Below are 72,089 nucleotides of genomic sequence, written 5' to 3'. Positions count from 1 at the left end.
ACCCTTGTCTCTCTCTGAACAGCGTGAGATGCCAGCCATCTTGAATGATATATGGCGCCGGTTACGAGGTCGACTGAGCGGCGATCACTCAACGCTAAGCTCCGCGGCTTTTGGGGACATACGTCGTCGAGCCTCCCGTTCTGTCCATTCCCTTCTGGCTTTCTATCTATTACGATTTACACTAATTATTACGAAAAATAAAAACTTCTTTTTCTTATTATAATATATACTTAAATATAATAAAAAATTTCTTTAATTTTTTTCTTATTAAAAATTAATTTTTCTGTCAAATTATTAATAAATTAATAATTGAATATAATTTTAATAAAAAGTTATTTTATAAAAATAATAATTAATAAAAAAAATAATTATGAAAAACACTTCAAAAGTAGCATTGAATTGTCTCATTTTTTATATTATTCTAATTCTATCTATATTCTCTCCCGATTTAACAAACAAATTTTAATTTTTATAAGCTATTAGTAATAAATAAAAATTTAACAACTAAACATAATTTTAATTTATTAAATAATCAAAATTCAAATAAGTTTAGATAATTTAAAAATCTGCTCAAGTTTAACGTGTATGTATGTGACGAAAAACAGTTACTGTTTCCATATGACAGGCCGTCAATGACAGTGATCCGTAATCAATAACCGCATCAAGCTTACACACATTGTTCCACACGTTTCTTTTAAATCCCAAGCTATTCCGTACTTCCTCCTTTTACCGTTATAACCCCCTATCTGCGCATTTAATATGCAATACCCCATTTACCCCATTGAATACCCCACTGAATCCACTCGAGGGAGTCTTGCGACCCACATTTCACCCCATTCCACTTATCAACTTTTGCGTAAGATTCCTAATCCGGAGAGTTAAAGAGAGTAAGACTTTTATATATATGCGAATGTGTATAGAGTTGTTTGAATTGTATAAATTAAAAAAAAAAGTATATCTTTTTCGCATAATTTTTAAACTATATAAATGAATATTATATATATAGATGTTTATTCTACTGGGAGACTGAACATCCATTGATTGTAAAGGCAAAAAGGAAATGATAGTGAACTGAATTATACAAACCATTGCAATTAATTAGCCTTAATACAAATTATGCCAAGAATCGCAATTATATAAGCGACCGTTAGTCGACGCTTCAATGGATCTGGAGAAGAAGAGAAATCTTTAAGAAAAGAGCGAGAGAAAGAACAGGTCATGGGAAACGCTGGCAGCAGTTTGCGGGCAACGCCAGGAGTGGAGTGAGAGTGAACACGGGGTGGCGGGAGAGGACGAAGGCGGGAAAGCGAACGAAGGATGAGTCCGGTTGCCGTTGGCGCGGAAGAAAAGAGAGTCACGAGATGCTGGGTAGGTTTGTGGGATCTGCAGGAGAGTCGCGGGGCCGAAATGCGGTGGAAGCTGGGACGAGGAGCCGGTGGACAAAGCGAGGGAAGGTGGGAAGGAGAACGTCGGGGGTGCAATTGGGATGGTGGTGGTTTGCGCCGGAACGGAAAAGGGAGGCCGGGCGGGTAGTTGGAACACCGGAGGATCGGAAAAGAGAGAGAAAGAGGAGGGCTCGAGGGCGAATGGAGAGGCAGGGGGAGGCCGGCACGCGGATCCTCCCGAAGCACCGCGCAATCCCGGGGGCCGCTTTAAATGAGTCAGCGTTTTTATGCCCCGCGATGTTGTCAAAGTGCAAACAGCGCCCGATAATATATCATCCGTTACGCAAGCAACTCCCCGCGCTACCCTTGTACATATACTTGCAGCATGCCTGAAGGAAGGCATGCTGTAAGCATTATGGTGAACGTCGCGCGTTGACCACATGTCTTCTAACGGGTAGGTAAAGTCTATGTAACTTGTAATATTATAATTGACAATCAAATAATAATTATCTTATAAGATTTCTAATTGATATTCATCATCGGTATTCATCAACGTATAAAACGTGTAATTATGTAATATAAGGCTATAAATATTATGAAGATTGGAATTTGTATAATAACGCTGATAAAGACTTTACAGTATCGCACAGAAGGCGCGCACAACCGTACCAAGTTTGTTCCATTAAAATACAGTACAAGTTGGCCATCAAGAAAGACGGGCCACTGATTTTGTATTCAGCAAAGTTTTATTATAAGATTGCTAACTTTTTACTTAAACCAGGGACAGCAAATGGACAACAAAAAAGATAGAAAGAAAAGAACTAGATAGAGAAGAAAAGAACGATAGAACGAGTGTAAAAATAAAATGATACAAAATAAAAAAAAATATAATACACACACAATTTGAAATTAAAAATTACTTACGTTTAAAAAATAATGAAATACTGTATTAAATTATTTTTTAACAAGTATCAAAAGTGTATGAAACAAAAATTTAATTAAAAAAAAAGGTCAAAAGAAACGACAATAATTAGATAAGAGAAAGAAGAAGAAGTGATAGGTAAGAGAGGAAATTATGAGAAGGAAGATCTGCATTTTGGTGAGGGTAGCTATGACGGGAGACGTCAACCAAGCTGACAGGGTTGCTTTTCCCACTAAGGTATGGTATGGGCAGAGGTATTCAACCCTGAAAGTCAAAATAACTTCGTAAACTTTAACCTCCAGAGTATAAAAGTGCTATGGCTTTTCTATCTGCTCGCGCGAATCTCGGCATCCGCCTTGAAGTTGACAGCTCTTCGGAGTCTAGTCGAGGTACTGCCGATAAAAACACGTCATATCCGCGGCAGGTTCTTGCGTGAAACCAAGTCCCCAATTCCTGATAAAAACGATTTTCGACTCATTCTGCAAAATACCGTCGTTTTCTTCGGTGTCCACGACCATGATGTCTCAGTAGGATCGAGATAAATATATTAGTTGCAAAGATCTATATGCGTTTAAAAGTAAAAATTAACAAATATAGATAGATAATTCAATAATTAAAAAAAAAATAACATCATTTCCTAAATTTGTAAAAATATTTATCTTATTTTCCTTGTACGCATATTCTTTAATTATTATATGCTAAAATATATGCTAATATCATAATTTAATTAAAAGAATCGTACATATAACACGTTCAGAGGGTATGCAAATGTGCGAAAATAGAACATTCTTGTGCCCGATGTGCGTCCCACGCAGATTCCTTCTGAGAAAAGACATAATGTGGCCTCTTCAAGGATATACCATCCCGCGACGCCATTCGTCGTGTAACATATGCTTTTATCTAAATTAAACAGTGTCGGCGCGATTTTCATTTCCTGTCCTGAAGCCGCTGATGTTATCCGCAGGATAGCGCGTCGCGAGAGCGTTGCTAAGGGTCGGGAAAGGTTTACCCTCCTACTTCAACCGATCTCCCCTTCCCACCTCCCTGTCCCCTCATCATCCTTCCTGTCCTCCATCGCCTTACTCTCCCGTCTCTGTATACGTATGCACGTTGTCTACTATCTCCCCATATTCTAACCAAGCCCTTCATACCCGCTTCTTCCTGATGTCAACTCGCTCGTTCTTGCGGTTGAAATATCTCTTGCTCCGTTCGCCATCTCTGTTCCTTTCTATATCAATGCGCATTCTGACAGCTCAAAGATTATTCATATGCATAATATACTTATAATTATATATTAAAAATATGAGAAAAATTAATTTTTTATTAAAATTGATTTATTAAAATTAATTTTAATCTGATCTCGCTGTAGTATCAGAAAAACAACGAATCGTTCTTTTTTTAAATAATAACAATAAATTACTTTTTCACAATTAATAATTAATAACGATAAATAGTTACTTTTTTGATTCGGTAAAGAGTAGTAACAATAACGAATTATTTTTAAAAAGTAACTTTTTATATTACGAGTGTAATACAATAGCTAAGATATTTTTTTAATTATATGCAAGCTTTGTCACGATCGGTTATGATTCATAATATTTTCATCGTTTATCGAATGTGTAAAATATTATGTTACATAATATAATATTAATGAAACCCGAGTCAAGTGTTAGATATCTTTGATAAAAGTTTTGTATTTGTGAGAAAATATTTTAGCTACTATATTATGTTTTATATTATTAGATAGGAGAAAGTGGAAGAATAGATAGGAAAATGCATTCCAATTTTAGTTTTCACTATGAATAAAAAAAAATAGATAAGAAAAGTATTCAATCAGGCCATAAAACCAATCATAATTCAGATAAGATTCTTTTGTAAAATCATAAAAATTTTTTTTTTTTGTGTCACCGTGTGTCATTGTGTCACTCCTAATTTATGCGATTCGGTATACGTTTGAGACAGCTCGCATAGAAACATATAAGTGCCAATTTGGTATCGCTGCTACATCTTTGCAAAATATAACTGAATAATTTTTTAATAATTCATTGCTGTAATATAATAGTATTATCATCTGATATAAGTAATTTTTTTGTTTTACTATTTACTTTAAAGTTTTGTGCTAAATATATTTGTTTTTATTAAAAATTTTTAAGAAAAAGTTTTTTTGCAAATTTAATCGTATCTTTATATCTTCTTTATGAGATGAATATTTTATGAGCTCTTGAAATATTCGTAAATTGCAGCGCGGATATTGCAGAATGAGACAATAATTTTTGGTAGTAACGGAAACAGAGAAGGTGCGGACGCGTGATCCCGCCCAAAAAGTTGATTGCAAGAAAAGAACGAAAGAAGCAACGAGAGGATGCTTTCTCTTTTTTTTTTCTTCCTACAGTATTACTCACTCTTACACCCACCCACGTCTTCCTGCTACAGCCGTTGGTCTTCTTTTTCTATCGTAGCGATCTTTGTCTACGGAACAAGCAGGCGTAGAAAAAGAGGACGCTCAGACGACGCAGAGGAAGCTTTGGCGAGGGGTAGATGTGGCCGAGAGTCGGAGGATGTTCGTCCTTGGGGTGGGCATAGAAGGTTGGAAAACCGGTGGCGCGGATCTGCAGACAGCTCTCCGGAGCGGATAGCGAATGGTTGATTCCGTTAGGAAAGAAAAGGAAAAGAGAAGAAAGGTGAGAAAAGGAGAGAGGCGCAGAGAAAAGAGACGCAAAATGGACAAAAAGACAATATAGAATCTCGCGGTAGTGAAAGGGGAGGAGAAATACTGGAGAAGAGTCCAGGGATAGACGGACAGGATGACACTGATCAATCTCCTGGTTTCGTATCTCGAAGTCCGGACCCCAAACCGATCCGCGTTTTTCTTTCTATTCGCTAACGGTATTTCATAACATAAGTTCAAAGGAAAGATCTGTCTATAAAGTCAAAAATTTATCACTTGCTGATACGTATGTTTAAAAATCCTGGTGTAAAATGCATATATAACCATATTAAACGTTAACAATATAAAAAATATTGAAATTACAATTCCCTCGATTATTTTTAACATCGAAAATTTAATGATTCTGAATCAAGTAATAAGGCAATTAAATTATATTTATTATAAATAAAATTTTTACAATAAAAATTTCAAGGAAAGAATAATTTATGAATAGTTTAATAAAATTAAAGCAATTTAAACAAAAACAAGATATCCAAATACAAATAAATTCTATCTCATAAAAATTGTAAATTTTAATTAAAAACATCTGTTGCTTGTATTGAAAAAATTAATTATCGAAATATCATATTCGAAATATCATATAATTTTATTATTTATATATTATAAATATTTACGTCTTCAAATTTTTATTATTATTGTTCAAATTATTCTTTGTCTCTCTCTCTCTCTCTCTCTCTCTCTCTCTCTCTCTCTCTCTCTCTCTCTCTCGTAAACTTTTATAAAAATTAGATTTTTCTAATTTGTAATATTAAAAACAAAAAATTTTGAGACTTTGACAATCTTAAATAAATTTGATAAATATAGAAAATAAACATAAAAATTGGAAAAATAATAATATATATCTGAAATTATTAAATATACTTTAAGAATGATTAGAAAAAAATGGAAGAAAAATATATTTTAAGATTGGTTAATAAAAAGATATAATAAATAATATAATAAATAAACATATAAATACAATATGCACATAACCGATTTCTATCCGCAGGAAAAATATTACGTTTTTGTTTATAAGATAACATATATTTAGATAACATATATTTAGAAAATATATATAAGTTATAAATAATCGCATTCATTTCATGTGACGAATACATGGAAGCAAGTTTTAGGTGAAAAGACATTCGTTATGTTACTACCTGAATTTTATGGCTTCTGATTGGTTGCAGATAATCCGTGTTACCCATATAAATGAATCTCTAGAGAAATCTAAAGCTTTCCGTCAAAATTAGTTGGAAGGTGGACACTGATCGAGACACTTCAAATTTTTAATATGAAAGACGAGTAACGTGAAAACATATATTGAAGCTACATGTGATGTTTCTAATAGTAATAATTCCTAAAAAATATAACATTAAAAGTAATATTATAGTATGAAAGTGCAGTGCAGTGACAATATCAATATGGAAAAATATAATTCTCAGTCTCAAAGTGCTTGCGATTTTAAAATATATACCTGTGAAGTTTCCTCTACCTCTGTAAATGCAACAATACCCACTCGACAATACTTGATGTCACCTGAGGAAAATGATAATAAAAATTATCAAAATTATTTATTTTGCAACAGTGATAACAATCAATGGAATTACACTCAGAAAGTGGAACATACAAATTTTGATCATTCACCTAAACAATATATTCACAATCCACTTCAAAATGATTTGTGCATGAGAGATCAGCAAATATTATTACAAGATAAGCAGAGGCAAATATTGAAAGAGAAATGTTCTGATTCCGACGAAATTTATGGTAAATATATTTCTCATATGTAATAATACTCTCGTAGTTCGTCAGCCGTCAAAGGAGACACGAGCGTATGAAAATATTTTAGTTCTAGCGGGATCTCTCTAGCGTACTAAACAAATGCGCTGTCTGCTATGCCACGCTCGCTTTCACATAATGTAATTGCGTTTTAAAAATTATTTAAACCATTAACAATTCATTTAATTTTGACTTTATGCAGAATTGATTGAATTATGACTGTATTAAATAGAAAAGTTTTATACCATTATGCAATTTTCGCAATGTGATGAGAGTTATTAATTTATACATAAAACTGCGAAATGATCGAACATTCGTGTAAGTGAGATGTGATCTACAAATGATAGAGCATCCATTTATGCATCCGTGCACACTTCTAAACATCTTACTGCACGCCTAACCGAGAGCGTATGTAACTGTCCTTTCGCTCAAATACTGGCTAATCTGTAGATCTATACAATTAATAATTCTTTATTTATCGCGAAAATCATAAAAAATACAGGCTTTTTTTAGTCAATATAATTTATTTATTTGTAAATGCAAAAATCTCTTCCCGCATGAATGAGTCGATTTGAATAAATCAAATTATGTATCCGTGCAATTATTTTTATCCTACTTTGATTATTGATTAATCTCCAGCCATAAATTCCAATGAGACCGTTTAATCGAAATAACACGCCTTTACTATTCAGGCTTTTGAAACGCTCAGCAGGCGTTGCAGCTTCCTTGTGGGTCGATGAGTTTCCTGCTGTGCGACCCTTGATAATACTTTGGCCTGTCCGCTGTTTGCATCAACAATTCTCGTTTCTACTTTATACTTTCGAATAACCGATTAGATAATTAAATAAAATTTCTCGAATTCTAATATAAAACACGTTCATGAAATAATATATTCTTTGTATAAAGCAAATATTTTTAAATTGTTTCTTATATAAAACATTGTATTAAAGAATATATAATTCTTCGATTATTAATAAAATAAAACAATGATAAAACAATGATAAAAAATATGACACTGCGTAATCTTTCAAGAATGTCTAATAATTTATTAACAATGAATCTATTCCCGGAGGCGCAGATGTACTAATTTTTATCAGTTTTTATTAGTCATCACCAAAACTTTATTTTATTAAATTTCATTAAAAAAAAAATGTTTTGAACCATCTCTCTTTTTAATTTTGGGTATTATATATTCGATTTATTAAAGCATGACATATAGCTCCAAAATTATTTTTTTCGTTAATTATTTTTTTCTTAAATAAATTAATTCTAGAGTTTAAAATAATTGTCTCTATTTTTCAATTGTTATTAAAAGAAATTTGTTTTCAGTTAATGTAATTTATTTTTGTTAAAAATATTAAATGTTTTTTCGTATAAATTATTCCATTTATTTTGCAACAATTACAAACTTTTAATTCTAGTGACTGCAAAAAAGAAGAAAGGAAAACGTACCAGGACGGCCTATACTAGCGCACAATTAATGTCGTTGGAAAAGGAATTTCGTAATGGATCCTACCTCTGCAGAGCTCGACGTATTCAGATAGCGACTGATCTTGACCTGACTGAGAAACAGATCAAAGTGTGGTTCCAAAATCGCCGAATGAAAAGTAAGAAAGAAGGAAATCTCAAGGCAAACAAATCTATTGAATCGACTTCTGATACTTCTGAAAACGTGCAATCTAGCAACGCAACAGAGACGTCCTTTGAAACGCTTGCCAATAGATCGACATTATTGGGCCGGTTGGATTACAAATTCATGAAATATCCTGATTCTGGCAATTTGTATGCCAGTAATTTATATCCTAGCAGCTCATCGCAGAGCAATAATCAGACAATATTCAATTATGAGATTTTCGATCATGGTCAGCATAAAGGAGTACAAGAGATGTCGTATCAGATCGTACCAGCGCAACAGACCCTAATGCAATCCGCTTACGACATTCCACACGACGATACATATTTGCATCAATTGTATCCGCAACAGCAGCAAGCCGATTACTCCCATTATTTTCAATTACAGCAGAACAACAATTATTTTCAAGAACAATGGAGCTATCCACCTGCACAAAATAGTACTGAATTTTACAATTCAAATTTCTCTATGCAAAAGCAGTGCGATAATATATATGAGAACAATGCAAATTATATGTCAAACCAATCTCAAGAAAATGTCGAAACTTTTTGTGGCAATGAAAGTTTCTTAGAATTATGAATAAGGGAGAGAAAAAAAAGAGCTACAGTATTATTCATAGAACATTAAACTATTTTACATAGATATAAACGGAAAATAAGAAAAATGTACAAATTATATAGGTTATTGATGAGAGTATTTAAGCTTTTTATTATAAAATTGTTATTTATTATAATGGATTATTATTTTTTTACAATTCGTATTATGAAACGTATTATGAAATAATTTCAATTGCTAATCTATATAAATTGTTAATCTATTTAATTATGATGAGACATTATATATATGAAAATAACATCATAAACATTTTCTTAGAGATTGCAGTGCGATATTATGTATAAGTATTTTGTTTTTATGTGCAATAACATTGCAATATATGTTATTATGTAAAAGATATTTGAGAAACAAAAGATTCTAATTTGTTATCTAATATTCATTTTGATGTTTCTTAATGCTTATACATATATATATATATATATATATATATATATACATATATATAGAGCAAAGAATTTCGATTAAAGATTGACATCAATATATTTATAAAAACTGATAGTTTATCATAATTGCATCATTGCAAATAAATATATAACTTCATGTGAATTTTATTAATATTACATCAAATGTTAAGATATAAGATGGCTGTGTTCGCAAATTTAATTTTTAAATTTGTTAATATTGATATATTTATAATATATTAATATATTTATAGCTTATGATCAGATATACATCGATACATTGATACGATATATCTAATCATAAGCTATAATTTATCTATATATTTTATTTTTTTAGTCTTCAATTTATACACACACACACACACACACACACACACACACACACACACACACACACACACACACACACACACACACACACACACACACACACACACACACACACACACACACACACACACACACACACACACACACACACACACACACACACACACACACACACACACACACACACACACACACACACACACACACACACACACACACACACACACACACACACACACACACACACACACACACACACACACACACACACACACACACACACACACATATATATATATATTGTAATGGACGAGACGAAAGAATGAATAAAGATCAAAAAACAAGAAGCGAAAGGAAGAGAAAAAAGAAGAAGGAAAAGGAAGAGAGGAAATAGAGGAGGGAAAGCTCGAAGGGTTTGCCAGCACGTAAAGCGCAATTTGGTGTGTCGGAGAAGCTGTGAAAAGAGGAAAGAAGGGGTCGATTTTCTCGTGCACGCAAGTGATATTAGGTAGAAACGCATGAACTTTGATATATTCGTGAGGTAGTAGAAAGAGAGGGTGAAGAAAGGGGCGATGGGGGGGAAGAAGTAGTCAAAGCGTGGAGAAGGTGAACGGCGGTCGAGCATGGTAGCATAAGGCGCCATATCGCAGCAAGTATCCGAACCATACGTGACCTGCAACTTTCTGGTAGCATCTTTTCCTAAGAAATCATTCTTAGGAAATGTTCGTCTTTAAGGATTCTTGCGATTTTGACGGCAAAATTTGAGATGCGCGAGTAGCTTCATTCGATTGTTATAGATATGGGTGGCTAATAACATTTTCATTTTATCATATTTTATTTACATCGTTAAAACTCAATTTATCAAAATTCTATTTCGTTAAAATTACTCATAGCTTCGATAGTGTTATTAAAGATACAGATAATTTCTGTTTTCTCAATGATTAGTCTCCTATTCAAATCTCTATTCAAATAAGGATACTGTATTATGACAGTCACCTGCTGTATTATATCTATTAAATATTCTTTCTCTCTCGAGATGTTGTTTCTGTACATTTAATCTTTACTACGATAAAGATTAAATCAGTTCTGTAACTCCCAAAGTGTGCAGGTCAATGTGCGATGCGCCAAGTAGCGTCGCGAAAACGGCGCGAGAATTCGAGAGACTGAGAAATTGTGGTTGGATGTAGTGGTGGTGGCGAAGAAGGCAGCGGAAGGCGGAAAACAACGGAAAATAAAGCAGCGGAAGAATCGCGTCGCAGGAAAAAGAATGAGGGCGCTGTCAGCTGGTGGAAATTATTCTGATTATGCTAATTCCGGTTCTGTTCCACTCCTTTACCCAGGCGTCCCCCGGCCCCATCGCCTCCCTGCTGCTGTCTGCGCCATCTTTCATAGGTGATATTTATAATACAGGGGTTCCCGAGCAGTTTCAAACTCTTTTTGGCCCCTCTCTACCCCTGTCCTACGCGCCTCACCACTATTTGGCTTTCCATCGAGCTTTCATCCCGATCTCGCACCCTTCCCTACTCTCCTTTTCTCTCCCCATACCCCACCATCCACGTACTCTTTCGATAAATTTATTCATATTCCGCTCGAAATACGTCAGCCTTAAGTCGGTCACGTTACTTTACACTGTGCACTTAAGTTAACTGCAGTCAATTTTCTCGATGTGAGGATACGTTCTCAGATTCGGATTCGGAGTTTCACGAGATTGTGTTTTCGCTTACCGAGGTATAAAAATACGGAATGACTGATTGTTTTGGTAGTTTCTTGGAAATCTGCTGGATGTATTCGCAAAAATTCCATATACCCGTAGTGCACACATCGTTTGTCATCACGTATAACTTATTGTTAAGTATAATGTAATATTTTTTAAATGCCATATTTATATTTACTTTTTAATGCAAATATGTAGTCTTCTTATCCCTTTTCTTACTTTTTACAAATTTTACAATTATTGATTAGAGAACCGATATATTTAACCTTGATACGAAATCTACGAATGCACGTGCTCGTAATCTTCTTCGAGGTAGTAAGTTTTCCTTTTTAATTAAAGGTGCTTTCTATTCATGCCACAGACCGCCACGCCCGCCGCAAAAGTTACGGTACGTTATTTCGTACTTCACGAAAAACGTTATTCGCGCAAAGCGGTTTGCGGGTAGTTTCAGTGGCGGGCCGAACTGCTCATCGATTTTAGATAATTACCTTATACATACTAAATATTAGGTATACAGGATGATTCACTTAAATTGCTCGTCCACATATCAATTTCTTTTTTAGAAACTTTAGAAACTGTAGAAATTGTAAAATTAAAGAGGTTGCCGTTTTAAGAAAAGAAAAATATAAGATATAATGTAAATATAAGATAATAGATATTGTAACAAAAGCATTTCTATCTTTTAACTCATTTTTCTACTAAGACTTTAAGGTAAGATATTAATCTTGACTTTCTAAAATAAAATTTTTTTACAAAACTTGATATTTTTCATTCTACATACCGAAGTATTAAATAATTAATATAAAATTAATATAAAACTTATATAACTAGTACAGCAAATATATTATAAATATTTTCAAATATTCGAACAAAACATGTTTATTAAATAATTTTTTTAAATAAAATAACTTACTGTTAATATGTTTTTTGAAATTTTTTAGAATAAATTTAAAAATTAATATGTATAACAATACAGATAAATTATAAAATTTCAAAATTTTTTTGAAAAATTTAATTTAATTATATTCTTTTCATTGTATAAATATAAGAAATAAATTCTTACGTTGCTTTTTCAAGGCCATGCTTTGTGTCAATTAAAGAGATCGTCTATCATGATAAAATATTTATTGATTGACTAAACTGACTATATCGCGACTTACTTCATCCACACTGAGCAAACGCATCTATGCAAATAGAGCCTAATGCGTGAAGAGCAAAATGTTTGCTCTGCATAAATCATTGCGACTGCGTCTCGTATTACTTTATTTGAAATATCGATTGCACTTGAAGTTTAAAGACATATGTTTGTTAGTCTATTTAAACAAAATAAAGATTTGTGCATATTATTACGTGTGTGATTATTACACACATTTGAATTACTTTATATATATAAAAAACATAAATAACGTAATATACTACCCATTATATAAGTATCTTAGAACGTTGTTGTATTATTATTTTTGTATTACGTATTTTGTATTTTAAATTATATTTTATCTTTATTAATTAATATTTAATTTTAGTTATGATATTTTTATATTTATTATTTAAAAATATTGCGTTTGTGTTTGTTGGCATTGAGAAGTATTTAGAATTATATGCGTGAAAGCAGCATTGTGAAATATTGTGAAATTGCTAAAGAACACTTACTACAGTCAAAACTATAATTTTTATAGTATAACAAATTATTTCATGAAAACGACAAGGACATGAGGCATCGAATAATAGAAAGCAGAGACTCTTGTCAGGTGGATCATTCATAAGCTTCGTAGGTGGGCACGATAAACGTCAACTTTAATTAATCACTCAACTGTATTACTTCCCATTTAAGACCGTATCCCTCATCCGAAGAAGCATCCCGTTCCCCTTTTCGACTACTCGACGCGGCAATAGGTAGACATTCATCGGATAAATCGTAAGCAGCGCACTTTCACTTTGCTTGAGACATATATACAAAAGAGGAGCACGAAAGCAAAGCCATGGGCACCTTTACAGACAGGCTTCGTATAAACATGTCAGTCTAGCGAAGCTCGTCTTCGAGAAACCGGCCCGCGTTCATCCATCACTCCTCGGGCGTCCTCTTGGCCCTCCTAGACTTGGCCTCCACTCCTTACGTACGATTCCCCGCAAAAATTTTTATTATCAATGTAACAAATCTTTAAACACAATGCATGAAAATTCGAATCACAAACATTCCTAATAAAATACAATACAGAGTATGATTTATTAAGATATATAATTTTTAAATATTATTTTAAACTCTCAATATATGATAAAAGATATTCTCACATATTCCTAAATAAAATAAAAACGATAATAATAATAATAATAGTAATTTAAACAAAAATAATAATAACAATAAAGTATATAATCCTAATTAATTTCTATTAATATTGCGGCCAAATTCAACGAATTACACATTCGAATAAGGCACATACGCGGCGATCATGCGTACGGTGTCCTTTTTCCCTAAATTTTTTTTTTTAGTGAGCAACAGCTTGCGCAACATAGCGCGCCGATTTCCACCGCTTCATACGCGATTGAAGGGCGTTTCGGCAAAATTCAGGGAAATATATGAACCAGGCACGTTTCATCCCCATCGCTTCTGATCGTAACTCAAGCATCGAACGACTTTTTCTCTTCTTCACATCGCGCAGTAGCTCGATGTGGTAGACGAAACCGCGCGTCGCGCCGAAAAAAGACGGTAGAAAAAAGTGGCAAGGAATACGAAGCGTGAAGGAATAAAAAGGAGCGATAGAACCGTAACATAGGAAGCAAAAGATACGTAAATGGCGGCATGCAACGTGTGTACCTGACTGAAGTTCCGCGGCTGCGGAGAACGACGTAGGAAAATGAAGAAGAAGGACAGCGAGAGTCGCGGGAAGGATAAGAAGCCCTTTCGTGACGTATGGCGTGTCGTCATGGAGCGTCACTTAGAGTGGCGGATGAGAAAGTATCTCGTGAGCTAGAAAGAGAGGAAGAGAGGTAAGGAGAAAGAGAGGAGGAAGGAAGGACAGAGAGAGATAAAGAGAGAAGGAGAAAGCGAGACGTCGACATGTCAGGATTCTAAGGCCGCCGGGACCTGTCTGCGCCGGTGACGCCGCATTGTTGCCAGGGAAATCAGACGAAAAGACGCGATAACTAACCGCATAATAAATGAAGTGTTCACGGGGGTGTGCATCGCGCTTGGTATGCTGATATCGGGGGATAATCGTCCCTTTCCGTCTTCTTCCTCAGAGCTATCCACACAGCAGCTTATATCGACAATGGAAATATCCTGAGACGGCGATCAGAATATTTTTCAGGATATTTACTAGAATATTTTTCGCCACATGTACGTACGTCACATTTCTAATTTTCGTTAGTCGTTAGTCAATTACGATAAATACAAAACCAAATAAATATAATAGTGCGAATAGTTAAGAATAAATCTCTGCACAATTCAAAATTAATTGTAATAATTTCTTTTTAATTGTTTAATTATTACTAATATTACAATTTGCATTTCTCGAAAGAAAATGTAGTTTATCAGAAACTCGTTCAATACATGGCTGGTAGTGCATTATTCGATATATACCACTTCGCGAAACATCGCCTCATCATCATTGTCAACTCTGGGTAAGGATACCACCCATCTGATGAGGCGCTTCGACTGCTAATTCACTGATAAGAAACACACGAAGATTCTTCGCCACCCCATCGCACCGCTTTCTCATCGGCTCAATACTTATTGGTTCGTATCTCGGTCGGCGCGCGAAGTCTGATATCTGAAAAAGCCGGAATTACTCCATCTCTCCTACTCCTCATTATTGAACATACAGAAAGTGACGTAATCTGCTGCTAAATACGCAGATTTATATTATCTTATGTTCTCATAGCAAAAATTGTATAAATTAATGTTTTGCTAGAGTATATGCTTGCCAATTGAATAAAATTTATTGATTATCTGAAGTCATGCAAATACTATTACATTAAATTATTATATATCGCATATATATCCGTTCTTATATATATGTAATATGATAAAATAAATATATAAGTAATACACACACGTACATGTATACATATATCTACATTGTCTACTTATTTGACGCATATTAAAAATTTTTAATAATATTACATATAAAAAAGACATGCCAGAAACACAACTGGAGCGCAATCTCAAGATCAAAATAAGATTTTACGAGACCAGGGAAAGAGGAATCGTGAGAGTGGTAGAAGGGTGAAGGCGGATGTAAAAGTGAAGAGGCTGTCGGTATGATGCGAAGGTAGGTGAGACAAGAGTGTAGCAGAGAAGAGAAGGGAATGATACCTCGATGGGGGGTAAGAACGATAAGACGCCGTGAGTAATGAGCAATGCCGCGAGTGATATCAGCGTGCGAGAACGAGATACTTCTCGCCGCTTTAAGAAGTTAGGGGTGGGCGAGCGACGAGAGACGAAAAGGCCGAGAGAGAGAGAGAGAGAGAGAGAGAGAGAGAAGGAGAAAGAGAGAAAGAGAGAGACTACAAATCAAGTTTTATACCGAGAAAAAAAGTTCATTATTGGTTCGCCGTAAAAAGCTGCGGCTGAAGATTCTGTCATGGGGTAGAGAGACCCTTTCGGCTTCGGCATGGAAGGGTGGAGGACGGAAGCTTCCGCCGGGTCGAATATGAAGTAAATGCGAGGAACGGGGAACGCCTTAAGCATTCTCATCAATTTCTCTCATCGCCTCTGATAACGAATGTGGCGAGTAGTATGTTGATACCTATCAAGACAAACAGTGTCTTTGACAACGGCGTATTTAGATATGCTATATACTTTTATTCTAAAGTCAAATTATTATTAAAAATTTTCTTCTTTTAGTCAGATTAAGTGTTATTAAACAATATTTTACATGTAAATGTTGAATACATAAATCTGCTTAATTACGAAACTCGTCTCATTTAAATAAAAATTTTATTTAAATCATGAAAGTGATTTATAATTAAAATCTAATGAGTTCTTGGTGCGATTAATACAAGGATGCAAGAATATTCACAATTTTTTTTAAATCACGAACATCTTTATCTGTATTTGTCAAATAACAAGATGTTAAAATAATTGATCAATTGGAGTAACATATGTAAATTTAATAAATTATATACTAATTATTAAAATTACTGATAAGGAGAAGCCACGCTTAAAAACGACGGCTTCTGCCGTCTATCGCGTCGACTCCCCCGACGCGTGCTGCAGCCTCTGTAAATCCAAGCGGTGTCGTTTCCACATCCTGTTTCACTGTTTTCCACCAAATAATTTCAGCTTCATTCTTCATTTAGCTTGGCACAAACTGCCGCAAACAACCGGCCCTCCCCCGCACGAAACGAAGGCTCACCCAAGTCGCCCGCGCCGCACAGCTGCATTTATATTAAAATACTAAGAAAAACTTCCACCTACCCCCGACCCATCCCCGAGCCTGTCCTACCGCCGGTAGAATCGTTAATTTTCTGCTTCCATTCGCTTCCCGTAAATCCCCGCTACCCCGTCAGAGAAAATAATACGCGGAGGAAACGTTGACCATTATTTTCAGAGTTCACAACGCGTTCATTAAAATTATGATTTGAATCCATGACATAGTGCCTCATAAGAGATAGGGGCGACAGTTAGAGCGTAGACAGTTGAAGACTACGATTAAAATACTTAGATTACGATATTTCTATGATCTTACAATAACTCTATCGCTTTTTAACAGCATTTTTGCATTGGTATATTGAAGTCAATATTTTTAAATAATTATTATAGTAAATTTACTTGTGTTTTAAATAAATAATATTTATTATAATTTATTATAATTTAAAAAATCAAATGAAAATAGAGTAAAAAATAAAATGAATTTAATCTTTTCTATTACTACTAAGAAACAAAAAATAATCATATAAAGATAAAAAAAGTAATCATTTAAAATTATATCAAGAATAGATTTAACTTTATAATAATATAGGGAGAATTATACTAGAATATAAAATTTAGAGAACAAAAGTTTATAACGATAGGAATAGTTAAGTTTGAATTTAGATGTTTATTATTATCTGATTAGATTAAAGGAATAGATTTTTGCAAAAAGGACATAACGAGAATTTTGCTTTCAATGTCCTCAACCTTTTCTCGCAAGAAGACTATAGTTCGCTTTTGTATGGTCATCATACGCGATGAAACGAACTTTTCGTGAGATCCAAGCGGATGGATCATTAAGGAGAACATATCTTACACGTAAAAGTTTTCTTACTAAGCGGATAAAAAAACATTCTATTTTTTGCTATATATCTGATGTAGAACTTGTACTTGTCCATTTCAAATATACATATTTACTGAGTTCTGTATGTATATATAAAGTATATGAATAAGTATATGAATATGGAAAGGAAGGGGATTGATATAAATGGTATTTTACGTAATAAGAATCAGCCTCATATCGCTATTCAAAGTGTCTCGACGGATACGTTGTTTATCCTTTTTTTTGTTATTATTATTATCATCCCATTAAAGTTCAGTCATTAAAGTCCGACATCCTATTATCCAGCTATTTCCGCAACTCTCGGTACAACCAGGGCGGTAAACCGACGTCTTCAGAAGAGGTAGCATGGCCGGAGCACGCTACATTATGTTCCATTATCTTACGTTCACTTTTTCAAAGAGAAGAGAAACGTCAAAACGCATGAAACTAGGACGCACACAATGTCGCAGACAGAATTAAAACTATCTTGTTTTTTAAATGAGTATCAAGTCAACTGCCACCTCTCGCTTCCGTTTCTCTTCTATTCTTCCTGCTTGGATTCTCTTCACTCGATCTGCTAAACGCTCGTGTATTCTAACAGTGATCCACCTACACACTGCCCGCGAGCCTACCTACCGCCGTGGTTAACCAACGACAAAAGACGTGACAAAGGAAACGCGTCTTTAAAAAGACAACAAGATGTGATAAATGATCTTCCATGAGAGACGTCCCGAGTCTGCAAACCTGATTCAGGATCTTAGAGAAGGAAAACTAAGGTGGTTATCGAACTCGTTTCTAGATACGCTCGAAGAAATTTTGTAATCGCTCCTACTATCAATCTAAATTAAGTTGTATGCTATAATACTTTATGAAAAGATAAAATTGAGAAAATATTAACGCGCGCGTGTGCGCGCACCACACACACACACACACACACACACACACACACACACACACACACACACACACACACACACACACACAAACTAGAGAAGAGGAATAGATTAATTTATAATTTCTTGTAAATATAATTTCTTGTAAAGAAGCTATACCATTATTTTGCTGCATTTTAAAGCCATTGAGGAAAACATTAAACTACATCAATTTGACCAAGTACGACTGGATAGTAGTATGTAAGTGGTTAACGTAATTACAAGGTATGTGCATGGTCGGAGAACGTGCAAGACTCACGGAGAAAGAGTGATGATGCTACATGCCTGTTGCTCACTTCTCTGAGATCTCCGACGCATGGTTGCTAGCCAGCGAAATATCCTGAGACCACGAACAGTCCAAGAACCTGTAATGGGAGGAGCCGTGGATTCTTCAAACGGCGGATCGCAGCCTGTGCACTTGACTAATCGAACGTCAAACGCTAATAAGCAACCACCGATTGCCGGGGCAATTTCATTCGGCGAGGCGAAAGCAGCTTTGCCACGGTTGCCCATCGCCTGTTCATTCTACACGCTTTTTCCTCTCCTGTCTTCTCTTTTCTCGAAGAAGCTATAAGAGCTTTAGATCGGATTTTCGTTAAATTTCGCGGTGTTTAGTATGAATCAACTTGGCATATGGTCGTTTTATAATGTAATTATCAAAAATATTACACCATTAAAAAGTTATAAAAGATAAAAATGAAGCAAATATGTGTTTTAAATAAAAATAAATTTTTTTATCAATATATATATATATGAATGTGTGTATGTACGTACGTGTGAATGTGTGTGCATAAATAAACGTGGTGCGCGCGCGCGCGCGTGTGTGTGTGTGTGTGTGTGTGTGTGTGTGTGTTGTGTAAATATATATTCTATGTAAAATAGTATATTATAGGATTTTCATGAAAAGAATATTTTAGTCTTATCAAACATAACTAAATTTTCAGGATAAAATAAAAAGCTATAATATATCAGCCTATACACATGTTCAGTGTCGCGTTAATAGATAAGGATACGATTCCGTTCCACTGGCGTTAGCAAAGAAAAAGGAAATTAGCTTCGTTAACGTACATCGCGAAGTGGAACGATCACCGTTCATACATGAAGGATGCAATTAAAACTAATTATTGTGCCGTACACGCCACAGTGCACTTTATACGGATGTTTTGATCATCTATTTAAAACTGTTTTTTTTTTCTTTGCTTAATTTATTAACTTATTATTTTAAAACTTTTTAAAATTTTTAGAAACATTTATGAAAGAGAATATAAAAGAGACATAAGCTCAAAAATAACTAAAAATGTATATTAAATAAAATGTAATATTATCGAATCATTTAAATTTCTCATAAAAATATAAAATATTGCACTTTATATAATCTTTGAGATATTGACTCACTGAAACAATAGCGCAACATTATTGCAATTATAATTTTGCAGTTTATTATAGTTGACTCAGTTATATCGCACAAAACAGGAAAGCAAGGTCATCACAGCCGAAACCTATCATTGCCAGTGGCATCATAGAGAGAACGAACCGTTCATTTTTTACCGAACTTATTGTGTCACCGCCACGATTATTTATAATTGTGTAATAGGTACGGAACGTATGGAAAGAGAGAAGAGTCCCACCGGCACGGAGGTTTACAAAAGGCCGAATCAACTGGACTCTCGCATTTGCAAGTAGATTATCATTCTGAGAAGTGTCGGGACTTCCTTCTGCTCCGAAAACAACTGGGCAACGTCTTTGTGCTTGACGTTTGACAAATAAGAAACAGGGTCCAGCCGTATCATTACCCATCCTTCGCGGTGGATTCGACTTTGCTTCGGAGCCCGGGCATCCTCAAAAACTCCTTCGGCGATCTAATAACGTCGAGGACGCACCGCCTCATTAGTCAAGTCCAAGCTCCTCACCCTCGGGCTCACCCTATTACAGGCGCTTGCATGTAACCGTTGCTACGTCACAAGCTAACCTGGATACCCTGCCTATGAAAATGCTTCTCTTTCTCCATCTCGCCGAAATCGACCCGAAGACCTTCACCATTCTCCTTTTTTTTTTTTGCACGAATGATCGATCGTTGATATGCTTCTGACAAAATCAGAATTAGACATATCTTGCAGGAATCCTCAACAACATGTAAGAAATATACGCAAAAATGTATTGAATTATCAATGCGTCGCAAAGGACATTCTAATTCAAAATAGGAAGATACAGAATAATGATCGTATTCGATGTATATACAATTTTATATACATACAATTTGTATCTTTTGTTATTTTTATATATTTTTAAATATATCTACCTAAAAAAGATAAATTTATGTACATACATAACACACATTACATGTATTCACCGACAAAAATTTTAAAAACGAATTATTTACAAAAAATATTAAATGTATTTTATTTATTTACTGTAAAGTAAAAAAGAAACTTTTATCTACTAATACAAGTATAATCAATTTACGTATTAAAGTGTATGAAAATAAAATAAATTATATACATGCGTAATAATTGCGTATTAATAATTGTTTTGCTTGTTAAATTTTATCGATAACTATATGTCTTTGTTCCAATTAATTATCAAATCGTTGTAATGATACGGGATGTATGTTCACACGGAAGTCCGTCAACGCAGCGTGTCATCCACGATGGTAAAAATCAAATAAGGAGTAATCAACGCGTGTCAGTCGAGCGGACTGCAAGTCCAGGAGGGCCAAACACGGATCATCTCCTCTTTCGCTTCGCTCTCAATCTAGAAACAGAAAGCGCCGTGCGACCTCGCCGGTCGGAGAAGGCCCGCCATAGGTGATGGATGGGTCTCGCCTCTAACAGTTTTGTCTATACATGTGCCCTCGCACCGTTTCCCCAATTAAACAATTGCATTCACATCCATCCTCCACCCGTCCCCCTCTTGAGATCGCGACCGGGGTTCGCAACGGCGTCTCCCCCTCCGGTCACCGTTTCTTCGCCCCTATGTCCCTCATTGTCCTCATACGTTTCTCTCATCATCCGTATCGGCCGTACAACGGACTCGTCACCGGAAGATTTTGCCTCGAAGCAATTTACGATCAAATTGCACGCTGGAAGCCCACCACGTAGCTGCTCGCACGAGCTGCAAAACGGCGGATACGTGATGTCTGATCAGAAGTAATTGCGCTTGGCGCGCGGAAGGTACCCGATGATTTGCATGCTCGCGATGCCAGCTAAGGCAATTTTTCGCTCTTTCCTAGGAAGCGGCGTTTCCCATTCGGTAAAATAATTGCGTGTCCATGGCAACGCACAATTTCCTTGTTGTTTTTGGATATTGTTTATGAATAAAAAATTATGTAGCGATTTAAAACTTTTAATTGGATATTTAATTGATATCTTTCAATGATGCGCTAATATCTAAATGATTTGAATATTTTTTAACTTTTGGTCAATTTGTTTACCGAGATATCTAACGCACGTTATAATAATGCACGTGGAAAGAAAGGCTTGTTGGATGTAAAGCATTACGGCGTATAATTCGTAATCATAATTCAACGTAGCATTGTGTCGCCGGTTTTGCAACCAATGACTGTCGGTGGTTCGTCACGTCTACCCGTCCATCTCCTGAAATCACGGCTCTCGGCCGGAATTTTATGTAAAATCCGATGCGCCTGTTAGTTTATGCGGGCAGCATACATTGGCGGTGGTCCCACGAACGTGCCCTACGTACCAAGCCCCACTCTTTCTCTCCCTTTTTCTTTTGTTTCCTCCCTTTCTCCTCCACCTCCTTCTTCAACGACCCCAACGTCGATTTGAACCGTCCTCGATATTTCGGTGCGATCGCTCACGGCGATACCGAGATTTAACGACCCCGCCAAAAGGAGAAAAAAACAGGCATAAAAGATCGGCAGAATCTTTTTTTTTTATTTTCCACAGTACAGGGGGAAGAAGGGAAGGAGAGGGGGGGGGAACGTAATGGATGGAATTGAAATTAGAAATTTTTGAGTGCCGTTCATTTTTCTCGCTTACGACGCCCGTACAATTGATCACGAGAACGTCGCGGCGCGAGAGGAATTGCAATAATGTGTCTCATAGCCGGATCAGCGCGACGGATTCAATAGGCTTCGTGTGTGTACCGCACGCGAAATGGAAGACACGGAAATGTCAAAGGAGGAAGAAAGACGCATTACAGGCAGAGGGCAGCAGACTGTTCGCTGACGTTTGACATCGCCGGCGGCCTCGGCCGGCGTTTCTCTCGCTGTCTGTCTCTTTTACGAAGCACCGTTGAAAAATGATTCTCCCCATGACTGCCTCGGCTAAAAGCACAAAAATATTTTTTCGCCTGCTGAAAGATACGCCTCTCGGTTTGCAAAACGTTAAAACGTATCGCGAAAGTCCTCTTGCTCTTATCCGAATAATTTATTTATTTGACAGTCACTTTATATCTTTCAATATCCAATAGATTCTTTTGAATTACTTCTAAATTATACTTCGAAATATTTATCAGAATTTTTCTTACATAAAAATATAATATTATATAATACATTATAAAATGACAAGATTTAAAATAACTGAATAAAAATGGTATGCTCGTGTATATTAAATGACTTTAATTTTTAATATCTTTATTTTTATATTATATATGTTAATATATTTTTCGTAAAAAATATAAAATTCAACACGTTTCTTATTAACCTTAACAAAACTTGCCATAACTTCCGTGAATATGCATATCCAATTCTTTTAACCACGCGACTACCGAGCACGTGGTACCCAAGTTCGGGACTGGAATTTGTTCCGCTTGCGAACACACAGTAGCTTTCCGGATAGAATCCTAAATCCTATCCAGCACACAAAATTAATGCATTTCCATAGAATACACTAGGGTTAATAAAAAAAAGAAGTCTTATATAAGCATATAATTCATCAATAGTACCTAAAATAACTTGAAACAGAATAAATAGTAACGGAAGCTACATACACGAACAAAAATAATTATAATCACAATTAATCATAAAAAACAATATATAAATTCCATTATCGAAAATAATGAATCTGTTTGCTAACATAAAAACATTAATATTAATAATAAATATTAATAAATATTAATAATTAGTTAAAGATAATTAGTTAAAGACATAATATCTTTTCATTAAATTAATATACATTTTTTTCTACTTTTTAATTTCAAAAAAAGCAATTTTTAATAAATATATTTAATGTATATAAGTATATTTTGTTTAAATTGTGCCGTAAATCCTATTCAAAAATATTTATTATCAAATTATTTATTAACAAAACACGTCACGATCTATCACAAAATTTATTCAGAAGAAAGATGCCCCGTTTGCGTTAGAAACAAAGAAATCGATTAAAGCGTTGTGCGTCGTTGCAGAAGCAAGGTATAGAAAAGTTTCGTCGAGGGTAAATGAGTCTCGCGGCTAGCCGGAGACGAGAAAGGTCGGAGGTTGCAGGTTGCTGGGGGTTGTGTCAGTGCATCGGGGGAGGAACCGTAGCGAAGGGGCGAAGCGCGGCCACGGGCCGTGGATACGCAGGAAGGTCCTAAAGGGCGAAAGGACCGTCCGACGCAGTATTTCTTGCCCTCTCCGCGCTATATGCTCCCTGGTCAAACGCTGTGTCGCCTTTGGTATTTATCGGGCAAGTTCTCACCTCAAGCTCATTTGTCTTCTCGCCGCGGGGAGTTGTCCAGGAGGGGTTCAGCCAAGAGGTGAACCTGTGACGGCACACGGCCGAAGGAGTAGGGACGGATGAGGAGAAAGGGAAGAGGAAAGAGATCGTTTTGGAGCTCTCTGTAGAGCTACCAAAAGCTCGCCAACCGCTCTCACGGTGGCCGATCCAACTTCGCGTCGCTATTCACTTTATAGAGCTTAGGTTTAAAGGACGTAAGCGCCGTGCGCGCGTTGGCGCGAAAGTTATCGAACATGGATAAGCATTTAAAGCGGCATTATAGAGCAAACTTTGAAAACACAATCGATGATAGTTTGCTGACTTACATTTCGTCTGTATTAAGTTATCGTATTCTAAATTGCTATTGACATGTATGCGCTACTCGCAACGAACGCTTCAGCTTTCATTTTGCTACAAGGAGAATTTTTTGATATAAAATTGAATGTTCAACGGAGAGAATTATAGGCACCAAGGACGTACCGAGCGCGAGCTATTTTTCTACGGATTTGGTAATAGAGGGTGTACGTGTATATAATGTACGGCATTCGCGAAGAAAAAAGATTGCGTAGCACGGCTCGGCGTTATTAATGACACGTTCTCTGGCCGCATAATATTCATTACCACAAATAGTTGATTATGTACGTTGGCTCATATTTTACGAGTGGCCGACAAAGGACGTTGCTACGCTGCGAGGCCATGACGAATTAATCTACTGATTAAAGCAATCCCCCTGACACCAACGGGCGCTACCACACATTTAATACGTCACCGAGAATCAAATTCCGGCCGCCCTTACGACTCCTCTTCTTTTTGTAACCATCTGCATCGCTCACTTTGAGATCTGGGAATTTCTCGTCAAAGATCGTGCTCGTCATATGCGCAGCATAAGTTATCATTTTCATATGCGCAGCATAAGTTATCATTTCCATTAACAACATATTTTTGCGTTATTGAATTATAGTCGTTACATGTTTTTATATCGATGTAATTAATTACGAATATTTTACTATCAATCTTCTAGTTTCAAGAATATTATGAAAGACATAAAAACATTATGCATAATGTATGTGTGTATTTACATTTCAAATTGATTATGAAAGGATAAACTATTATACTGAGATATTTTTATATTACATCACTTTATATTACATCACTTTATAAATATAAAAAGATTTGTAAAAATAAAAGATTTATCTCTAATTTGCTTCAAAACGTATAGTTCATGACAATATGTACTTCAAATGTATTTCTAACGAAGGAGGCGAGTATTATTAAGACACGGTACAGAATAACTTATTAGGATACACGTAACAGATTCTGTCAATGTTTATAGGCAACGATATACCATCCATCACCATTTTTCAGTGTATCTGCGATCATCCATCACCAACACTCCGGAATCCTGGGGTGGGCCTGACGCGAGCTGCCCTTTCGGGCCAACAACTTGTTTCTGTTGACACTATCGAATGAGTTACCACTTTCGGATGGTTTTTGTTGACACTATCAAACGCTTTACAGTTTACGAACAATTATGCGTGATTTATCACCGCGTACGCGCCAATTCGACGTTATTCTCCCAACATCCGCGTAGCTTACGGACATAGTATGCGATTTTTACGGAAATTGTGTTCGACGAGCACGAATAACGCACCACAATAATCAACCCTTGCCTAAACCCTTCAATTAAATCTCATTTCATAATCAAAACTTTGAATGTTATACACAATGTGATAGTGAACTATCATGCTCATATAGATCTGGAGATTGGACTGTCAGAACAGACGAAATTTCCTTCTGACGCTTACAAGTGCTGTCCCTATAACTTTGCAGTGAGAAACGACGTACACGCGAAGGCGTACTTAGCATCACGAATTGATATCGAAGCCGGACGGGTCACGTGACCTGAAACATCAAAGGATCTCTATGCACGAGGTATAACGTATACCAGGGCAAACTGAAAGCCGATTGGTCGACGGTGCCGATCGACACAGTGTGTCACGTGGCACGCCTACGAGTCACGCAAATCTTCTTTGTTCTCTTGTCTGTATTGAATCCCAAATCTCCAAGTTTGCTTAACTCGAGAAAAAAATTGTCTAACTAATCTTCTTTTCTTTAAATTGGATTAATCTGTAGCAACTAATAAATAAATTACGACTATAATGAAGGAGGAATTTTTTTTTAGAAACATTATAAACATTATGATAAAAAATAACTACAGATATACTATAAATATATAAAAAAAAAGTAAATAATCACGTCATCAATTTTTAAAATACTATTTTCTTTAATATTGTCTCTTCAATTAATATCAATCTCTAAAATATAATTTTTGAAATTTCAAAATATTTTCATTAAAAATTATATATAATAAAAAGCTATTGTGATATAATAATATAACAATATCATTTATAAGCTGTTCATCAAATTTGACCATCCAACTAGGTATCCCGTAATCGAAAATACTGTCTCATTTCTCGTTGATTCGGAATTAGTGAAATAATGACCAGCGACATTCGCTTCCATAGTTGCGAACATTGGTTCAATAACACCGAATACGCCTACCTACGAAACAACCCCGTAACGATATGTACCTAATTACATAGCGACCATAACTCGCCCCAACAGCATATAAATGCAAACACACGCATGCGCAGTAGCTGCATGGCAAATTAGGAAAGAAAAGAAAAAGGAAATAAAAGAAAAAAAATATTAAAAATATACAGTCTTACAATTAGTAACAGATTGGAAGACACTAATAATAGGCATAGATTATAATCATCAAGTACATTAATTATATTTGAAATAAAATTTATATTAAAATGTGTATTTCGTATAGTACATTCTTGATAATGAGAATATAAAATTATTACTATCATTATTTGTACTGTAATAGATAACATATTTGTTATCATATTTTATATATCCTTTTATTTTTTTACATTTATAGATAAGAATTTTTTATAAAATTCTTGAAGAATTAATTGCAATCTTATAGAGATATCTGACACGAAAATTTAATGCGACAAACGTAGGAAATTATCGATCCTTTTGTAATTATCGATGCCGCATTCGCTTACTCTCATTCGTATTACATATTTAAGATCACGTGCATTTTTTTTCACGTATCATCTCCATGCATCATCATGTCTTGAACGACCGTCATTACAATGAATGTCTTTATTTCATGCATAAAATCGTCGAATGTCGTTATATATACAGTAAAAACTGGTTTTTGTAATACAGATCTAACTGTTTTTTTAATACTTTGCACATAGATACTTTCAAAACTTACATACTGCTACCAAATTATACAATCCTCTGATAAAAATATATAATCCAGCTAATATTATTATGCCGATCATGCCTGCATTCATCCTTTATTGATTATATTTATGTTTTAATATCTATATAGAAGAATATAAAATTCAACTCTTTATAATTTATATGTAACTTAATAGAAGTTAATAAAATACAAATTACATTTGTAATACATATTATATTATAACAAATAATATATATATTAATATTATTAATATATATATTAAATAAATTAATATATATATTAACTTATTTAAACATTCCTTTTATAGATTTAAAATGAATGGATAAATTACAATTGACAAACAATGAATAATTATGAAATAATCATAAAGTTGAATATATTATAAAACTTATTGTTATATCAACTACTTCGATCACTTCTTAAAAATTTGTCGGCATACGATAGCGGTTTCCGCGACAACTCTTATCCGAGCGGTAATAGAATAGCGAGCTCGTAGTCGCGGCCGCGTCTTCGAGAAGTTAAGCGGACCGCCTCGGGCTGTTCCGTCGCGGCTTTCCGTCCCCGTTTTGCGGCATTCGAATTGCAAATACCAGAATGTTTGCATGTTGTTGTCACCGCATCGGTACCCGGAGGGGAAAAGGTAGAATGCCGCGACGGCGGTGGCGGTTGAGAAGCGATGGCGGCGCGAGGAGGAGGAAGAACTCCTCAAGAGGAAATGGAGAGGAACCGACTCAAGTCTCAGATAAAGACGAATAAAAATAGGCGAGCAAGCGAAGAGATAGAGGGTGCAGGATGGAGACGGCGTTTCCTGCCTGGGGAACATTAGCGCCCTCAATACTCCCCCGCCTCCGTTGCTCAGACCGTCCAACCACCCACGATGGGGGAAAGGGGCCACATTCTCCTGCCCAACTATTCACCTCTCTCGTCCATATGACAGACATTGTGAGCAAGAATCAAGCAAACATCGTTGAAAATCTTCCTTCATGCGGCATACATGTATGATTTCTTTTTGACCAAATAATTTAGTATATATTCAATTTGTTGCTTAACACATCAAGATCAGCCACTTTCATAGAGAAAGTATTATTCACGATTTACTCTTTCATCTAATTTAAATTTAAGAAATTTGAATAAATAACATCTTATCTTAAAAATAGATAATAAACTTCTGATATTTACGAAAATATACATTTTCAAATTTATACTATGACTTTGTTAGCCTTCGGCGTAGATTTCTAAAAAAACCGGATGCTACGGGATATCTTCTGATGTAAGATTCTTACGATAGTCATATTAGTGTGTTATGAGACTTCTTATTTCTTTGAGAATATACTTTGTTTCCATAGCGCTCGTTTGTATCGCAAGTCTTGAGCTTGTGTCATGTGAAGAGAATGTCGAGATATAGATCTATTCGTCATAATGCAGATATTAACAAATGTAGCTTCGAGCTAATAAAGCAGCTGATAAACATCAAGCAAGAAAACAGAAGATATAATGGAAATTCTATTTCACACAGGTTTTCCCAGTTTAATTCAACGAGTTTGACCTTCAATTCAATTTCCATGAATCACAGAGGATATCGCGTCATATTTAAACATCGTAGGCCGCTCGAAGGCAGGAAAATCATCGCGCGATGGGAGAAGCGAGCGAGCAAGACCATTCGTGATTTCGCGATCATCATTGTACATGATGATCGCATGAGAGGATGCTGGGAGGTAAACGTCGGATCCGATTGTCCCTATTATAGAAGCCATTTCGTTGGCTTCGGACATGGTGGATGGCGCATTACGATAATACAGCCTAATAATAGAGTGCCGAGAGAGAGGTAGGAACTTTATGGACGCCGATTGGCCGCCTCGGGCATCGTAATTGCGGCCGTCCGATGATTATTGGTGGCAGAGGGGGCTCGATCACGATCGAGAGTCCGGTGCGTCTCCAGATAGTCGACTGGCTGAGACCTTCGGGATACTCGATCGTTTCTCCTGCCCTCCCGCTTGTATTCCTCTCGACAGCTCCCATCGACTAAACACACCCATTATGCTGAAAATGCGACTTTGATGATTGGGTGCGCGGCATCTGAAACGAACGCGGTTCTTCCTTAAATGTAGTTTCTTCAAGATGTCGGACATTCTATAGATTTTTGTTTTTTAATTCAGCTGCTGATGGCTACTTATAGGCAACGGTGGTGCTTGATGTTAACTTCTTTGATTTTTGTGAATAGTTGTGTACACGATCGGCCATGCTTTTAAATGAGGCGGATAAAATGAGACCATCGAAATTCATTAAAGAACTTTCCAATTTACTGACTCAGAATTATTGCCTTTAAATTAAATATATCCACCAATGCTTTATGTGTATAAGAAAAAAAGTGAACAATTATACATGTTCTGAACTTATTGTACAATTCTAAATATAAAAATTATACAAAGAAAATAAAATATAATCAAAGCTTTTTTTTTCCGATTTGAGTTACAATTGCTGCATGTAGGTCGCGAAATGCTAATGAAAAGAGCTTTGAGATGCATTCTAATGAATCCAAGCAGCTCTTTTGCGTTATATTACTTAAACGGAGGGCAAGTCACCATACAGTCACTTTGTTTCCATTTGTCGTCGCCCCGTGGGGCGACTTCTACTTTTATTGCGGACCGTGCAAGCATGTGTGCTACGGTCAACGTGCAATTAATTTCAATTATAAAAATATTATTGTCCTTTTTACAGCTCTAGCAGGTGCTTTGTGGTCAAAGGTTAGCTTTTGTTACCGAAATCTTACGGTCACAATTTCCACGTATCTTTGAAAACTATTACGACTTCGCTAATTACCTCGATCAGTATTATTCATTTTACAAAAACTATTGTTTTTAAATTTGTTTAATTTTACTCATTTTTACTTTGTCTCTTAACTAACTTTATTATTTTAAAAATCAGAAAATTTACGTGGTACTGATTTTAAATGATCATAAATTACGGCAATACCAATTTTAATAAATTACTATTGCATTTTATTGCATCTAGCCATTTACAGTTAGAAAACTACAACTGAAAAGGAATACTTGCGATGCCTGCCGCGAATATTATTCAAAATTAGCGGGGCAGCGAAAGTCGGAAGTCCCAATTTCGCGGGCGAAGACAGTGAGCCCTGCTCGCGCTTTCTCATCGTCATTACTTCGTAAGCTCTCGCGTAACCCGCAAGCTCGCCCTCGCACAAAAGAGCGAGAAACTTAATTAGGATTCTTTTATGATTCGATTTAGCCGATCACCGGTCTTGTAAAGCCAGCAACCTCACGCGCAGAAACGTCTGACGTGAAATTTCGCACAATGTACGCGCAAAGTATTATTGACTATTAGCAAACAGACAATGGCGTGCCTTTTTTCCACCTACGGGGTGTGATCATATATTTCGACGTTATACGGCAAATCGAATAGAGCGCATCAGAGAGACGTAATTTACAAATAGGGCTTCTTTCTTGACAAATTGCATCGAAGCCCGCGGTTACGTTGCCCGATGAGAATGCGATATCGTTTAACCTACAGACTGCGGGAGCCTTAAAACAACGAAAAAGAGCCATCGAGCTATTGGGAGCTCGGGAGCTATTTAAATCTGTTGAATGGCTCGTGGAAGCAGAGCAACCTTCTCTTTCAGCACGGGGATTCGGCAACAAAGGCAGAGGTTTTACTTTTAAATTTAGTACACAGCCGAGATCCCTCCCCGGCCCCCGTTTTTACCCCAGCCTCCTTTCGGTAAATAAAATAGGGATTTAGTTCCACCTTGACTTGAGTTTATTTCGTAGTCGCTCTTGAGAAAAAAAGAGAGAGGACGGATAAATCAGGTATTGAAAATGTCGCGCGTAATAATCCAGATGCGATTAACGTGGATGTACTTAAGATTAAACTATAATTGGATGACAAAAGTCAAAATTAACTCATATATTCTAAATGCTAAGTAATATACTTTTGTCAAAAAGTAATTTTACCTTTGTCAAATACGTTATCTCATGCGTGATTTTTTTGTAATGATACAAAATGAAAAGACAGCAGAGACGTGCACTGATAGAATTTCGCTTCACAAGCAATAACGTATTGACAAGCAATAACGTGGATTTCGCGGAAAGGTGCACAACTTTCGGAAGTGTGCTGGATTGCTCGTGGCACAAATTACCTCTTTAACGGAGGGCTACCTACTTCTCTCGGAGGATCCGGTTCAGGGAGGAAAGATGGAGTGGTCCCAAGAGGAAGAGGAGAAAGGGAAGACTGTTGGAAAAGAAAGACCACGTACGACGTGGTGTCGGACTCTGGCCAGGCGTCACGACGCCCTACTGTCTTTTCGAAGACAGTCTGCTACGAGACGGTCCAAGTGACAAATAGATGTACGTCGTGACCGCACAATTTACTCCTCTTGCCAAAGGATAAAAGGTTCCTGACAAAATTCTGCCACGACAGCGGATCTTACCATTACGTTCCTATATTGTTTCTTCATAATCAATTGATCATTACACTTCCTCGAAAGTTCAATATGTTACTTTAAGACGCATGGATTTTTCATCTCTCTATGAATCTTGTACTATTTATAATTCTCATTTCAACTTTAAGATGTATAGATTATATATTTATAGTTTATAAGATAGATGAGATATAAAGACATAATCCGATATTGAATATTCTTTCATGCAAAATGTGATATATTAATATTTCTCTTAATATAATAGCGGTATAATAAAATTTATAAACAGTAAAAGACAAAGAAGAAAAAAAATTAATATAATGTTCAGAAAAATTATAATCATCTTACAAGATATTTGAATGTTAATGCCTTATGATAAAATTCTTTGCAAATACATACATTTACTCTCGTTCGTCTTTAATACGAATGTTTTTAATTTTCCATATCTCTCTTTCAGCAGTTTTCCTCTCTCGATAAGTTTGACGCTCTTTTCTCCCTTTTAACATCAACATGAAGGAACGGCGTCTTCTTCCGGAACTCCTGCCGGTATCTTCCCGCCCACTGCCGGCCTCACTTCCTCGTACCTACTCTCATTATCTCGAGGAAATTAAATATGTCATCTGATTCTTAAAGTTAATTGAACTTTCGGTCCGCTGTGAATACTCGACCAATTTCTAATTCATTAAGGTAATGTATTGAGCACGTGCCAGGAATATCGTAAGCAAAAAGTTTTTGGATACAGCGATAAACTAAGATAAGCCAGTTTAATCTTATTCAAAACTAACATCTCCAGTATAATCTCGTTATTTTGATACATTCGGTAATTGCATAAAATGATGGATATCAATTTCAGACTTGAAGCATTATATTTATTTCATTCGCTTCATAAGAGATATATATATATATATATATATATATATATATATATATATATACAGTAAATAAGAATACTTTTGTGTTCTTTAATTCTGTTTCTTTAATTCTCCATTATTTGATTAAAAATATTTAATCAAATGTTTAATATTGTAATTATGAATTTTATTAATTAATAAATTTTTTGTATTAACGTATAAATAAAACGTTTTAATTTCAATCAAAATTCAAAATTAAAATTCTCTTATTGCACAAAGTATTATCTTGAAAAAATTGTTTCACATATTTATAAAAATTATATATGTATATCTAAAATATCAAAATAGATAACAGCAACGTCATTCAGTGATTATATTTTTCCAGTTAAGAATAAATGGACATGTGATCCGAACAGATAACGATCTCGAAGGGTGAAACACATCGTCCATCGCACATGCACATGAAGGAGATTCATACCGCGTGCTCTGGATGCCTGGTCACGAATGTGCAAGTCATCAAGCTCCATAAGGGGGTGATGAGACGCCTAAAGTTAGAACACTGAAGGTGTTCGCGAATAATATGATACACCTAACGGCAAATACAGAGCATGATTGCGTGGATCTGCTTTCTGATCGATTGGAGAAACGTTATTTTTTTTTCATATCTTATTCTCAGAAGGGAAGTTAATTTTGTTTTCCCTTATCTACTTCCAGCTTAGCAAAACGACAAGCAGTCAAACGTTATGCGTGATTTATCATCGAAATCTGTTCAAGTGGCGATTATAGCATATCTTCAGATTACGTGTCGAGTTATAACGTCGTTACGATACAATTAGCGAGAACCTGCATAGGTCAGAAATAGGCCGATTTCGCTGCCTAATTTCGCACACACACAAGGATTGCCCATATTTTATAAAATCAGAGAATTACCTGAAAGCCTAAATGTATTCTTGTATCCTATATTTAATAGGAACCGTAGATATCACCAATGAGTTCGTATTACCATATAAATATTGTAAGATATTTAAACATTAAATAAAGTATTCCACAAATTGTTTTTTTGTCTGATTAATTCATTAACAATTTAATTCATTGCAACTTTAATATCTTCCAGAGTTAAGTTTTTAACATTATATTCAAAAACAAGTCCAAAATTTAAGATGTTTTCGTAACAATAACATCGTTCTATTATTTACAATATTATATATTATTTTATATTTGTTAATTATTTAATTTGTATCTTTTAATTCATTTTTTAATATTAAAACTAATGTTCACTAATGTTAAATAACAAAAAATTTTTATCAATAAAAATTAAATACATTGTGATTTATTTTATAAACAGATATGTCACAAGTTATATTGAAATTGAAATCATTTTCTTTGTTTAGTTCAATAAGTTTTATAATATTATTTTTTTCACGATGCCACTCCCATATAACACTCTGTAGCAAAGTAACATAGACAAATGTTAAGTAGCTGCAATTAATTATGCTCGATCATCGTCGGACATATAGTTCCATTCGGAAAACCCACGTCGACCTAATCGTTGCCAATTTATTTAATCGAATAAAGAAGGGCTTGCGCTGGATATCCCAAATTCCTGGTGTGCGACATGGTATTCGCATTACGAAAGGCCGGGTCTGGCTTTCTGACCACCCGAGTAGCAAGTGTGTGCAGAGGTTACAGTTAAGGTGGCCTGTTAGGAGCGGAAGGGTTGGCGAAACTCATTCGGGGACAAGTGGAATATGAGAGACCGACAAGGGTGAGACAACAAAAGCGTTGTACTTTTACCCAGTAGGCTATCGTATTTTCAAATATATGCACGTTACACTTCCTGCTTATTTTACATACACATACATATTACTTTCCTTAAACGCAGTCATAATTTCCATTGCGAGTCTCTAGTACAGGAAACGTCTTAGCGAGATTGAATATGAACAATAAAAATATTTAATTCTAAAAAGACTGTTTGCATTAATAAAAGCAGTTTTACATGGTCCGTCTCTATATGTGACATTTAGAAGTAAACGTGTATGGTCAGGTGGTTGAGAGAAAAGAGGGATACGAAAACGTAGAGAAGGTCCTCGGACATGCGGCATGTCGGTGTGGAGAAAGAGAAGGTTTACGAGAAATGCGGCCACCGCAACACACGCGGTGGCCGAGACCAAACCAAACCAAAGATTAATGTACTACACTTACTGGGGCAATTTGCGCCAAGTGTCGGCTCTAGAACTGTGTATACCTCGAGTTCTGGAGGTAGATTTGTTCCACGGATACTCGCGGAGAGATCCCTCGGTTCTCTCTTCCCCATAAAGAATAATTCGAAAGGAAAGTTTCGAATCAACTATGGAAAAAAATGGAGAAAAATGATAAAATTTCGTATGAGATCTTATAAATTCCAATATAATAAATGCAATGTGATAAGAGACACAATTAATAATGCAGTCACACTCCAGCGTTTACTAATCACAAATAGAAATTTTTTGCTAGTGATCTAATTGTCGAAGAAAGATTCGATACGACCTGTTAATTAGTATATGAATCGAAGAAATGAATAATCGCTATACAAAAAACGATAGTCAAATCGAGTTCTGCCGACATGTCATATAGGAGCCGAGCAAATATAAGCAAATTAAATATGCATAATTAAAACGAAATAGCGACGGGAGAAACGTCGCTCGTGCGGTTCTGGCTGGCTCGAATCAGAGGGAAGAGGACTTAAGGCAAGGAATATTCTCGTAGCAACATCTGGCCGCTATGAAGTATAAAGAGGCATGCGATATCATCCGCAGTGAATGCTTAATTAAAACCTCAGACTCCTCAGCCACGGAGTTCCCCTTAGTCGCGCGCTAATCGCAAGAACCACCGTTGCTGTTCAACACGAACCAGCTCACCTTTACGTATATATCCCTGTGGTAACAATCTCTTACTTCACGTTCGCTTTACCAATGATTTCCCTATCCCTATTGACCGTTTAACAATCATATCTGCTTTTATTACGCCATAATTATTATACATCAAATTTTTATCAAATTTTTATTAAATTCTTATCGGTCATTTAAATCTATACGGCTGCATATTAAACAGTTTCCATCTTTGAATTGTATTTAAAGAAAATCAGAAATTTATATTTGAGTAAGAAATTTCTTAAATTTCGCATTGCGTGATTTATTTCATTAAAAATCGCATCTCTAATTTTTAATCACATCTTTTAATCACATCTTTTTCAGAAAAAGCTGAGCAATAATTTTTAACTGATCCTCGAAACAATGTGAAAAGGGACAAAGTGAATTTAAGAAGCGGTAGTGAAAGTAGGCGTTCCATAGTATTTCCGGTGGTACACTAGCTACCCAGCGGGACGAGAGAAAATTTCACTTGGAGCGTCTAACGAGTTCGCTTTTACCCCAGACGACGAAGAAGAAAAAAGTTGAAAGAGGGTCGAAGTGGGGAAAGGAGTTTTAGGTACGAAAAGCGAGCCTCTCCTTTCCAGAGAAGCAAGGACGGCAAAGACCCGTCTCCGTGATCTCGTAAGATTGACAGGTCGAGCCCTACTCGTGGACTGCCGGTTGCTATGCTAAAATGGCGATGAAAGATGGTTTACTTTTAATGCTAGGAAACGCTACTTTTAGTACGCACTTCTTTTGACTAATTATAATGACTCGTTGAAAGAAGAACCATGACCTAGTCAATATTAAATAGTTTCTGGATCTCTTATAAAATGCGCTACTTAAATTTTCGTTTGCATATGTGACAAGAGTGCTTTATCGCGTCATTAGACATACATAATTAAATGTATAGTAATATTAAGTTATTGTAACAACAGGTATTTAACATTGAAGAATTGTTGCAAAGATATAGGTACGCGTTTTTCGTACTCCCTATAGCACATATATCACGCGTCATCGCAGGAGAGACAGCAACATCAATATATATGCAAACGCCGATATAACGATCTATCAGTACGTAAATATGTAAGGGACGAGGACGAGCGTGGGAGAAAAAGTGATGGCATGGGAAAAAAGGAAAAAAACGAATGACGAGACGCGCGTACAGAATAAGTGAGAAAGAGAAAGAGAGAGAGAGAGAGAGAGAGAGAGAAAACTCCAAGCTTAATATAAAACTTCATTTCGCAATCGGCAGCAGCCGGAGGAAACGCGAAGACCCGACACGCAGAATTGCGCGGTCGTCACAAAAAGAAGCGAGCTCGAAAGAATCTTATTTTTCTGGCATTAAACTTTTCGCGGTGCGCAAAATTGCTCCAAATATAACTTATTATCCTCGACAAAATATTGGCGACAACGTGCTGCTTTAAAATGAAAAAAAATTTTGGTGACAACTTTCGGAATATTGCAAAGTGCAAAACGACGAATTATTTTTGCAAACGACGAGAGATTAATAAAACGGGCGTACAGATCCGAACGGTGAAAATTATCGCCGCGTAGTTCTCCCGAGGAATCCGTTATCGGGGAAACTCCGCCTTACACGGCAAAGAGAGTAAAATAAAGAATCGCCGAAGAAAGATAGCGCAGTCGCTTTTATCGCGCGAAGCGCTGCAACTGTGTCGATCTGAGGAACGCACCCCCTTTCTCCCCCGTTCGCTCTTTTCTCGAACTTTTCGTTCGTATATTTCGGGCCTTTCTTCCTATATGTTTTCGGAGTGCTCCTGAAAGAAGGGGTCGGGCTGCCGAACATCGGTGGCGCGAGCGAGGCGCGCGCGATGAAACTTTTAATAAATGGCAGAGTCGATATGAAGTATAGGACTTTGACATATCGTGTGTCTGTAATGTATAGTTAAATCTGGTGGCAGATGTGGAGGGTGTTCTCCGTTCTCCCGTCTCTCTTCGTTACTCCCGCTCACTCGCCCTCTTTTGCCTCCTCTCTAAACCATCCGCTCCCGCTTCGCGCTCTAGAATGGTTGACACCCTTACCCCCCCCCCCCTCCCCTCGAAAATTTCCTTCTAACCCACTGACGCAATTGAATAAATTATTAATACGAATTTACATACACACATACACACACAAATAGACGATTAAAATATATCTCATTTCATTTTCCTAAATAAAATTTTTCTAATAAAAAACGTTTTTCAAACATTTTTTCAACTCTTTAATATTTTGCATTGTTTATATTTTTTACTAGATTTTAATAATCATTTGTGTCATATATCTGTACCTCAAACATTTATTTATTTATTGGCATTCTCATTAAGATTTACATAAAGTTTAAAAGAAGATAATATACGAACCTAAATGTTTATATGAATATCTTTATTGCAACGAAAGGTACGTAAATGTATCGTCTATTTAATTAACTGCTGCAACATATAGGATACGGTAGGTTTGATCTTCTCACGCTAAAGGGGATCGATTCTAGCAAGTAAATGACTCTTGCTTCATGCGGATCGCTCGATGAGGGTAGTAGCACAAATTTTTTCTTTGGAAGCGACAGTGAACTTTTCAATCAAACTGCCTGTCTAAATGAAAGCTCCTCCACAAAGCGGATCAGGGTAATCTGTCATCAAAACTGTTCCACAGCGAACCGCCGCGCCCCCGGCAACCCCGACCGTTGCAATAACGACACGGCTGCATTCGATCTATGAACCGATCCAGTACCAAATTTACTTTTGAAGGAGCATTTTGTGTTTGTATATTTTGTATAGTTTAAATATAAATATGCAAAATAAAACGATTTATATTTATATACATATACTAATCGTAAGCAGATGCTTGAAACTTCTCGTATCACGCGTCGATAAATTCTCTGCCGTAACGAATAAATAAATGAATAAATAAGACCGAGAAGTAAATAGGTACTCTATTTACTCTATTTGTGTAACAATATTTCAACGGGTAATCGCAAAAATACGCGCTCACGAGTCACAATTTTTAATTATTCTAGGGAAAATTGGATCCGACTCAAAGACCATTCTATTATTATTACACTCAGCATCAAACACGACGAAAAAAAAAAACATCATTGGACCAAACCCAAAAAGAATCAAACGAAATGACGAAAAGTAAATATGCAATTTAACGAGCCGTTTTTAATGTTCCTGATCGTTTCGCGGACTTGACGATGAATTCGCGGGTATCATTCGTGGGTTAATAAAGGAGAGATTATCATACCTCGATTCGGACGCTTATCCTAGGCGAAGGTGGAGGACCGCGTGGCCGAGCACGTGAGAAAGTTCCCCACTACTTGGCAGGATGCCGAATGACGCGCTCGCGCGTACCGCCCACAGTTGCGCCGAGTAACCGTGGACGCCCAAACGGGCCTCGTGCTCGTCAGCACGAGAGTCGCCCGCCTGCACTCTCACGGCACGGACCTGATCGTCGTACCCTCCTGGCTGTGTGCCCTCCGAGCCCTCCAAGGCCACCGTCGCCACGACAGGCCAGCCCGCCTACGTTGGCGGAGGGCTGTGCCTCACCGCTCGTGTTACCGCTCTACGATTGGTCGCTCCATTCCGGCAAGTGAAGTCACGTGACCGGGCCGCCGCCACATTAAAGGACGACTTCCACCTCGATGCCGAAGTGGACTCCCAACCGCCCCCTCCCGGAACGAGGAAAGAGACAGCAGTAACAACAGAGACACCGGGAACACCGGAGAGGCGAAAAAGATCGTGGAAATTTCGGTCCTCGCGACTGGAGACGGCCGTCTCTTTCTACGGGACGTCCTTCGCCTCTCCTGCCGCACCTTCCACACGACGGATACCTCCACCACAGGTCTCTCGGACCTCCCCCCACTTTCTCGCGGCTGCTATCTCTACATCCTCTCTCTCTCCTCTGTCACTTAGCAAGTATACCGCGATCGGTGACTTGGCGTACCCTAGCCCGCTTGTCTGGGTTTTGGCCGATCGGTAGCCGCGGTACGCGCGATTCGGTACGGCGTTCTCCGTCGATCGGTCGGACTATCGATCAACTTGTCGTGTTGATTACGTGTGACAGTGGTGATCTGTGCTTGATTGTTCCCGCATTGAGATGGCGAATCTATGAATCGAATCTTATCCGAGCTACGTTGACCGCGACTAAGCAGTGTCATGTTCGTAGCGTGGTCCAAAAATCCTTTCTCTCTGTTGATACCAGGTTAAAAATCATAAGACAAGTTACTTTAGTTAATTTTTGTAAAGGGGAATAATTTATGACGATGATAGTGAGTACTATCGTGAATACTATAGTGTGCAGTGAATAAGTAGTAAATGATTGTAATTAATCAATTAGAGATCGATGTACTCTCCCTTGACATAAACGAAAGTAAGTAATAAGTGTAATAAAGAAAAAGCGATGCTTGAAAAGCTCGCGTGAAAAAGAAAAGTAATAGATTTGTGTCATTAAAGTAAAGAATGATTAGGATTTTGCATCATACGTACGACTCGCGTACTAATGACAATGTATGAAAAAATGTAATAGCCTATACAAGCAGATCTGTGCTTTCTTTAGTCTTCTCAAAAACAGATTTTGAATAAATGAATGAAGTAATGAATTTCCATAGTTAATGGCAATGCAATGTTTTAATATAAATGTATAATATATATATATATATACGTACGTACATTTTGAAACTTGAAAAATAGACAAAACTGTTAGTGAGACATTTATCAAGTGAATTTAAGTGCACAGTGTGTGTTTCTTTCAAAATCTACACGGTTCACGGTTGGAAATTATATCAAAAAGGAATATCGAGAAAAGAGGCTCCCCTAATATTCCGCAACTATATTTTATCAAGAATTAACAAATCATTCTCTCATTATTACATTTGTTATCAGAAAACAGAAATAAACTACAAGTGCAAGTTAGTGAATGTTATCTCATGCGTAGCAAGCAACAAGCATTGGTACACTCCGAAGAGGAATCACACCAATTACAATTGTCCAGCTCTGGCAATCTGCAACTCAACAATCATCTTCAAAATTTGGTCCACGCGAGTAAAGAGCTATCGACTGTGAAGACGAGGCCGACGACACCCGTCCTGGCGAACGACGGAGGGGGCGGCTTCTGGCTGGCCACGGTGGCCGCGGGGGCAAGTACCCCAGCCGGGCTGCCCCCGCACGGGACTCATCATCCAGTCATGGATCCAACATGCGGATCCGCCGAAACCGGCTTCATCAACAGTCAGCCTTCCATGGCCGAATTTATGACGGCGTTGCCACAATTAACTGGGGATAGCAGTCTCCAACACTCGCCGGGAACTGGTGGTTCCATCAGTCCTGGTGCTCATCATCCCGCGTATCATACCATGATGGATCCCCACGGTGTCGCTGACCCCTCGGGTGTCAACGTTCCTGAATATCCCTGGATGAAGGAAAAGAAAACTACTAGGAAAAGTAATCAGCAAGGTGAGTCGCCAAATTTTACTTTTCACTTTTCATAATCACATAAATATTAACAAGAAATATATTTTCACAATTATTAGATTTTAAATCTATAAATAAAAAGTATCTTTAAATTCATATCATTGGCTAACTACAATAGTGTACTACAATAATATAATATATTTAAACTTTAAAGCTTACTGTAATAATTATATTTTATTTATTAAAAATAATTAATAATTTAAAATAAATAATTTAGAAAAATTAATCGATTACCATAATAAGTTAATTGTTGATTGAAGTTATATTGATTAAAAATTAATATTAATCTAAAAATCTTGATGAAGAACCGACAAATGAACCTACTGATGACCATTATTTCTAGCAAGATCTACGTTAAATTAAACAAAAACACATGATTACTATATATAAATTTGTCAGAAATTCATAATGACAACTTGAATGTCAATTAACAAGGTAGTTAGGATTCGGTGTGTCGTTTACGGCGTGTTAGGAGTCTATTGGCTCTTCGCCGCTACATTGTGGCTCACCACGGGGTGCCACTATCCGTCGGCTAATGATAGTTCCAAACCATTCCTTTTCTACTAGCGTCGATGCACATCTGGGCTACATAACGTGCAAAAACTACAGATTCCAAGGTATAAATAGAGCGGATGTTTACAAAATATCATGATTTATTTTTTCTTCACAATCTTTTCAATTCACAAAAATGATGTCCAAAAAGAAATTTTTCAAAAATAATTAGCATGCAGTTTCTGAGCAAAACTGCATGCTGATTATTTTTGAGAAATGTCTTTCTTAATTCGTATAACTTATGGCACACTTGCAATCTACAATGTAATTTATATACGTAAGATTAATGTACTGTATATTATAAGATACATTATGTATTTATTTCACTTATTATCGCTCACTCATTATACATAAATTTCAATAAAATTGCGCATGATATGAAATAAAAGTTTCGCGAAATAACTTTGACGCGTTAAGTTGAGAAGATATCCGAACACACGTTTTTCCAACAACTTGTTGGCTATTATGAAGCTATCGACGATCAACCGATAAATTTGTGGAGAGATTCACAGCACAAATTTATTGGTCTCTCCGATAGCCTTACAATAGCCAACAAGTTGTTCGGAAAATGAGTGTCCGCAAATATTTATCCGACTTAACGTAGCGAAATTAATTCGTAGAATTCTCAATAAGTTACTTACAAATTTTTCCCAAATGAAATAAATAATAAAATAGAATAAATAATAAATGACAAAATGTGTGCTTTTAACGTGCATTAATTTTACACGTTGAATTACATGACATATCACATGTCATTGAAGCTCATATAATAGTGGATAGAGATACAATCCGAAGGGTTGGCCAACTTTATGGGCTACTAGGGTCGTCGTTCGGCAACATCCGGGACCCTACAAACGTCTTAGTCTATTTATCTATCCCCGTTTCTCTCTTTCTCGTGTCGATCTTGCGTATACAACGGCGATTTAACGTCGTGCCGACTCCAAAACGTGGTCAGACCGTCCGCAGGACACGTCGGAAGATTAAGTGTTTGGCACGGAGGTTAACCAGCCGCTGGCCAGGCGGTAACACGCGGAATCATCTGTAAATTGAGCCCAGGACTAGCGGGAGAGAGCGTCGGGACGGCCATAACTCACATGGGGTGCCGCCACCGACGCCTCGTACACGTCGACTCTTTGCTTTCAACTACCGTGTTATCCCTTATCGCTCGCTGCCTCGGTCATCTCTTTGTGATTTGCGAGCCTATATATAATAATCGCGTATCTCTTTATAATTATACTTCTAGAGATGAGAGCGGACAAAAATTCTATATCTACTAAAATTGAAATAAAATTTTCAACATTTATAATTAAAAAATTACGTTTCATAATATTAAAAAATGCAAATGCTATGATAATATTAATAAAAACTTTTATATTAAATTTATTGTTCAATTTTCGACTAAATTTAGTTATTATTTAATTTAAAAGAATACTTCTTCTTTGTTTCAGTTATATTTCTAAGCTTCTATGAATTATAGCCAACAGAAATTAAACTAATTATCCCGTTATTACGATTTTAACTGTCGAATCCACATTAATGAATTTCTATCCAAGACGGCGTTATCTCCGTCACGAGGTGTGTCCTACGAAACCTTAAGTAACATCTCATCTTTTCGTATGTGTCACCATGCTGCTCGTATTAAATTTCAATCTGTTACATCTACGTGCCCTCCAGCTGAGATGTTTTAGTTCGGGGACGCCGTGGATGGGACGATGAAGGAGGACGTGGTCTGATTAGTTGAGTTATTTGCCAGGAGAAGAGGCGCGACCGACGTTCTATGCTTCGTCGGTAATTCTTGCTGGATACCTTTTCTACAAAAAAGCCACGAATCTACGAGTGTTTTTCCCGACGCCTTGTTCCAGGCGTCTCATCAGTCACGTCGGTGGGTGCCAAAGCAGAGGCGTCAGCCCAGCAGACTCCTCCAAGACGCCGATGTGTCAATTAATCCCTGCATCCCTCGGGATAGGACTAGGCTAGAAGCTGGATTATCATCATCCTCATGCCGCTATCTTTCGTCCTCCGTCTTGCACCCTCCTGCGGGACGGCCATTTTCGTGGCCGAACTCTGCTTCTTACTAAACTACATTAGGCTGCGTTTCCATCATTAATTAATATAACGATACTTGATGCCACTAATAGTAGTAGTATCCAGCTTGATGCTCGCAAATTTGTAAAATAAAGTTATGACGTAATTTTAGATCTGTACGAACGGAGTGAAAATAACGGAGACAGTTGTAAGAGCAGGGATTTTCTAAGAGCCTACGGCAAGACACAAATATCGGTAGTGGAACTGAGGAGAGGGAAGGCATAAAGGTTCGATAACGAAAGAAGGGTGGAAGGAATTGACTATAGTCGACGATTCCATGATATAGGTGATTGAGCGAACGGGACTTTATCCTTCGGGGAGGAACGCAGTACGAAAAGAATGGAGCATCTAATTTAAAGATTCATTGGCGAGTAAATCCTCGCTGAATTAGAGATAACTCTCCTAGAAAATCCCAGCTACTATGATACTCCACAGCCCACTGTCTCTGTGGTTGCTTGCTTGGGAAGAAAAAAAGTCTTAAAAAAAAAAACGATATCTGTAGTAAATGAATTCATATTATTTGTATGATAAGATACGTCGAAAATAATCTTTTTTATCAGTATTCACTGATATGAATGAGTAATTCATATTAATATCATTATTTTAATAAAAAATATTGTTTAATAATATAAAGCATATAAAGAATTTCATTAAATATTATTATTTTTTACAAAAATTTAATTTAATATTGGAATATAATACCGGAATACTGGCCAATATAATACTGGAAATTACTTATTTTGAGTATTAGAAACATTATTCTTTAGACATTGTTGCTTTAAACATTGTTGCTTTCAATATTCAGAATAAGTAATTAATCACTATTTTCCAATAATAAATTTCTATAAGGGTAAAGCTGACTAATGATGAAGTACCGACATTTTTTGGCTAAAGAAATACTGCTTCTAGATTTTTTTCTATGAATTTTCTAATGAATCGGTAGAGTTAAGAACATGTGCACGGTATGTTTAGAATATGCTTACGATATGTTTTACAATTAACATTATTCAAACAATAGATAATGTTAGCAGCCATTAAGATGATTGCAAATATTCAATGGATCTGTCCAACTTAGCAAGTCGAATTATAGAAAAAACATTATAATTCGCGTACATTTTCATATGTTTTCTATGTATACAGTTTTCTCAGTTCGCACATTGGTGCAAAACATCTGGAGGAATAACGCCGCATAAAATATTCTAGACTATCCCCCAAACCATCCAAGTACGATGTTTCACAGCTGCAACAGAGCGTTTCAGTAGCAAGATGTGGGTGGTTCGCCCATTTGCAGAGCTCAAATAATAAACACGGTATAACAAATTGATAATCTGAAACCCCATAATCGTACGCATGTTTCGGTCCGGAATCTGTAGCCCGGCACTAAAAGAAGTTTCCACGCTCGTTGTTATACCAAATGGAGCGCTATAAAAGCATGGGGTTCGTATCGTTGTGCTCCCTCTCTGTCTTTCTTTCTCTCTTTGATATCATTCTCTGTCACTCCTAGATCACACTGAGATATAAAATATAATATGATTTTTAAAGGCAAAAGTAAATTTTTATGTTATCGATGTTTTAACGGTAAGAACAAATAAAACTAATCTGATCACTAATATTAATAAAATTTTAAGTATAAAAAATATTCAAATATAATACATGATTAGGAATATGCACCAATCAGGATACTCTACGATGTTCTATAAAGAAAATGAAACAACCGCGATTTTCTGTAGCAATAATAATTTTATGTAAATGTTCGAAAGTGAAGCTCTCAAGAATGGTGACGATATTGTCAGATAGACATCTTTCGCCATGCTCTTCGTATCTTCCCCTTTCTAGCAGGGAATAAAAGACATCGAGGGTTCCTATATCTGTTATTCCATACTCGTAAAAGGAAAGGAGGTGTAAAAATTTGCAAAAAAGATGATAACATATGCCAAAGGATCAATCATAAATGATCGTAAAAACAAATATATTTGTTATTTGAAAATTTTATTTTTCATTAAACGAGCTAGTGTCATTATTAACGACTGTCTTAGTTATACTTTCAATTAATTGCATGTGTACACTAGTACGGAAAATTATTCTAATATTAATATTTTTTTAATCATATTAATTGAGAATAAAGTCTGCTTTCACTAAATTTCTCTTATTTATTATCTATAATATTTATATTATTTCTATAAGATAATATTTGTATAATATTTATATTCTTTCTATAATATAAATAAGCTGTAAAAATTTCTAATAATATATAATTAAATCTCTCTATATAGTTTATTAAAAAAATAAAATTTTAAAATCGAGTAACACAAGCTCACCGATATATCTTTTATGAGATGTATCATGTTCAAATAATTCTGAGACTATTTTAATAAATTGCCAAACTATTTATAAACCGTTTAAGTATTAGTAGATTCCACGTCAAAATAGAAATGAGAATCTAAAAAATACTTTATCTGTGTAATAAAGGGATGGTTGAGAGTTATGATGAATGAAGACGTGGACACGAATGTTAAGTGACAATAAGAAAAATTATTTATTTTTTTAATTCTTTAATCTGTTTTTATATTTTTATATTTTAATATAATTTTAGAAAATTCATGATAATATAATGATATAACTAAACTTCACCATTTTAATAGAAAATAATATAGCCTATAACATCTCTTGGACAGAACAAACAAAATGTGTTTCTATCATGATAGATTATCTATAGCTATAACTTTTGCAAACCATTAGATACTTCCTATCGTGAATTTGTAGATCTGGAGATAGGTAACCTAGGAGGGCAGTTGCCATATTCTTTTTGCCACTGCATCCCGGAAGATCTCACCCCCGCCCGTTTTATATTAAAAATGAACTGTCGCTTCCACTGACGACATAGACGGGTATTTGACTGTACTACCGCTTTTATTTGATAAATCGCGGCGCGACCTCCTCTCTCGGTCATCTGAATTTCTAATGCATTATTTTTCCCGGTCGGAACCATCCGCCTGGCTACGTCGAGTCGCGAGGGTGAATCGCGCCACGCCAGACAGGGATGTCGGGTGGCTGAAAGAGCGATTAAGGATAAAGCAGTGGAAAAGCGACCGAAGAAATAGCGGGCTGATCTGAGCGAGCTTGGAAACTCCTGACTTCTAGTTACTACGATGATTACCATTAACGTTTATCGTAGTTTGAGTATCACGTAATCGCCGAGAGAAAGCTGGATTATTTCGACCAATCAGTTGGCACGCTTCACGTCCGATTGGAGTTTCGCCAACGTAAGGACCTTCTTTTGCTAGAAAAATGAGGATCAACAAGTTCGCAATGATTTTAACGTTTCATAACACGCAATAAACTGTCTTCAATGTTACCTGTCATACTTCTCGAAGATTTGCTGCGGTCCACTTAGATTTCACTCTAACTTTCTAAACGATTAATCAAACTTTAAAATTAGAAAAAAAAAACATATTAGGTATCTTATCAGTACATAATATTGAGTGCGATACAAATATGATTCTAATGTCATTATTTTAATGATCATAGGTACATGTATAAAGTAATTTGGAAACTCTCTATACCTCCTTCCTACCTGTTAACCCCCTCTTCTTTCTGGAGTGGATCAACCAAAACCTGTTGCCTGTAATGGGCCTCACAGAGCGATAAAAAGTTTTCAACTCTACAGGAGCAAAAGCCTACATTTCTTCTTCGCCGACAGTTTAGCTTCATAATGCAAAGTCGCGAGTCATTCGGTGATCAAAGTGCCGCTCTCTCTCTCTTTCTTTCTGTTGGGTGAGTAGGTATGCTTTCAAAAGCTATTCTGACGTTTCTTTAAGTCGCCATCAGACGTAACATCAGGACATTGACACAAGGAAGCACCGTTTTGCAAGACAAGAGACGGTAGGACCACAGCGGTAGTATGACATGTCTTTTTGATTCATTTCAACAACAGAGAGTTGCGACTTTGAGTGAACAAACTGCATCTGAATTGTTAAAGAATGAAATTTAACTTTTAATTTTAGCAATTTTAATTCAAGTTTAACAATTTAATATAAAAAAACAGTTTAATAAATTTTGATTTTTTACTTCGAAAAAAAGCAAGCGTTGTATCGCGAGAATTATGTACTACGTCCATTAACGCGGTTATTAATATAAAGCACTGCATTAAAATTATAAATTGTCGTAAACACGATTTGTTTAAAATTCTTTTTTGCTAAATATTGCCGGTTGACGAGAAAATACCGCATTAACACAGATTTAAAATTAACTTAGCAGCGATCTTACGCGGACATTTACAACCAGTGTGGACTATAAGTACTTTAGGGTACATTAGCCCCAAGAGCAATGGAGAATTCACCCTACCTTCTTTTCTTTCACGAAGACAACGCACGGTTACGCTAGGGTAGACGCTGTAAGTCTAACGGAAAGAGAGAACGAGTAGAAAGAGAGTGGGTGGCAAAAGGGAAATCGTCGACAGAAAGGAGTGGGACTGTCTGGAGTAATTAGCTAGCCAAGCCAGGCCAATATCGCGGTGAAAGATTTTCAACTCTCCGACGTCAAGATGACTCCGTCGCGACAGGAAAATCCAGCTCGAAGCCACTCTGTTTATAAAATGTCAGTACGCCAATAAAAAGTCATGCTACGTCAAACATCAATATTAACAGAAAAGAAAGGGAAGAAGAGAGAGGAAGAGAGAGAGAAAGAGAGAGAGAGAGAGAGAGAGAGAGAGAGAGAGAGACTAAATAGAAAGTTCTATAGGTTTATTAATAGCTCGCGCAAAAAATTGCTAATAGGTACTTCAGGCCCCCTATTTCGTTTTGGATAACTAGGTACGAAGTTTTTATAGGAGGAATAAAACCCCAAGTGACCTTTTTCCGTGACACTTTTCAGAAAGGTTACTTTGTTCTCAAGGAGGGAGATACACGTATCACACTTTCTTATACAATTTGGTTGATCTAGATATAAACATACTTGTGAATTATTCTCCATATCTTTCCTACATATCTTATCACTCATTTTTTAGATGGAAAAGAAAAACTTGTAATTATGGCAGAACTATGAATTATGTAGAACGTTATTTAATATCAAAACCACTTAATTTTACTATCAATTATTTAATGTTACATTTGATATATTAGTAAATTATTTTTTATTTATTTTTTTCTGTACATTTATTGTACATCTTTATATATCTTTATTATTATATAATCCTATAATATTATTTTTATTTAATTTTAACAATTTTAATATTATCGAATTAAAAGTCTACATAGCAATGATTTAATTTATAATTTTATTGCCTTTATTGCTATTTATTAAGCAATTTAAGACAAATTATTTGAGCCAAAATATTATATTGCAATTTTATTTTTTTTATTAATAAACGAACTCAGCATTGAACGTCTTTGCTACTTTTTACATCTGTGTCTACGTTGCGGAACAGTCGAATAGAATCTTTAGGCATGGCAAGATAATGGAAAGAACAATTCCGGAATTGGATGTTAGTGCTCAGGTTCAATCGATTGTCAGGATGACAGTCCAAGCATGACTCGCGAATTCGTAGGTAGGAAACCTCCCGCGCGAAACTCTGTACACGCTGAACGTGGCTGACCAGCCGGCCGACTGACGGACGGCTGACTGCCTTTCTGATTGATGATCGCTACTGGACTCTCCGCCGCCATGCATACCCTACCAACACATCCTCCTCCGTCCTTCACGAGCGTCTACCATCCCTCGAATGTAGCGCGAGCCTTCACCCTCTCCGTTCGTTGGACGCGTCGACTCATTCCCAGAATCGCGCCTCTACCCTAATCTTTTTACACCGTTCGGATAACACCTTGTTTTCGAGTCAACTCGTTCTAGAAATGTTACACTATGACTCGATTTTTGTACATATATTACTATATGAGATAATTAAAGGGTACATGTTATTTAAATTTTTTTTAAAAATATATATAAACTTACTGGTTATATATTTTATATATAATAAAAATTTAATTTATTATTTAATCGGTGTATAATATCAATTTGTTTTACAGTGTAAACAAATATGAATCTTGTTATAATCTTAATTGAGAAAAAGTTATGTTGTATATATGCATGTATTTAATACATATACATGCGCGTGCACTCCTGTATATGTGTATGTATTAAAATTAATGTTGTTCTTTATTGATTGCATGTACAAAACGATATTTTCGGATAAAATTGATGGTCAGAGTTTAAACTGAAATCGGCTGCGAGGGACAGCAAATGATCTCAAAGTAATGAAAGTGACTAAACAAAATACTGTATTTCCGATTCGTTTATTAGATGCTATCTTAGCTATATAAAATTACTAATACTCTAATATACTAATCCTAATTAATATTATATTTTTTATAGTACAACATTTATAGAAAAACAATAATACAAAAATGAATAATTGATATTTTAAAAAATTGCGTTTAAAAATACCTATGTAATAGATAGAGCAGTGTGTGTGTGTGTGTGTGTGTGTGTGTGTGTGTGTGTGTGTGTTTGTGTGTGTGTAAAGCAATTTATACATGCATAATTCGTCAGCAATAATTTACAAAGCAATAGGACTGAAGGATATCCTACAGGATAAGCCGGAAATGTGTGGTTAGTTATGTGACAAAGCACGCCCGTACTATTTAACTCTTAATCGAGCAGAATTCGCGTATGGATGACCCGACACGACCGGCGAAGGAGCAGTTACAAGTGAATGGATCCACCCTCGTACCTCGCAGCGCCCCACTGCCATGTAGCCCATCGCCCACTTCCTTTCATTGGGAGCAATATTTCTTTTCGCAAGTCCCCTCGCAGGGCCTTTATCTAACAAGGAGCAAATCATTTCCCTATTATTTGCTCGCTATCACACTCTCGCTCTTCCAGACTTCCTCTTCTGGATTCGTTTTACTCGACCGAGTATTCGGGCTCTTTATCCTTTCTTTCTTCCACTTGTCGTTGCGTTTTCCTCGTCGCCTATATCTTTTGGAGACTATCCAAAAGCTTTTCATTGCGGTGCTTTTGCTCCACTTGATACTTATTTTAGAGCTTTATTTCATATTTCTTCATTTCACGCTTTGCGTCTTTTTCACACAAATATTCATTTTATCTTGAAAAAAGTATTATAAAGCACACAATATGCGATTTTTCTTTTAACGCTTGTGTATGAAAAAGTATAAAATTTCTCAATACTCCAATGTAAAATTTTCAATTAAAATAGGACAAATTTCATACTTTGTTGTAGTTTTTTTTTTTTTTTTTTACAAAACTTACTTCATTTCAATGAAACAGAATGAAGGAGATTAGAGTAGAGCTTAAAATTCTACTGATCAATTTTAAAGATATAACTTTCCGCTCGTGGCATTTCTCCCTCGACCAAAGTTCTCTCTCGATAAAATTTTTCAAACATAGATTCAATAGAATTCTTTTTTTACAAGTGTTTATAAATTGCACAATATGCATCTAAAGTAAAGATGCAAATGTGAATTTATCTCTAGTAGATACGCCTTCACGATAGATTTTGCAAAAATACTAAATACTAATCTATATTAATAACATATAATTGTAAAAAAACATTTCTTGATTTATAATTTTGCTTTTGCAATTTATAACGATAGAAGAGGAATGACTCAATCGTAATAAAGTTTCTATACACCCTATACAAAATACACGAAGCTCGCAAGAGCGAATAGATCTCAGGATGGTGTTCGAGTCGGACTAAAGGGGTAGCCAGTGGTCGGTTTAAACAATTATCACAAGGGTTGACCGCGTGCACGAGTCGACACGGGTGGTAAATTATTACACACGGGGTTGCTTAGGACGTACTGGACTCTAGAACTCCAGACCACATTAGCGTGGCATTATCATTAAAGATCAAAATCTCTTAAAAGTCAATTTATAAAAGAGATGTTAAATATGGCACTTTTAAATGTATTATGACATTAATAGAGCTAAATATATATTTTTAACAAATCATCCAAGATAATGAAAATAATTATTATAATTTCATTTCATTCATTTTTTATTATATTTTTTATTTGGTTAATCATGCACAATCACAGGGCAGCTGAAAGTTTAAACACAACAATTTATCTTTATATAAATTTGCGATGATTACAAGTCTTATCATTCTTTGCTAATTTATGTCAAATTACGATACGTTATTCTATTTCGATACGTTTATTCTATTTAATCTTTATATGTACGAAATCGATTCAATACAAATACTACATGTTACTGTTTATTTGCTATGTTACTGAATTGCACTACATAAGAATTGCACGGAAAGAAACGCTCGTAAATCCGGTCGCGCTAGAGAAGACTTGTGTACCCCTGTTCTCTGAGATGAAGGGTGAGACACGGGGCGAGTGTCCTTTATAGCATTGTTAACAACTAATGTATGCGGCTCGGATCCCCGAAACCCTCCCACATTTAACATTCTTTAACATTATTATACACATGGCGCCCGTCTGAGTACTCTCCACGTATCCGTCCTTCCCCTCCATCAGCCTCTTTCCCAAGAGCGACCCTTCGTGCCCTTCGGGGCCGATTTTTGTCAGTTTTATTTAACTGCAACCACGGAATCCCTTTTCCACCCTTTCCTGCTTTCTTTCTTTTCTCGCACCCTTTATATCTTCGAGACGAGACGCTTTCTCTTTCTCTTTAAGATGCCAAGCACGTTTTAGGACTTACGATCAGCGCCGTAATTTCGACGAACAAGTGGCGCTTACTACTTTCTGATGCGACTTTAGGAGCGCACAACGAGAGACACTTGGAAATAATATATCCTATAAATAATCTAACTGACATTATGGAGTCTAAAATTTGAATACAGTCAATAACAGTTTGAAAAGTTGTTTTGTGTCCTGGATGATTTTATCTTAAAACTATTGGATATATTTTATATATATATATGCATTACATATCTATGTATACATGTAATACATTTTATTGCATGTTTTTATAAAGATCTTTGGGGAGCAAGAGAATTATATATAGATAAGAAAAATTGGACAGTTAGCAGTCACGCATTCTCGTAACATCATTGTTACTGCTCTCGCCGATTAATTAATCGCCATGTTCAGCGGAAATTGATAATTAAAACTGCTTTCGAAACGGTTCTTTTGGCGTTTCGCTGTAAGTCAATCATGTGATTTTGTAATTACCTGAAATGCTGGCGTACAGTATAACGAACGTTCTTAAGAAATTCGTGTAATTAATAATCCGCTCGTCTCGTGGTAAAACGAAGAAAAAAATCAGAAAAGAAAACCTTGCGGTGCCGCTGGGTTGAGACTAATTAAAGATAACTCGTGATATTAGTTAATTTATTGCCGGCTGCGTATAAACGTCACTTCCTATTGGCCGTATGGACGGCCTGATGCATGCTTAGAACCAAACTTCTCTTTCGGTAGACGTTTTCCTCGGCTAATTCGAATAATCGGCAAGATTTCTGTTCATTCGTTATGTCAGGTGCAATAACTCATAGTAACGCGATTAATGAAGCGTGTCCTGAGCTTTGTTTTGCTTCTATACACGTGGCAGGCAGGAGCAGAATTTCGATAAATTACGTTACGCATTATTTTTACGCATGAAAAATACATACCAGCGAATATTCGTATATTTCATGTTACATATTATAAAAAGACTACTCTTCTGTTTCATCTTTTCTCCGCTTATATTGTAATAATGCAATACAACTATTTAATTTTTTATATTAAATATATATCGAGATGTTGTTTGGTATTTTTTTGATCAAATGAATTTTTAATTAGAATTATTTCTATCTGCTATTAATATTGAAGAATAAGAATTTTATTTTATAACTAACTTAATTGAGAAAATCAATAATAATGTCGCTGACAAGTAAATGATGGTCAAACACATCTATAACTTTATATATACGAACTTGAAAAAGAAAACGGCACAAATTGCTCATGGTTATCGACCATGCTCCTCTTTTCAAACGTGAGCCGACCCAGCTGACAGACGCCTAATTACTGCGATATTGATCCGTCGAAACATCGCGTACGATTCTTCATTCTCTCAAACGTGACTATGCGCGGAATACGCCATCGCCAATATTAATGTAATAATATCATGATGTAATATTTGTACTCGTATGCATATATAATAATAATAAAATTATTATATAAAATTAATAATAAAATAGTTAATATTTAATAAATATTAAATATGTGGATAAGTAAAATAATCTATAAATTTTTATTATCAATGTTATATAAAATATTATAGTATATATTAAAATATTTTAATACGAGATGAGATATGTATTTATTTGTATGAGATATATTATTTATTTGATTAAAAATAATTAGATTATAAAAAAATAAAGTTACATTTTAATAATAATAATAAATAATAAAATAATTACAACGATATTGATGATGAAGATTGATTAAAAGTATAATAAAAATTTGTTATATTCTTTTATCTGTACAAAATTTCATTTTTAAGTATATTATTAAATGCTTAAATATGGTTAGGAGAGTTTATGCTTATTACGATTTTATCATTCATCGATGAGTTGTTTTCACTATCTTAAATATGTAACAAATATTTTTCGATAATATTCCAACATGACATTTGAAAAGATATATATAATAAAGAAAAATATATATTTAAAATTTCACAATAAAATACAGTAATAAAAACAATTAAAATAATATTAAACAAAATAAAATAGCACAGAATGTATAGATGTGCTGTTGTCACATAACAAGGCAATTTTTTCAAAATATTTGATGAGAATATCAAAGAGATACAAGATTTACGAAAAGAGAGGTGAGTTGCGAAAGATGAAAGAAGTAGAGGGGCTAGCTCTTATTTTCTCGCGACGGTTTACATGGACGTTGGGGTAAGCCGCGAAGGATTTAAAATTTGTAAAGATTAAAATAAACTTTTTATCCAGCTGCGACTTCTCGGTCCCAAAGGAAAAGGTGGAGGAAGAGGGATCGGAGACAACGGCAACAGACAAGAAGCTTGCTCCGAGACAAGAAGCTCAGAAGAGCTCGGAAAAAGGCGGTCATAACGCGAATGGAGGATGTAATGAGAATCTCTCAACTCGAACCATAACTCAAAAAATTGTTGAAGGATTCTACGTTCTGTGCCGCAAATTGTCGTAAAATTAGTTTCGAATTTGTTCCTTGGGGAGCAGCATTCGCGCTGAACGCGATAGAAGTTCCTTAAATATTTATGAGGACACACACACACACACACACACACACACACACACACACACACACACACACACACACACACAATTAAAATCTATAAAATTATTACTAATATTGATTTTATAACTCTGCACATGCGCTTGAAATATATATATTGTATATATTTCATATACATCCAGGTTTTAATGTCCTCAAATCCTAGCTTAGCCAGGATTGCGTCCACATGTAATTCTAATTTATTTTTACCCCCGATTTGTCCATATGATAAAACCAGAGGAAATTGATCCGGGAAAATCAGGAACCGTTATGTATTTTGATCATCATTGGATTATTTTAATCACATTAGTGTTCGACATTGGGGCACACCGACCTCTCGTTACGAAAAGGTGCGCTCACAAAATCAATCTTGCGTCTAATGGAAAGATGGCTTTTCATCCCCTCTAGAGACCACTCCCGTTTCACGTACCAGGCGCCTTATGCTTTAAGTATCACTGCTATTTTTCAGTTATGTCTTTTCGATATAATATCATACATTTTTCACATGACCTGTTTTCATATCTTTTCAAGAGTTATACTTGACACATACATCTTAAACTATCGTACAAAGATATTCAGTATGCTTTCTAATTTCCTTCTATATATTGTAATTTTTCTTGAAATGTTAAAATATTACGTCGTTATCGCAACAACATCACAATTACGCTACACTAAACATTGATATTCAATCTGCGAAAAAAGAAATAATGAAGATATATGGGCTGAAAATCAATTTCTTTCATTATATAAGCCGTTATTTAAATTGCATGAGAATATTGCAATAATTATGGATAAAAAGTCATGTAAAACAGCAAAATGTTAGACGTGAGCGTATGCGCTCCAAGGATATGTATGCGATAATCACAGAATTAATCCTGATCAATTGCAAACCGCGGAGCAAAATTGGCCTGCTTATTTTAGACTATTTATGTATGCCTTATCATGTGATTGCGATTTATCGTGTGTCAGGCGAACATGCCAAGCAGAGATTTGTTAAAAACAAAATTTTCTCTGTATAATTTACAGTTAAACAGTTACATTCGTGAAAAAAATATTTCACAAAATTGCCATAAATAATGTGACAGCTAGACTATATAATTGGCGATCGGTATCAGCTTCCAAGAAGCCAACCAAGTGGTTGTCACGAAGTCTCGCGAGTCTTTATTATGAAATAACAGCTAGTGCTATCACATGTATACAGAGATATCATTAATCAAAGATTATATCCCTCCAATTATGATTCGTGCTACCGCAACTTTTGCGAACATTCATTTTTTGAACAGGCCGAAACAGGCTTGCACCTTTAGATATATATGTAATCTTTTATCAGGCATCAACATGAGAGGCGAAACCGCGCGTTCGCCGTTCGTGTACGAAGAAGTCGAATGTGCCCCGTCGCACCACCCCAATGATTGCAGGTTGCATCGGCAACGCCTTCTGATGTATCCAGCCAGTCTGAACCACGCATATGTACGTCTTGCCTTTCTTTCACCGCGGGAGAGAACCCTGCGTCCAATTTTCTTGCACGAAGGGCCGCTCGTCGTCGCGCCCACCGTAATCACAGGTTGGCGAACCTGTGCACGTCCAACATGGCCGCCGCGGTGGTTGGCGCGGAGCACCGACGTTGCCGTGTCTTCGGCAGCACCAAGCCAGCGCACGGCGACGACTCGCGGTGTTGCCAACAACTTTTTTCGAACACGCAAATCTTCGTGACGCTTTTATATCTTTTTCCTACCATCACCGTTCTCTTCCGTTCTTGTATTTCTATCCTTTTTCATGCTTCCTCTTCCCCTCTCCCTCTCTTCTTCTTGTCTGCTCTACATGCCAGCTAGCTCGACGACTCTTCTCTTTTTCCGTCATTACAACAAGATGACTATATAAAAAGTTATGCTAATATCTGAAGTGCTATTATGCCGGACAAGAACTAAGTCGGAAAAATGTGAACATACAATCATGAATCAAAGCGAACAAAGATTTCGTGTAATAAACAAATATAATTGATTATTTTTTTAATTATAATTTTCAATTATGATAGAGAAGATAACGCAAAGTAAATAAATATTTCACATTATTTTACTTAAAAAAAAACATTTATGTAATCTTCAAGTATACAAAATATATGTTATCAATTAAAATTACTATTCACTATTCTAAAATGTACAAGATGCAAAGAAAATTATGTAGTAATTACTGAAGATATACTGAAGTATTCTACTATTTCAATAGCTTGTGAGAACAAGTTATTACAAATAGATGTACCAATAGATAGTTATTACCAATGAGGTATTCTGATAAATAAGATTTTTCAGATATCAATGACTCAAATCAATTAGTAGGATAAATATTCTAAATCGTCACTATAATGGTACAATACAGGAATCAGTTCCCTGGACAACAGCAAGTGAGGTAGCCACTTGAATGTAGCAATGGGGGGTTCCAAACTGGAACAGGAAGGTACGAAATATTTTGCGGCCGTGGTCGGTGGTCGGCCGCAGTTCTTGTTTTGCTCACTGTTAATTGATTATAGCTCGTATCCAACGCAGAGGCTGCAACCCCCGAGCCCACCAAAACCAAAGCAGCCGAGAGCCCTTTCTACCAGCCATTCCACTTCGACTCCCTTCATTCTGTTCCCGTGCGTTTAGTTTTGTTCGTTGCCCCTCACTTATACCCATCCTACATCTTGGTGTAAATCTGTAATGAGCCACAGTTTATGCCGATTCCAGTCTTCCAGTCTTCCCTCGCTTATCCGCCACAAATTACCCAATGGCGCATTAAATACCTACTTTATTCTTACGCGATGAATAATTCTTCCATTGCTTCAAACAAGCATAGAAAATTACAGTGAAAATTTAGTTTCTCTTATTTTCATCGTTTCCAATGTTGATTCGATTTAAAAACACAAAATAGAAATTGGAATCTTTGATTTTTTGTTTTATAAATATTTGTAAACATAAATTTAATTATTTAATTTAAATTTGAACGTAGAATTTAATATTTGCTATTTGTACTTCAATATTATTAATAAAAGAATTTTATTAATGCAATATATTTGATATACGTTTTAAAGTTAAATGAAATGTTTTATCAACGTTTTGTAAAACTATGAAATAAATTCAAAATTGATGTTGCATTTAATAAAATATAGACCTAAAGTATTTTCAAATCATACCCTAGAATCCAGATTTGCAATGTTCGGCAAGCTTAAAACTCCTGAAGGCATCCGAAGCGATCAAAAAGTTATTGATCACGGTAATCTTCGACGCTGACCGCCGTATACCTGTTTCGGACACGTCAAAGCACGGACATGGAGCCGGCTGTCTTCTCGTTTGTTTCAAATTCTCGTCACTCATTTTTCATACGTTTACACTGCCGACGCCGCCGCCGTCGCGCCGCCGCAGGTTCCTCTCGATACTAAAAGAATGAGAGGAAGAGAGAACGAGCGAGAGGCAATAGAGAAAGGGGAAAGATGAAGAAAAGAGAAGAGAGAAAGAAGTTATGGACGGGACGAAGAGGGGTAATCGTTCTCTCCTCCTCGCTGTTCGAAGTAGTGGTTCTTTCCGTCCTTTGTTCTTCCTCGCAAGTTTTCTTCCTCCAGGCGCGGAGGGAAACAAAAGACAAATTACAGAGACGCCCGTCATGTGACCCTTCCCACCTGTCTATAAACGACCTGGTCCAGTCCAGAGAAAACGAGAGCATACTGAAGCCGGACATGGAAAGGAAATCCGTGATCCGGACGACTTGGTCGCGCGCGAGAACTACTTCTCAATTGAAGCTTTACTTTTTCTTTACATCATTGATAAGCTTTTCTTGAGACATAGTTTTTATTACTCATTATTATTCAACGAAAATGGATTAATCAATAAAAGCATCATAAATGATACAAAAATTAAGAAAGAAATAGATAACATGGGAATATCACCAACTGTTCGTAAACATTCTGGCATAGCAAAGGCGAAAGAATACAAGAGAAACGAGCGAGTGAAAAGTGGAATTGAACAATAGCTTGCGTGCAGATCACCTCCTCTTCTATTTTCTGTATGCGTATGATTGAAAATTTCGGGAAATAAAAATTTCTCTAAAAATCAAAATACATATCATAAGACAAAGAATATAAATAACTTTATCACTATGTCGAACTTTAAAAAATAAATCTGAAGAAGAAGCGCACTTGTATTGTACCATTCCTAACGTAAAAAATATATATAATATATCAAAAATATCAATCATAAATATCATCTAATTTGTGTACAAATAAAATATTTTAGAATAAAAATTTAAAATATTTTATAAAAGTTAATAGAAAAAAATAAATAGTGAAATCTCGATAAAATATTATTATTTCAAAAAATAATTATTTTTTTCAAGTTTTATTTTATTATATTATTATTTAATTATTTTATTATATCAGTTGTAACAGTTATTACACTTGCACAGATAAAAGATTTGATATATCAAAGAATTTAAGTTTCGTTTAATAAGTTTACATTGAGAAACACATGTTTTTAAAAAAGTGATAGAAAAACATCACATAACTCGCAAAATTATATTTCATCAAAAGGTTATATTTTAGAGTGTAAACTCATGCCTCTTGCTCATCTCCTGACGTTCTTATGCTGATGAGAACGTGCGAAGCGAACGGTTGTCAACTTTGTCACGGGCACCAGCATCTGTTCCATCGACGATTGACGAACTATTATATTATAACAAATCCATTATTTTAATATCTTTTTGCATGTTTCTGTTTTGATTGCTTTTCTGTCATTTTTCATTCAAAAGGATGTCTTATATTAATTGTGAAAAGTATAAAATAATAGTAACTATGATTAACAGTAACAATATTATTTCATAAATAAGTTACATAGAAAAGAATAACTTCTTAGTTTTTTATTATTAATCGCAATTATTTTACGTATTTTTAATATATTAATTTTATAATATTTAATTTTTTATTTATTATTTTATTTTTTATTTTCTACATTTATTTTTATCTCTACATTATTAGTAAAGGAACATAGATCTAATTTTCAAGTAATTAAAAAATATATCTAATATATCTAATATATTAATTTTTAATATTTTTCTATATAAATCTTATATAATAATAAGTGAATTAACAATATTAATTCCATATCAATTCAATATTAACATTTATTTACAAATATTATTTTAATAATGATACTTTAACGGAATTTGCACATTTAAAGCCTTAATAATTCTTTTGTAAAGAATTTATGGCAGCAGTCTCAACCGGATGAAGTCATAGAGCTAACAGTCTAATATACGAAAATACGGATTCTATTTTCGTGCTCTATCGTTTTCACCTCACACATGATCCTGTCAGGTTGCGCTCTTCATTTTGACTACGCCTTGACAGTTCGTCATCCTCTACATCGTCTTGCAAGAACGAGAAGCTTGCTAGCAACGCCGACATTTTCGTCCAAAAAAAGTCGTTACCATTACAAAGCAGTAACGCCTGTCACTAATTTGGATTAGCAAGAAGCGACGTGACACAGTATTGTTATTTTACTCATAAATGCTAGCAACAATATTTGATTATTGTCATTTGATTATTGTGCTAATATCAACCATCTACGTTCTAAAAATTTATCCTTTAAAAATATTTTGTAATCCTTTAAAAAGACTTATGTCTATTAATATATAAGATTATGCAAATCATTTGTTCATAATTTAAATAATAATAATGCAATAATTTAATACATATTCATATTCGAGCTCTTGAAAAAGCAGCAAAAGATTTTGTTTTTCATTGTATATATTTTTATTTAGTAAGCAGTTTAATTTATTATATCGGGTAGTTATTTGCCATCCCAATATTGCTCTGTATTCATCGCCGGATTGAATTAAACTCCTGGAACGATTGAACAGATACAGGGCGTGGAGTGGAGTTTGATCGACAGTTTCGTCCAACCAATCGCAAGACCGAAATGCTGATGAGGCCCACGTCAATCATGCGATACTTTCATCTCGCCACCATCGCCCTCACCCTATGGAAACTCCACGTGCAGGATTTGCTAGGTTCAAAGCTTACTACATCTTCAGTCTACACCCTTCTTCCTCATCCCCGAGTGTCTCTTCTCTTTTCTATTCTTCTTCTCCCTTTTTGACCGTCTCTATCACGTACCTTCTCCGATCTTTTCCAGTCACTATACCTTCCTCTTTTTACCTTTCGTCTTCTCTATGTCTCTTTTCTTCAGTCTCGTTCGATCATTCTCTTTCTCTTTCTTCTTTAACCCCTGACGACTCATCCTACTGTCGAACCACCCCTCAGCCACCCTACATCCGCTCGCACGCTATGGGGTAGTTTAGCATCTCGGCTCTACCAAACGAGCGACCCCCTTCCTCTCTTGCCCCTTTGCTCCAAACTGCGTCACGCCGTATCGGTTTTTTCTTCTCTCGTGATACGGCGACGCGTAAAAAAGTGTAACACCCCTACTTGATAAAAAAAAAAAATTTTTGACATCCAGGTAGCCAGTGACCGATAGAATATTAGTAGAAAATATTAGTACGAAATATTTTGCTCGTAAATATTGTTTATGTTCATCAAGATCTCCCTCTCTCCCTCCCTTTCTCCCTTTCTCATTCTTTCTCGCTCACTCACTTTTAATATATAGATGTTAAATAACAAATTTGAAATACTCATAAAATAATGTAGTGTGGAGAAAGTTTTTCTAAACATTTATCGTAAAATGTACATTGTTTCTAGAGAATTTGCCAAGACTTGTCTTGTTAAACAACGTAAGCTTGCGGCAAGCCATCAAGTTTGATTGAAATATTACTCCTCCGGGCGTGCAGCGAATTCTGTAATTACGATAGGCGGCTATTAATAATTGTTTACCGCAGTTGGGTGGAAATTACTCTTACGCCCTCGACGAAGTACCGTGAGATACTTGGTCGGTACTTTCTAGAAAATCTGCCCGAATAAACCGCGATGTGCTTCCTCTTACACCGTCCTTCCGCCCTCTCCCTCTTATGTTTTCGCGTCCTCTTGATCCTGCGTGGCATTCCTCTTGTTATCGCAGAACAAGTTTCTTGTCCGATAACAATTAGGAGGTGTTTCGCATCGACACGGAATAGTGCCGGTGAGAAACTTGCCCAAAAGTTTCTAAGGAGCCCAGTAACTCGTCGGAACAACACCAGAATGGTCCTTTTCGCTATGCGGGAATCTTCGCTTATACATTGTTAAGGATGTCGTGTCGTATCCCTCCCTCTCTCACCCTATCTTTCTCTTCCTCTCTATAGTCTAGGTTGCTTAAATGATCATTAATTAGGATATCATTTACTTCCTATAACAAAAAGAGAGCATTGCTGCGGTAACGACAAAGCGAATGATGTGACGCGAAACCTTCAACGTGCTGCAAAGAAATAAAATCGAAAATTAAAACGAATGATTTTCTCAACATACTAAATAATAAAAATATTGACGCTATTTGCGAGATATTTAAATCTAAAATGATATTGTCCAAAATATGCAAATAAATGCAGATAATTAAATTGATCTCATATATTGAACATCTATGTTATATTATTTTGAATTTATCATTATTACAACGATTGAAGAAGAATGGATTCTTGTTTTACAGAGAATGGTCTACCAAGAAGATTACGAACAGCTTATACAAATACACAACTCCTCGAGCTGGAAAAAGAATTTCACTTCAATAAATATCTTTGTCGACCGCGAAGGATAGAGATCGCAGCCTCATTGGATCTTACAGAAAGACAGGTAACAATTCGAATCAAATAATGTTATAATGTTATAAGAGTCATTGTTATAGTGTTGCTTCCATTTATTTATTTTAAAAATGTTGATACCATTTTTATGTTACTTTATTAAAAATATTACAAGAAATATATTTTTCGTTATTTATTGAATAATTGTTAATGCATTGCATGTGTTTGCATTGTTTATTTTTTGTAATTAAAAAAAAATAAATGTAATTCTTTTTTTTCACACAGGTAAAGGTTTGGTTTCAAAATCGGCGGATGAAACACAAGCGGCAAACGCTTAGCAAGGAAGACGGCGACGAAAAGGATGGTTCCACATCGGATGGCATGGAAAAACCTAAAAGTGACAAAATGTTATCCGCTGATAGTGACGAGAAGAAGAGCTGTCATAACTGTGATATTTCGGGTGTAGGCGATGTCGGAAGTACCCTCACCGGCGACGTTACCGATTTAGGTTCTTCCGGTCGAAGGAACAGCAACAACAACAATACACCTGGTGCAACTAATAACAATAATAATAACAACAACAGTAACGCCGGCTTTAATACGAACAGCAACGGTGCTAGCAGCGTTGGCAGTACCAACAGTGTCTCCAGCTCGTTCGAAAAGATGATTGTGGACGACGATTCGAGATCGCAAGATGGAAGCGAAGTGACGTCGCCAAGCGTGACAAAAAAATTATCGGGCGAAGTAAGAGTGAAGGTTGAGAGTGGCCATAAGAGTCCAAACACAGCAAAACAACAACAGATTTCGGTGAGTAAGAAATCGCCATCGGCCAGCACAAAGGATATGTGTTCAGTGAACAGCAATGGTGTCTTGTTGGCCATGCCGGACTCGACGGTCAGCACGCCAGTTTTACCGGGTCAAAATTCTACAAGGAGTTTGACGCCATCCTCGACACCCGGTACCCCCGTTTCCGTCCAGCTTCAGCAGGGCAGCCCTCTCAGTATTCAGCAAGCGGCTCACACGGCTTACATGCAGAGACCGCGAAGCTCGCCATCCTCTACCACCTCGTTACCAGCCCCGATGTTGCACGCATCTACGAACCCGGGAACGATGTCGCCGCACGGTGGTCGAAATCTCTCGAACAATCAGCAAGCACATTTCCAACAGCAGGGCGTGTATCAACCAACGCCGGCTATCGATTATCGAAACGGTGTACCCGCCAATAGGCAGAATATACCTGCAGCATCGCAACAGACGCAATCGCAGAGCAGTTACTGTAGAGACACGTATCAGCAACCAAGAATCTCTTATCCGAGTGAGGTAAATCCTCTATACGTCAGGCAGAATCAAGCAGTCGGCTCAAGAGTGGCGCATCACGTGAGAGCGACGGGCACGGCATCGAGGTCTATGTATGGCGCCAACATGCAGTTCCATCAGCAACAATTACAGTACGGCAGCACTGGAGAGTATAACGGATATCCTCAAGCCGGGCCACCTTATCATGCTTATCATAGAGGTATGCAAAGTACCAATGCGTACAATTCCGGCCAAGGATATTCGGCGACGCAGAACGAGCAAAATACCGACGGTTACATGACTCCTGGAAATTATGGTTACTCGACCGGCGGCAATTATCACGGAACCGGGGAGAATCTGGCGACGCACGGACACGCCGCCGTATCCGCGCAGGCCGGACAGCATTATTTCAATGATATCCAACAGCAGCAGCAACACCCGCAGCAACACACCGCCGAGGGCTATGTCACTCATCAGCCGCCAATGCATCCAAGTTCCGGCGACTACCGACCGGGGAACAAGTGTCACCCGGGCGCGTATTACGAGCAGACCGCCAGTCAGCTGCACGTTCATCAGGGCGGCGAGGCTTCCAGCATCCCGAACAGCTACGTATCGTCGCCCGATCCGTTTCCGGCGCCCGGCATGACGACAACCGCGACGGCGATCGCAGCTGCCACCGCAGCGGTCATCACGCCACCCGGAAGCGCCGGCCAGGCTGACAGCAACAACGAATCCTACGGCAATTACGGGAATTTCTACGGTGAGCCGGTGCACACCGCCGCGGCGGCGCCGCCGCCGCCGTCCGCCGACAACAGCAACAGCTCGTCTGACTTCAATTTCCTCAGCAATCTGGCAAACGATTTCGCACCCGAGTATTATCAGCTCAGCTGAGTCCACGAGACCGAAAATCCCTGCCAGCTAGACTGGGGCGACGAGCAATGCCTGCTCAACGCTTTGTACTGAAGCTAACACATTGTGCTCGTCGCATAAGAAGCTAGGTGATTTGTACATACCTCTAATACTCGTGATTTAACACTCTGTGGAAATCGTGTAAAAATAAAATAGATTTAAATCGGAAATATCATCGACAGTGCGTGTGTCTATAAATCTATGCCAGCTGATCTAAGTTGTTGAATGTCTCCTAATAATTCAAAGTGATTATTTCCGCGAATTGTGTTGAAATTATTTCCGAGACTGGCTGCTTTAATCAAGATACGAGGACTCTCTTATGTGACATAATTGTATATAAATACTTAAATTGACTTCAACAACTGCAAGCATATCTGAAGCCTGAAAGAACAAAAAGTTATCGACTATAGTCGATAATCAGTCGATGATGTTATTACGCATCCGAGTAATATCAATTTTAATATACCTTATCATCAAACAGGATATAACTCTACTAATTTACATTCCAAACATTGAGGAATACATACAACGGTGACAACGAGTGCAATGGTTGTGTTAATTTTAAATTGAAATGACGATAACGGAGTTCCCCTATTAACAGAATTTTTAAACTATGTTGACAAAATTGACATTCACAACCCTTTCGGTACGAAACGCGTTTAATCGCAAAAGGTAAAGAATGATCTGTGAGTGATATTAGACTGATATATGTGAGCTGTGGTTTATAAATGTGCATGAAAGGTGTTGTAAATATGTATCAGAAGTTTACTACATTATTACGGAATGGAAATTCGATAGAGAGTTTCGATTCAACGATCCCATTCTTATGAATGGAAACACGAGATATAAGTGCAATCTTCTTGACGTGAACGGTTTTTATATTAGTGCATCGTTAGGATGTTAAAAAAAAACTAGATTGTATAGATCACTGAAATCATATTGCCTGAAATCATATTTGTTTTCGGTGTGACTTTAATCACTGGCAAAAAATGCGTTCCGTCGAAACATTTTATCTTATTTGAAGATCTCGAGGATAAAGATTTAAGGAAATTTTTAAATTTACACATCCAAATGATTTAATTTTAATATGATAGCGAACGGAATCGTATAACGAAATCGTATTTTGTTTAAAACAATAAAATGAGGCCTGAGACTGTAGGTGCATGTGAGCAATAATTGACAATGAAACTATGTACATATATATCATACGAAGAATAGATTAATGGAACACAAGTGAATAAGAAAAAAATCGCATTTATATACAATCACGATTACTATATCGAGTATACAATTTCTGAAAAGTGAAATAGGCACAATCGATTAGTTTTAATTAAATACAGGAAATAGATGTCTATCTCTCTCTTATAAAAAGAGATCAATGTTCTCCAATTGAATATCGAAACTAGTTAAAAATCAGTTATTTGGCCACTATTGCGAAAAGAAACAATTGCACTTGTAAAAATGTTGCGCTATTCGTTTTGTGAAAAAATGAAACAAGTTTTAAAGTTAATTCGAATTAACGTATTATTCTGTGTCGTAACTAATGTTATTTAATGATGAATGGATATCGTTAAGCAATATTTTGAATGATAATTCACTTCTTCAGATTGCGAGGATGTATTTATTATAATAGTTGATATTCACCGAACATTGGTTTGCATTATCATTTTTTCACAAATCGCATTTATTTAAAAGCTCTCTAACGCTACTTTAAGCGAACCAAATAAATTATTGTCTTACGGTAGATAATATATAAAAGTAAATGTAGAGACATAATTTTAATTTTCACCTCGCGCGGTAACATATTTAATACGCAGCTCTTTTTGTATAAAACACTAGACGCCATCGTTGTTCATATAAAGATTCTCATGTACATACGCGCGTACGATAACCGTATATATTGGTTATTCATTCTGACTACATAATTGTGTTGCAAGTGAGCCCTTGACACGGTAAACGAAGTTATCACACGTGTACATTCACTCATCGGTACATTTGACAAATACAAATCATAGTGAAAAGTAAGAGTACGAGTGTTCTTATTTTCTTATTTAGTTATTTTTTTTTTTTACTATTTTAGTTGCTCAATTAAAAGTGCTAAACCATATGGAATCTGAAAGCATCGTGTAAACCAACGAATGATACGGAAAATCATAAGTTTAACGAAGGAATGACCATGAACGGTGGCGGAACGCGTAAATTTTGATCGTAGATGGCATGGTTTGCCCATGCTGGCGATGAAAGTGACGATGATGGATGACCCAAAATATCGGAGCAATCGAACTGAAATATTATTCTTAGCAGCATCCTTACACCGTGTCAACTTCATATTCTATTCAGAGATTAACGCGCCATTTGTTATGCCAAAGAAATCCTTACACACATAAATTGATTTATCACGGTCATATAAAACTAAAGAAAGGCTAAACGGTAATTCACTGAAATATCCTTAACGATACTTAGCGATATGCCTTACACTATCAGAAAAGATTATTATTATTGTCAGAGTCAGAGAAAACAATAGTGTTGTAATAATTACGATATCAGCAACGGAGAATCGTGAATTGCGACGTTTTGTACAAAATCACAACTTTGACGAAAGAAACTCAAATCGAGAGCCCCGCGCGTTGGTAGGACGGACGGCCGTGTCAGTGAAGAGACTGACAATGATGGATGACTACGCGTGATGCGTGTGAGTCAAGCCCATACGACGCCATAGCTTCGAGCTCATATGTGACCTCCGGTTCGAGCGGGCCGAACTGTTGCTATCGTTGCATCTGTGCAGAAACACCCTCCCGAAACACGATCCCCGATCAACGATCCTCCCCACATTGGCTAATTTCTCCAAGCTATTAACTTTTTCTCCGACCAACGAAGCTTTACGGATAATAAAAAAAAAAATAAAATAAAATAAAATAAGAGTTGTGAAGAACTAGAAAATTGCATTTTGTAACCTGTAGCCCTAGCTTTCCGACGCTTAGCAACTTAGTTGTTTCCGATTTTCAGGCATGTGACGATATTATTGCGAGTAACACGACGCGCGATCGTGTGACATGATAAATTCGGGAAGCGTCGGGCAGTAGCCGACAAACGAACATCTCGATAAAATTTACGTCCGAACGTTTTACAATATACCTTTATCGTCGATCATATGGTGCTATCGTGGTCATGCCGAGGTTGGATTTCGAAGCTGCAGGGTCAAGGGTTACAGGCCCCGAGTCGTGCAATGCTTGTCCTTTCCGCCCAACCGTTGCCGACCATAAATCTTACGATCGTCAAGGGACAACTCATTCATGCCACTTTGCTTTCCATCCGATATCCGCTGAGCAGAAAACGCATGGATTTCTACGACTTTCACCTTGATTCATAATATACAGCATTAAGCAGTGTAACATGCACTTTTTATTTTTTTGTTTAACATAATTCGCTAATTTTTTTTTTTTCCAACATTGTTTCGTGGATGTTTAGTCGTTGGTTGGAATTAAATATTCCGCGGTCAGAAGTGATTAATTAATGTGTCGTGTAAGCGTAAAGATTTCCAGGATTACCGCAATTGTTTCATTTAATCGATTTCGCGCTGTATTCTTGAGACAAAGAACCGCGTCTAAATCGAAAGGAATCCCGAGATGGAAGGCAGCAAGATACGAGTAGCCAGCTTAACGATTCTTATTTTCTTTTTCTTCCGGGACGCGCGAGAGAGAAATGTCGTTAACGCTTAAATGTTAATAAATGTAGATAGGGAATAGGGGGTCCTGTATATCAGACAGGTAGAGGCTCACCTGAGCGCCCGGTGACTAAGTGAAGAAGGTAAGAAAGTGCTGCTACGCTGGCGGCTGCTTTTGAGGCTCGGTTTGTCATGGTTCGCATGATAGATGGAGGAAGCGGGAGCTTCGCTCTCCAGTGTATATATATATGTGTATATATATATATATATATATATATATATATATATATATACACATGTATGGTGTTGAGTTTTAACCACGGAGACACCTTGCGATCATCCCGCCCGTTAACTCGTTCGCCTACCGCAAATAGAATCTTACACGCCTTGCGCGCTCCCGTTGCCGCCAATGACGAAATTGTAAAATTTATTTCTGACTACGATTCCCCTCCGTTTCTAATATCCTCCTCTCAAATGTATCGGAAATTGATCAACTTCCAATTTTCTTTGGACGATGCTCGGAATCATAATTTTGGTCTATCAGAAGAGAGGAAAACAGAAAAGAAGACTTTACGTTCATCAAAGTTATTCATTTGTTAGCAACAATTCTGCGATACGAGAATGCAACGTGCGAAGGTCTTTTATCACATTGCAATCGCAGATATGCGCCGTATCTTGAAGAATAATGAGGCCTGCAGCGAGGAAATTAATAAACGTAAGTAGTAAACGTTAGTAAAAGTTGCTGAGTAAGTCAAATATAACTTCTTGTATATTAGCGCGACCTTATAACTGTTCTCATTATTTTTTCCATTATTGCATACTGAGTAACTTTAATACTACGTTTAGTAATACGTAAAACTAATTTAGTGTTGGCTAAATATTTTCAAAAAGATAATTTCTGTGGAAATAAACGCTATTATAGATGTTTTTCATCAAATGTTTTTTTATTCTTGAATACAATAGTTGACAATAAATAAAATTACGATTTTGTTAAGATTATTAGCCCGAACTCGAAAATATGCAATTTAATAACATTTTTGAATGACGTGAGACTTACATTGCATATGGCAAGAAGGATATTTTGAGTGAAAATTATTTGAACTATAAAACTACATGAAGAGCAATCGATACCGTCATTTCGACGTTTTGAAAAAGGTATTACGAACATATGCGATAGTTGCGATGATGAATTGACTCACGTCACGCCGCAGAACTCGGATTATTATAATAATAGTTACATCAGAACCTGAACGTGGCACACCTCAATTAGCTGCTTTATTAATTGCTGCATATGACGTAACATCAAACTCAATTTTTAATACAGTATCTGAATTTTCAATAATGAAAAACTTACTCAAATGAAACTAACGTTACAATATTCAATAATAGAAATGTGAAAAATTAGATTAATCATAATCGATGAGCACATAGTCTTCCCAATCGACAGACTTATGGCGGGATGAGACGACAAATCAGTCGTGAGCAAATGCCGCGTACGCGTGTAACGGAGCAGAACGGCCCTATAAAATGACTAATGATGTAAGGTGGGTGTAAAGTGAAGCGGCTATTGATTCGTAGACGCATAAATGACACGTCTATCGGCTACCGAGGCCACCAGTCATGCTGAGGTTTCAACTCTTAGTACGGTGAACCCCCAAATCTCCTCACTCAACGACCCGGTAGCTATAGAGACGATGATAAACGGTCCATAGTAGCTGTGGAAGCTGCGGTTTACAATTACCTAGTAATATCTTCTTGCTCTCAAACCGCGCAGGAGGAAGGGATATCAGTAATCTGTTAATTTTTAATCAACACAATATCATTGCAAGGAGAACCCTACAGCTGCGGGATATCTTTCATATGTGTCATTGCTACGTCAGCCAGCTTGAAAGACAAGTTAATCGAACGAATTATTAGAATAATGACGATGTCTATGAATTATTAATGAGCAAATATGAATAGCGAAATGCGTCAATTGTCACGTCATGATCATTAGTTCCATCAATAAATATGCGAGATAATTAAATAAAATTTAATTCCGCGAAAGATCGAGAATGAAAGAAAAAAAGAAATAAATGACGCCTAATGATAGAAAAGGTGTTTACTTCTGGTTTGACGTGGAATCCAATCAACGTCTCCATTGCGACTTGACCTTATGAGAATTGGGTCGAGGATCCACTTGGAAGATTAATGCTTAGTCTGATTAGTCTCAGGATCTCCGAGACCGGCACCTTCAACCATTAACCGATCCGTGATCTTTGTCCATCGCTTGCAAAACAATTACAAAATCAAGATTCCAGTTTCTCTTGTTGTTTTATCCTACATAGATTAATTATTACAACTATTAATTAATATTTATTAATAATATAATTTAACAAAATAATATGCTATAATTATTTAACAAATATTTTAACAACAAAATTTAGAAATATTTAAAAAAATATAATATATATTTAAATAATTTGTCAAAATATATATCTTTATGTTATTGTTATAAAATAAAAAATACGTATCTATGCACACTTATAAAATTAAGTTTTAATTAAAATTGCAATAAAAACGAATTAATTATTTATAACCAATATTTTGAAAAAAAATCAATTATTTTACATAATTTTACAAGTTGTGTATAACTAATATGTATTCATATTAATTTATTTAAAGGTAAAAAGATTGTTTAAAAAATTTTGAAGAAAGGCATATAATATAAAACTTCTATCGGGATGAAATCGCTTGTTACATGTTGCTTCCGCCGTTTATCAGTTACAATGTGCCGGGTTTGTTTATGTATGTTAACATGGCGTCGGCTTGTCTCCCTACCGCCCATAGGTTTGATTTATAGGCGGAGCATCTGACAGTAGACACCACCCCCAGACTGAGGAAACAACAGCTGTTTCATGTGGAGTGCCGAGAAATTCAACTAGGTTTATGACATCTATGTGATATGAAACAAATTTTGTTTCCCCACACATAATATCGAATGTTGGATAATCTGTCAAATATCTTGTGTGAAGAATTAAAAATCAATAGGTTCTCTTACTACTAGTAGATATACTTCTTTACCATCCGTAAGTAAGTTGATCCATGAATTCTTTAATGTTAGATGCAAATAAAAAAGAGGTTTACTTTACCATATTTCGATAAAATATTATTTCCAAAGCTAAATGTTTTTATATTAGATAAAATAAAATTACAACAAATATATACAATTCGATACTCTCCTTTCTCTTATAACAGTAATTTATAAAAATAATAAGTCTTATTGATTATTATATTATTAAATATTTTATTTTTATCATCAGTTTTCATTATGAAAGACCGCAGTTTTCTACATATACATTTTATAGTAATATATTACCTTCGCCGATATATTTTTATCATATGTTGATAAAATAATAACTAATAATAAGTTTACTTATTGTAGATATATCAACT

At 36.1% G+C, this 72,089-nt stretch overlaps 2 protein-coding genes across 2 annotated transcripts; both read left to right on the top strand.

Moving 5' to 3' along the window:
• Nucleotides 1-8,003: 8,003 nt before the first annotated feature.
• Nucleotides 8,004-9,008, top strand: LOC148936675 (uncharacterized). The gene has a single exon (XM_089076089.1). The coding sequence runs from the start codon at nucleotides 8,277-8,279 to the stop codon at nucleotides 9,006-9,008; it is 732 nt and encodes a 243-aa protein (XP_088932215.1). The 5' UTR covers nucleotides 8,004-8,276.
• A 30,447-nt stretch (nucleotides 9,009-39,455) lies between these two features.
• LOC105428456 (uncharacterized) lies at nucleotides 39,456-67,015 on the top strand. Its single transcript, XM_011640791.3, has 3 exons — nucleotides 39,456-41,219; nucleotides 62,695-62,837; nucleotides 63,071-67,015. Exons 1-3 carry the CDS (start codon nucleotides 40,694-40,696, stop codon nucleotides 64,970-64,972), a joined length of 2,571 nt encoding a protein of 856 aa, XP_011639093.2. The 5' UTR covers nucleotides 39,456-40,693; the 3' UTR covers nucleotides 64,973-67,015.
• Nucleotides 67,016-72,089: the final 5,074 nt, after the last annotated feature.

Source organism: Pogonomyrmex barbatus, unplaced genomic scaffold (assembly GCF_055798465.1).
Source record: "Pogonomyrmex barbatus isolate J1 unplaced genomic scaffold, ASM5579846v1 scaffold2, whole genome shotgun sequence".
Taxonomy (NCBI): Eukaryota; Metazoa; Arthropoda; class Insecta; order Hymenoptera; family Formicidae; genus Pogonomyrmex; species Pogonomyrmex barbatus.
Note: the sequence above shows the minus strand (reverse complement) of the source record. Positions and strands in the feature narration are given on the sequence as shown.

Bases quoted from the DNA above. Each gene is read 5' to 3' on its own strand.
- LOC148936675 (XM_089076089.1), top strand. From the start codon at position 8,277: ATGTCGTTGGAAAAGGAATTTCGTAATGGATCCTACCTCTGCAGAGCT.
- LOC105428456 (XM_011640791.3), top strand. From the start codon at position 40,694: ATGCGTAGCAAGCAACAAGCATTGGTACACTCCGAAGAGGAATCACAC. The intron at 41,220-62,694 runs GTGAGTCGCCAA...CTTGTTTTACAG, and splicing joins TAGGAAAAGTAATCAGCAAG to AGAATGGTCTACCAAGAAGA. The intron at 62,838-63,070 runs GTAACAATTCGA...TTTTTCACACAG, and splicing joins TGGATCTTACAGAAAGACAG to GTAAAGGTTTGGTTTCAAAA.